The sequence below is a fragment of the Leiobunum rupestre genome, chromosome 3, assembly GCF_980474605.1.
Source record: "Leiobunum rupestre chromosome 3, qqLeiRupe1.1.hap1, whole genome shotgun sequence".
Classification (NCBI taxonomy): domain Eukaryota; kingdom Metazoa; phylum Arthropoda; class Arachnida; order Opiliones; family Sclerosomatidae; genus Leiobunum; species Leiobunum rupestre.
In genome coordinates, this window is record NC_143386.1 from 77463797 (window position 1) to 77535885 (window position 72089).

At 35.6% G+C, this 72089-nt stretch overlaps 1 non-coding gene and 2 pseudogenes across 1 annotated transcript; all 3 read left to right on the forward strand.

Annotated features, from left to right (window-relative positions):
* The first annotated feature begins 15590 nt into the window (after positions 1-15590).
* LOC149954631 (small subunit ribosomal RNA) lies at positions 15591-16805 on the forward strand (annotated as a pseudogene).
* A 693-nt stretch (positions 16806-17498) lies between these two features.
* On the forward strand, positions 17499-17652 carry LOC149954632 (5.8S ribosomal RNA). Its single transcript, XR_016480155.1, has one exon. It is a non-coding gene; the product is annotated as a 5.8S ribosomal RNA (ribosomal RNA).
* A 346-nt stretch (positions 17653-17998) lies between these two features.
* LOC149954633 (large subunit ribosomal RNA) lies at positions 17999-19853 on the forward strand (annotated as a pseudogene).
* Positions 19854-72089: the final 52236 nt, after the last annotated feature.

A 72089-nucleotide genomic window follows, 5' to 3' on the forward strand; every position in this document is an offset into this window, starting at 1 on the left:
TTCAGGATATCTTAAGCAAATTCATTTTTATTCTGCCAATTAAAAATAAAACCTCGAGCGAGATTGTGAAGGCTTTTAGAGAGATTTTCAAAAAACGGGTACCCCTTAATTTATGTACCGACGCAGGGCCAGAATTTCGAAACGCCCCATTTCGCGCTCTCTTAAAGCGTTATAACATCCACCATTACCTCACATACTCTGAGAAAAAGGCTTCTATGGTTGAGAGACTCGTTCGCACGGTAAAATCTAAATTTTTTAAAATAATTACCAAGACCGGCGATTTACAGTATCTTAATAAACTACCATTAATTGCAAAATCTTATAACGCTCGAAAACATTCAACAACGGGAATCGCCCCTTAAGATGTCAATAAAAACAATGAATCGGCAATTTGGGAAAAAAAACTATGGCAACCTTAGTATGATTGGGAAGTCAAGTTTAAAAATTGGGGATAAAATTCGATTAGCCGTTGCAAAAGCAACATTTGATAAAGCATACAGAGGAACGTTTACAGCCGAAATATTTGAAATTCATAGAGTAATTACGAGAGATCCCTGTATGTATATTGTGAAAGATTTGACCGGCAATATAATTAAAGGGGCGTTTTACGCTCAAGAATTAGTTAAAATTCAAGTGTAGAGCGCTAAAGTCTTTATTCAACATTTTGTTAACCATGGGTTAAGTACACATTCTCCTGGGTCTCGCGATTGTAATATTTGGTGTTAGTGCAACAATAGTAACATCCGCGATGAAATTTAAAAAAATAAGTCCCGAATACAGCCTAGGTATTGGAGTTTGTGACAAAGCATACGATCTAGGAAGAGACACGTACCTCGTAAAATGTAACGAGACTTTCGACGTGCGACATTTCAAAAAAGAAGAAGGGAGTTTGAAGCCATCTATCAGGGGAATCAACTTAACAAAAGATCAATATGAGAAATAATGCATTTTGACAGTGACGTGAAAGATGAACACTAATCAAATCCAATCTATACTTAAGTGTGACCCCCGCTCGAGAGATAAATTTATCGGAGTGTTTCCCGCTAACACATTACCCAAACCTCCAATTAAAAAAAATCATATTGTTTCGTAATCAACACCGATCCTGATACGCTTCCAGGCTCTCATTGGACGGATATTTACAAATCGGGCAACACTCTGGACTTTTTGATCTCTAGGAAGATCGCATCGTGACTATGGATTTTTGCTAGAGCGATATAGCAAGCGTATTCAATTCAATTCTCATAAATTTCAATCAAATAAAAGCTAAAACTGCGGACCTCATGTAATTTATTTTCTAACCTCGAGATGTATGGGGATTTCTTACAGTAAAATAATTAACGAATTGTATAATTTCGATTTAAAAAGAAATGATAGTTTAGCGTTGTTGAATATATGTATTCATTTGATGAAAGAGTGGAAACGAAATAAATCGATTTGTTTAAAATAATAAAAATGTTTATTTATTTTACACATAATTATTTTTACACATTTTTATTATTCTTGCCAACGAGAAGGAGGCCGGGTCTGTCTTTTAGGCCTGGGAGATTTTTTAGGGGATGGTAATTTTAATTTTTTTGCGGCAATATTGGAACGCCACCAACAGCACCCTCCTCCAAAGATAGCTCTCGATCCCAATCATCTTCCTTGCTTAATTGACTTCCAATATCGGTATTTTCTAAGTATTCTTCAAATATTTCATTTTCTCGATTTAATCGTTTATGCATTCTATCATCAGTAATTGTCTTTTGTTGCTTAACAATCGGCGTAGATGCTTTCCTTTTCCAAGATTCTACAGTCTTTAAAAAACTCGGGAATTTCCTAGTTTGTTCGTTTTCTCTCTCGCTGAGATAGTCTTTTATTTTGCGTGTCATAGTATTTAAACGCAGCGTCGCCAGCGTTAACTCCCTCGGGCGTTTTGAAGGGTAAATAAATTTGCGAGGTGAACGGGGAATTTAATGGAGCAACAGGTCCAGGTGTTTGAAGGTTTGTAATTTCAACTTTAGGTACCGGTATCGCTTTTCTCATTTCCCGGGCCTCGCTCAGTATTTTTAGAAATTCTCGTAATTTAGAGCGGCTGTTTAAATTAGAAGTTAATATATTTTGCAGCTCATTATCTAATAAGTTATAATATGTTTCCTGGGGAGAAACAAGCTGTTTATTTTCTTGAGATATTTGTCCGACACTCGATGCGGGAACTAAAATCATTTTCTTCATTTTATCTTTTATTGAATAAATTGACAATTAAAGGAACAATAGATCCTAATAAAGCCGGTATCAAGAATCCCGTACCTTTCTGAATTATTAGAGCACGCTTCTTTTTTTGCGAAATTTTCGGACTGGCTAAAAACCGTATTGCTTTTTTATATTTAGGAAGTTGTTTTTTTGGCTTTAGATAATATAATTCCACCCCCTTTCAAGTTTTTGCAAACGGTCTGTAAGGCTTTTAATTGCGTTGGAGAACTGTTAGCTAATAAATTTTTACGTATCCCTCCTTTAGATTTATACAATAAATTTAAATATGGATAGTGTGTTTTAAACCTGTCAGAGGGATTTGCAATAGGAGTCGTTTTTTTACGTACTGTCTTTTTTGGTGCCATTTTCTTTAATGAACTTGATAATAATATAGTAAATTATTTATTATTGGAAAAAACTACCATTTGTGGTCCGTTTTGATTAAATGTGTACGATCTTAATCGTAAGCTATCTGGAGTGGTGACAGATGTGTCTATAAATAGGGAATTATAAGGTTCTCTAGTAGCCATATCGTAGGCCATTTTAATTATTTTTGTATTATTTGGAGATATTTGATTGGCCAGATATTGGATTTGACTTAGATCTCGAGGAGATTTAAACAGATTTAGATATGACATATTATGAGAGATTAAACGAGATTGTTTGCCTCGGGGAAATAGGGTTTGTGAGATTAATACGACTGAAATTTTAGAATGATGACTGCCTACGGTAACCAATTTAGCAATTTGATCATTTTTGTAAAGTTCTTCTGCTAAGTCGTCAATAATAAGTAAAGAATTTCTATTTGATTCCCAGAACTCGCTGTCCATTGGAGGAAGTCCTTGAATAAACTCTATATCGGTTAAAAACTGAGATAAAGCATGGTAACCTGATTGCCAAAACGAATAACAATAAATAATTTTAATAGGAGGTTTATTGATTAATTCATTCCTCCATCTAATTAGTGAGTTCGTCCATGATGATTTGCCCGACATAGTAGGCCCTGACACCATCATTCGAAATGATGAAAGAAATTTTATATAAGTCATTACTGTTTAAACAAAGACAACATACTACGTATTTTGTTAGTACATTGACTGTTTTATAGAATATATGTAAAAATAAACAAACACATTTTAAATTTAAAAAAATATTTTATTAAAAATATGTTTCTTATCAAAACCATTCCTTCACCAGTTTTATAAACTTCATAATAATATACAAAAATAACATTTTTGAATAAAAAATAAATCATAATATCTCCTTCACCAAAAAAAATTATTAATTCCCGTTTTTTAGTAAAAATTCAAATCTTAGGTTATTTAAAAATAAAGTATTTACTCGATTTCGGAAGAGATTTCATTTACGATAATTATGTGGTTAAATGAAACCTGTTTTGCTGGTTTTTTTACATGGTTTTTAGATTTATAATTAAAAGATGACAATTTTATTTTACAATTCAACATCTTCACATTCTAAATAGCCGTAGGGGACACTAGAAATATTATCTTTTAGAACACGTTTACAAAAAGTTTTTTTGAAAGTTTTACTTAAGTTGCCAACACGTAAAAGCATTTTGTACTTATCTTTTATTACGTTAAAGGGAATTTTCACCTTAAACTCGGTATTTGGCACAAAAATCATTTGTTTGAAGGCGTCGAAATGTATGATGTCTGAATTTTCCCTGGTAAGAGTTATCCCTTTAAGTTTTATAATTGTCTGATTATTTTCAAGTTTAAAACTGTAGCTTTTTGGTCCAGTTGATACGAATTTTGTGATATATGTATTCGGAGTCTCGCACGTAAGTTCACCTAAATTACCACCGAGGGGGGGTAGCCACTCGTTTGGTTGATGTGTAAATTTTACTCCATCCGTGTCATAATAAATTACACGCTTTCCCAACTTATTAATTAACTTATGCAGATGAATACGCCCGTAACTGGTGACAAACGAAGCAACAATAACATTACCTTTTGAAAATGTTGGGGCTAGCTCACTTTTTTTTATAGCTTACCATGGCAACATCGTTGTTGATTAAATGAAAGTCTGTTAATTTATTCGATGTGTCTGCTATAATCTCGGTTAATTGGGAGTAGCGATGGATAATTTTAGTTGGTGATTTATCCATTCTTAACGCCATTCTGCCATATAACGAATTTTGCGCCAATTTCGCGGAAGTTCTTAAGGATGGGTTATCAACAATTTCCTCAGGCTCTAACCTTACTCCATCAGCTTCGTATATCGCGTCTAAATACTCTTTTTGCTCTTGATATGTTTTAATATTGGGTGGAAATCCTGAATTTTTAACTTTTGCTCTAAAAAATGTCAATATATGGTTTGAAAAAATTTGTTGTAATGTTGTAATGGTAAACTTCGAAAATTTCTAACAGTTTGTAGTTACACTCTTTTATTGAGTAGTAGATTTCCACCGAAGGTAAAACTACCGTTATAGCTCGTTCGTCAATACTGTGGGTACATTTTTCATCATTATTTATTACACAACTTCCGCATAAAGGATAATAAAGTTTTTTATTAAATCGGTAGGGAAGAACGGGTAAGTAGAGGTCTCTGGGGGGGAGGATTCGACAACTAATTATTCCAAAATAGACGTCTGGTGCATAATCAAAGTTGTGTGTGATAACCTTATCATTTTTACAACCGTATTCCATTTTTTGTAAGCAATACGCATACAGACTACAAAAATCAAAATATCGGATTTGTTCTCCAATTAAGGGTTCTACTTCATGGTACAGCTTAATTGTTTCTACACGCCCTCCAACTAAAGAATCTCTAGGGTTAATTTTAGGAATAATTTTAAAAAATGCTTTCGCCTCGACATTTTTTCTCAACAATTCTAAATTTCACATTCAAAAATTTGAATATATGTGTGGTTTGGTAAATTTTGTTCAATAAATTCTTTTCGATCTAATTCTCTTTCTCTAATTTCTTTGAATGTTTTTCCGACAATTGAATTAAAGCTCGAGCCAGAAAAATGTTTTGGACAACCGTGCCAGAAATCACACATTACATCAATTACTATGGGTGGATTTTCACAGTAGCCATCTACGAAATACGGACCTACAGACTGTTCCCCAGCCGCGGATCTGACCGTTTGCAAAATTAAATTATTTTCCTTCTCATACCAAGATAAATATTTTAAGGCAATCTCGCTTTGATTCTGTCTACTTGCCAAACCGATAGCCGGTATAGTACATAGTGTATATGGTTCTAAAAATTTGTCGATAAATACATTATTAAGTGCCCCGGAAAGAGAAATACCCCCATAATTACTGATATCAATTTCAATTAGTTCTTTATATAAGATGCGAAATTTCTACATAGCTAAGCGTAATAAATTACAATCTAAAAGACAATACGCTCTGGATTCTGATTTAATACAATAGACCGGTTCGAGCTGTTTGTGTGAATACCAATTTTTAAATTCTCGTTATTCCAATTCTTTCATTTTATTAGGCTCAAAATATTTTTCATCCGGAATTGGTCCTGAATAGTTCAAAGTGTCTTTCGTCCAAAAATATAGGGAAAATATCCTTTAGATTGAGGCAAAGAAAACATTTTAGGAAAATGTCTTAGTGGAGCACTAACATAGTTCAAAGAATCTACAAAACGAATGTCTAACCCTTTAATATAAATAGTAAGTATTTTGGCTCCATCGTAATTAACCTCGGGAATGACATGATTAATTAATTTAGAAATAATAAACATTCCGTCGAAAGATCTTAGATTATGGGCCATTACGATGAGGTTGGTAAATTTCGGCCTAATAGTTTTTCTTTTTCGCTCTCCACCCGTAAGTAAAATAGTTTCATGTTGAAACAAAAAATTGAGAAAGTTATTTACACAATATTGTCCTTCAAAAACCGTGGTTTCCACAGGCTGATTTAAAATTTCACTTTGGGCCACAAATAATATGGGTTTATGCATATTATTCTCAATTATAGTTTCAATATCGAAATATACATAGGATCGTGGTTTTTTTTAAATGTCGACTGTTTAACATAATGCTGGTTTGGAGGATGTTCTGTTTCACATTTGTGAGTTTTTGAAGTTTCAAATTGAACACAGCATTTTACACATCTGTGGAAAAGCTTGCAAGTTTCATTTTTCAGGTGAAAACTATAACATTCACCTTGTTTTAAATATCTATTACAAAGTTTACAACGAATTAAAGGAATTTGTAAAATTTCGTGAAAATCTCGACCTAAACACCTTTTACATTTAATATTTCTAGTGTCAAAGCAGTGGTGTTTGTTCCTACGGGCGGTGGAATAAAAAAATTTTTCACAGTCTAAGCACGAAGCTACCCCACCCCAAATGGAATGTAGATTTTTAGCTAAATGAACGTGCGTGCCAATTTTTACAAGTAGAATTTTGTGTTCGGCAGGGGGAAAACCCTTGAAATAAATTTGAAAATTTTCCGTGGCGTTAAATATTATTATCTGATACTTTGGGGCTAAATATGATTGAAATTTAGCTATATCACCAATTTCTACAGCTCCTTGTGCAATTCCTACATCATCATGTAATTTCTTAGCGGTTTTAGTTTGTAATTTACTACGAAAGAATGTTAAGGCTCTATATTCTTTAAGAACATTTGTTAATGGAAGTTTTTTTGTACTCTGCAATTTCACAGAGTTTTATTCCGACTGTAAGGGCTCTCGCCACGCACAAATTGTCTACGTTGTTGATATAGTAAAAGTTGGCTTTAGATTTCAAGAAAGCATCAAGATCGATAATATCTCTGTTTTTTAGAGCTAAAATTTTTTCCCCATTTTCTGTGGGGATTTCAAAAGAATTATACTAAATTTAATTTCTCCATCTAGTAAGAAATTTTTTTTTGATTGAGCAACGCGTGATATATGGTTAAATATTCGAGAAACAGTTAACTGATCAATTTTAAGAAATTTAATGTTAATTGGATGTTCTAAATTTTCCGATTGAATTGCAAATCTGAGGAAATCGAAACCTGGTGCCTTATGTCTTACGTATTTGATAATTTTGGACAGAATCTTTTCAAATACTGTAAAAAATAAATGTGTGGGGATTTCGTTTAAATCTATTATTTCTAGATCAATATCCAATTGTTTACATTTCCACTTTTTTGAATTTCTAGGGCTTAATTTTTTAATTTTATAAACCTTTTTATAATTAAAACTGTTTAAAGATGAAAAGTCTAATTCACTGTCCGAACCGTAATCACTGAAGTCATCCATATTCTAATTTCGTTTCCAGGTCTAAAATATTATTCTAATTACTATTACGAATAATTAATTAATGAGTTTAACTTGCCTTCGTGGGTGGGCAAACAATTTTTCCTTCCGTCTGGTCAATTATCTTTTTCAGCCTGTTTGTTGAGTTTATGATTCGAATAACGTCCATGGATAGGGTGTTAGCTAAGAATTTCACCCTTTTATAATCACCCTTCCAGAGTTCATCTTGGGGAAGATGTTTGATGTTTTTATATGAATATATCTGAATATCTAGATATATTCCCTTGTCGCTCGCTTTTTTTCTCGGAGTTTTAGTTTCGTAAGACACTCCACCTTTTTTAACTTTCACTGATTGTTCGATTCCAACTTCTTCGATGTTTGACATCCTACGGACCTCTTGAATATAGTCCCCATCCGATTCGTCCGACTCTAATAACATCTCCTCTTCAGGCCTATCAAAAACTGAAACTGCTTGACTCGCGGAGCTTTGACTATTGCTTGTGGAAGCCATTTTAGCCTGTTATGTTTTTATAGTAAAATTTTGCCCTTTTATACCAAAAAAGTATTTATTTTTTTTCATTAATTTTTTTCAAAAATATAAAACCTTGAATATTAAAGTGATTAATACTACAAGGATAGAACCTAGTTAAATGGTATTTAAAATTGTTTGTGAATGTCAATTTAAATATAGACATGTATAAAAATATAAAATTATTAATTATTTTTTTGAAGGACTTTATATTTAATTTCGTGACAAAAAAGACAACGCCCTAAGAGTTTTAATATTTTTGCTTTAAAAATCGATTAAAGATGTAAGAATTTTGTTTATTACAGGGTTAGATGATTTAAAATTCTATGGGAAGAAATATATTTCTGCGAGGTATAAAATTTAAACGAAGGGATAAAATTATATTTCTGCAGGGTGTATTTGATAAAAAATTGTCTTTTGACTTGATTTTAAAACAGGTTAAAATCAGGATGTAAAAATTAAATATTCTGAAATTTTTCTTATAAAAAGAGTGTTTTTCAACGTATTCCTTTTATAAACCATGGGCTCTCGCGAAGTTTTGACTGTTTCTGGTAAGATTTCTCATCCTCTCGCTATTAACCCTTTTTAACTTAAATATCTGCATTACGCAAAGTTAGGAATTGTAATCTTTTTAAAATTAACGATATTTCAATTAGACTTGAAAATTACTGTATGAAAACAGTCTTTCTTGAGTGTCAAGCCTTAGTAGAACCTTTTAAAAAAATCATTTTTGCTTGCCCCTTTATAAAAAAATCTTTCAAATTATCGCCAGCTGTTTTCGCTTCGGTTTTTTCTAGAAGAATCAATAACAATTCTTGTCTATTTGACGTTCATTCTATTAATTTTGTCTGTCCCCACGAGGGTTTTGAGTTTGACGGCTTACTGTTCCACACTCAATACACTCTTGAAGGTTGGTTTTCTTACGAAATTTTACGTTTAATTGGAAAACATATGCGCCTATATCAAAATTTAAATAAGATCCCATAGTTTCATCAACACAAAAATCGTAGGAGCCTTCAACGTGACCTTTTGTTACTGTTTCAATTGCAACAAGTTTCCTTTTTTGAAAAAAACAATTAACTTTATCTACCAACTTTCATCTAACAAGATATACTATCCGTTTAGAATTAGGCATGATCGTTCTATTTTTTATTAATGATTTGGATCGACAAGAAGTTAAAATAGTTACAACTTTAGAGTAAGGAATACTAATTTTAAAAAAATAATTACAATAATTAAGATAAATATTTTTATTTAGTTGCAAATTATCTCGACCAATTCAAAATTTAAACGATCGTCGGCAACTTTTCCAACTACGACTCAAGGTATTTACAATATTTTTTTATTTATTTAAAAAAATTAAATTTATTTTTTTTAAATAGGACTCAAATCTTATAAAATTCTAATATTCTACTATTTTATTTAAAGACTTTATTTGTGTTTTTTTTATTTTAATTGTTTTTATTTGGTGAAAGAATAATTTTGAAATGTTTTATATTTTTTATTTAAATTGTTTTTATTTTAAAAGGTTTAAGTGTGTTTTAAATATGTTTTCTAAAATAACAACCTTTATTAATTTAATTCAGGCGGTGGAGGTTCTTTTTAATACTTCATAATCTACTTTTTCTTTTTTAACTAGCTTTATTAATTTAATGTTGGGATTGGTGTAAAGTTCTTTTTTCTCTATATTAAAAATCCTTTGTTTTCATCTTTTTTATCCAATGCATTTTCAAGAAATTTTATTATTCTTATCTTTTTGTTAGGTATCAAATTTTTTTGTTAAATTAATTGGTTGATATAAAGATCTTTTTTTGTTTTTATTAGTATTAGTTTTTTATATTTATTATTATTATTATTATTATTATTATAATGATTATTTAAAAAATTTCTTGAAAATTTATTGTTAAAACTGATGTAAACGAAGTTCATCTGGGATACAATCTATCGCCTATATCAAACAACCCATTGTTTATTTATTATTCTTTTTGTTATTTTCATATCTTTGATATACTTTTTCTATACTAATATCGGTTAAACTTTAATGTTTTATGTTTTTTTTGGTAATTGATAATTATATTAACTGAAATTGTATAAGTACATTTTGTACTAGGTTGTTTTTAAAAATTGAATATAATTGTTTTTATTAATTTATAAAAACTTGTTTAAGAAGGATAGTTAATTTTATTTGTATTACAAAACTAATAATTATTCCCAAAGGCAATATTTTTAAATTTTAATATATAGCTCGGGCTTAAACTATAAAATCTCAATGTAAAGGATTTTACCAGGAGAAATCTAGAATCAAGATGTCTAGTGAATTACATCTAAAACCTGTACTCTCAAATTATATCTAAAGCCTGTACTTTCTTTGCCGCGATCTTTAAAATTTCTCTCTCTTCGAGTAGTAAAATGTATAATCTTTTGTCAAATTTCGTGGTGGAATCACAAGAATTTAAAAAAGGTTGAGTCTGAACTTCATGTGTTAGATCAAATTCAACATGTTGGCACTGTACATCATACCGTTCGATCTGTTTTAATTAATTCAGACATTCTCGAACTATATACTTCCGAAGCGATTAAGATCAAAACCAGTGTTTTTATTCGTGCGATGGTAGAGCAACAAAAAGAATTCTTGTGGTAAATATTTTTTAGATATATTCATTTTTAATAGATTAATTTATTTATATTTATAAATTCAAGCCCGAATTTCCAACCCGACATGTCGTTTTGTACCGAAGAGGAAAAATACCTTCTACGAATTGATGTAATTATAATTATTTTTAATTATACACTTAAAATATTTTTAACATTGTGTTTTTTATATTTTTCAGCCTTCAAATTATTTATATATCCTTCTTTAATTCTTTATTATTTAGTTTTATTTGTAGTGTTTCATATGTTGTTAAGTGTTTAAAAAATATATTGTTTGAAATATTATAGTTATTAAATATTATAATAACTAATTGTGTTTTTGATTACTTAAACTATCATTGTTTTTAAAATAATAAAATATTTGCGAAAAAATGAAAACTTATTTATATTAGTTTAATTATTTAAAGTATTTTGGGTGGGGCCAAAACCGCCAAGGATATAAAACGAAGGTCGCGAATTCGTTTCCCCATCTCGCAAATAACTAATTAGCATTTTAAATGTCGAAAAAACGAAAAAACGAAAAAAGTGACACCAAAAGTAACGGAAGCCCGAGCGTAAAAGATGTCTTCTGAATAGCGACCGCCATGCAATAATTGGTGAAGAATTTCACTATAAATTGCACTGGACTGCTCACATATAGGGCAGTCTGATTGTTTATTAGTTTTACTGATATCGGCAGATTTCCGAGGATAGCCAGAGTTCCTACACAGTACTGATGAGCCCCAAAAGGGCGAAACCGGTCTACTGTTGGAATCTCTGGCTGAAATTTTGACTTTTGATATAACTATCTTAACGTTGGATTTCAACGGAAGCCCGAGCGTAAAAGATGTCTGCTGAATAGCGACCGCCATGCAATAATTGGTGAAGAATTTCACTATAAATTGCACTGTACTGCTCACATATAGGGCACTCTGATTGTTTATTATCAAAAGTAAATAATTTGACGTAATCGGGGGGGTCACATATTACTGCCCGTATCTCCGTCCGACCTTGTCCGATCGTGTCCCAACTTGTTGGGGTGATAGACCGAGGCTTAGGGTTGGTAGACAGTGCTCGAGCGTTGAGGTCAAAGATCATCTTCAAGGTGAAATTTGAGACAAAAATATGTTTTTCGATTTTTCCAAGGACAAAAATTTTGTTTTTGGAAAATATTTTGGGGGTGTTTTGGGTGGGTTATGGCGGCCATCTTGGCGGCCATCTTGGATTTACATGTTAAGTTTTAGTCCTTCTCTACTCTCCGGAAGTCAGCCATCGTTAGGGTTGGGATCCATTTTCAACTGGCGCCGGATTCCGAGCGTCGGTCACCAAACCCAACATGCCAGGTTCGCTAATCAAAGATTCAGTTGTTGCTAACACCTCCCCGACCAGGCAAGCGTCACACGGCTCATGAACCCTGGACAGAGCATCTGCCACTACATTCAGTTTACCCGGTCTATACTTAACAGACATATCCAACTCCTGTAAAAAAAGTGCCCACCGTGCCAGACGACCCTGTGGATTTTTAAGATTCAACAGCCACTGGAGTGACGAATGATCAGTAATCACCTCGAAACGGGACCCTTCCAGAAAATGACGAAATTGTTTTACAGCCCAAACCATGGCGAGACATTCTTTCTCCGTAGTGGAATAATTACGCTCAGCCGCTTGCAATATGCGGCTTATATGGCCAATAGGGACCTCTAAGCCTACTGTAACTGTAACAATGATGCACCTAACCCCACCTCTGATGCGTCGGTCACCAAAATAAAAGGACAGTTATCTCTAGTGGTGGCCAATGGAAGAGCGTTTAACATAGCCGATTTTAGATCATCATAAGCCTTATCATGTTGTGCAGACCATTCCCACTTCCTACTCTTTTTCTTAAGATCATACAACGGGCTCGCAATGAATGCATACTGCTCAATAAAGCGCTGATGCCAACCCGCAGAACCCAAGAATCTTTCTAACTGCTTGACGTTCCTGGACTTTGGATAGCTTCGCACGCCCTGCAATTTACCTGGATCAATACGCACTCCGTCTTTGTCAATAAAATGACCCAAGACTTTGGCCTCCGACTGGGCAAATACACACTTCTCTAAACGCAAAGTTAACCCAGCGTCAAGAAGGCATTGTAACACGTATTCTAAAGCGACAAAGTGTTCTTCCCATGTCGCATGACCCAAAATAATGTCGTCAAAATACAATACCACACCATACCGGCGCCTATCCTTCAGCACCTTTTGCATCATCCTATTAAAGGTTGACCCACTATTAATATGACCGAAAGGCATCCTTAAAAATTCAAAGTTACCAGCATGTGTGGTGAAACCGGTTTTTTCGATACTGTCAGGATGCATGGCCACCTGCCAATATCCCGACCTAAGATCTAAATGCGACACAAAACGCGGCTGGTCTAAAACATCTATCAGCTCATCTATTCGCGCCACCGGGTAAGGATCCTTAACAGTTACGCTGTTGGACTTCCGAAAATCGACGCATAACCTGGTGGACACGTCAACTGGTTTCTGACCTACACACTCATACGGAGCATCTTTCTTGGGGACGACCACCACCGGGGACATCCAGGGGCTGTGCGAATGCCTAATAACATTATGGGCTAACATCTCCTCTAAATGCTTTTCAATTAACACCTGTTTCTGTCTTGACACCCTATAGGGTCTTTGCGCAATGGGAGAGGATGATAACGTACATCTTTGGGGCAAATACCTCAGGAAATTTACTCAATAAGCCACATAACGCCACTCCCATCTCGGCCGGGACATTAGTTCTTCCCATTACCCGATCAATAGATGTCTTAAATTCTTCAGACACTTCCTCAACATCCTCATCCGATAAGAAAAAGAAACTGATAGGTCTAGATTTACCCAACGACACAGTGCCTCTCTCATAATCGAGCTTACCATGATGCAAAACTAGGAAATCTCTACCCAGAACAGCGTCGAGGGGAAGATCCGCCATTAGAAGAAACGTATGAGTAATAGACTTATTCTTCATATAAATTGTTACTTTCTGTTCATCCAAAATGGGCGACTGCTGGCCATTAGCCAACATAACCATGTCACACACGTCACGCGGCGACCAATCAGGAAACAACAGAGACCATACGGCCTCAGAAAGAAAAGAGAAATCAGCGCCAGTATCAACTAGACATTCGACATTAACTTTGTTTGGTAAAAAGGCATTAATTCTCGCCATGCGCTGGGGAAAACTATAAATAGCGTTAATCGCACTAACCGCTGTCGGAGACAAGCCACCATCGCCTGTCCCCGACCCTACAAGTTTTTGGAGCCTGAGGGCTAATAACTTCCTTAGGTCTGGTTTCATTATGATCACTACCAAACGATCTCGGCACCCTCGGCTTTCGACACTCATTTGCCATGTGACCATCTTCCCCACAGTTAAAACAACGGATTTGGTAACCGCGACCCACACTGGGTCTCTGGGGCTGATAACCAACCTGACCACGGTCATTATATACCTTTTGATCTTGAGGAACCGGGGAGGGAATGGGCTTATTATTACTCAAAATATGGGAATCAACTTCTCTTTTCCGTGCTAGAATACGCTTAGCAATTGGTATCTCACGCTCTAAATCATGTACCGACTGACAGACACTGAGGTTCAAACAAGAGGCTAGTTCAGCACTAAGCCCATCGTAAACGCGGTCCAATAAATCTAATGAATTCCAAGGGGTGGTCAATTGATTGTTTAGGGCTAACATCTGGGCAACATAACTTTCGGGATCCTCATCCGGCTGCTGCCGTCGTTGAGCTAATCGCCTTTTTAACTCCCTTTCAAACTCCCGAGAGAAATATTTTTCCAAGAACAACGCGTGAAATCTATCATAACAAGTAAATCTAGATTCATTGTTATTGAACCATAACTCCGCCTGCTCAGTAAGGGTCAAAGGAATTGACTTAATGAGTAGCTCATCCATGGTGAGGTCATATGACCGAGTCAAACGCTTTAGACGTTGTAAGTGCAACTTAGGGTCGTCATCAGCCTTCCCTGAAAACCAAAAATTGAGCACAGGCGGACGCTTATTAGGCCTACGGCCGGCTACCATCTCGGTCAATAGCTCTACGACCTTCCCCATATCACCACCCTCTGACACACTTTGCTCCCCTTCCTGACTCATTTCACTGTCTGATATTCCACACAATTTATAAAAGGCAGTATTAAATTTGCTAATTCTCAAATCGGTAGAATCGACTGAAGAAACGTCAATTGCGTCAGTCCGAACCAAAACAATGCCAACAGGCTTATTTTCCATAAATTGATAGAAAAAAGTAAATAATTTAGTATAAAAAATCAATCCCAACACAACTAAAAGAACAATATTAAATAAAATAGATCAAAAATAACTGCAACGCAATTTCGGAAAAATACCAACTCAACTAAACCTATCGTAAAATTAAAACATAAAGATCATTGGGCGAACACAACCAACCCTAAAACAGCAAGAAAGGGGGCTTCACCGCTAAACTACCAAGGCCGCAAAAACAATATGGCGACTGACCAATAAAGAGGCAAAAACTACCGCACAACGGCGAAAAACGCATAAATATGAACGAAAATTAACAAACATGAGGTCCACCAGACTGCATATCACACAATAATTATAATAAAATAACCGTTTACCGTTGCCACCAATTATGTAGCCACTCTACTCTCGAGGGTTGGTAACGTGCCTGCGGAGGCCTAAGAGCGAGCTACACAATGAATTACTGTTCCCAAACAACACATAGGCTTAAGGGTTAAAATATGAAATAACACAATACTTGAGGTAGCACAAAGGTGCCATTCCGGTCAGCTAGTGAGGATGTAGCCATTGAACGCTTCGTACACTTCTGCCACTACCGAGTGATGCAAAACCAATAATGCGACTAACCCCGCTCGGGCAAAGTGCGCCTGTTAATAATACCGTTGGGCAGTGCTGCCAAAACACTCCGGGCGTCGATTAGGGCCGGAAACGGCTACAGTAGTTGAATCTCAGTTACAGACGGGCGGTCCGCTTCGGCGGCTACTGCCTGGCCTGAACATCCTGGCGGTTTTCCTTCGGTGCTCTTGATTGAGTGTCGTCGGTGCCCGCCACGTTTACTTTGAAAAAATTGGAGTGCTCAAAGCAGGCGTCCCGCATGAATAATGGTGCATGGAATAATGAAAGAGGACTTCGAGTTCTATTGTGTTGGTTTTCGGAACACGAGGTAATGATTAAAAGGGACAGACGGGGGCATTCGTATTGCGACGCTAGAAGTAAAATTCTTGGAGCGTCGCAAGACGAACTACAGCAAAAGCATTTGCCAAGAATGTTTTCATTAATCAAGAACGAAAGTTAGAGGTTCAAAGGCGATCAGATACCGCCCTAGTTCTTACCATAAACGATGCCAACCAGCTATCCGCCTGAGTTACTCAATTGACTCGGCGGGCAGCTTCCGGGAAACCAAAGTTTGTGGGTTCCGAGGGAAGTATGGTTGCAAAGCTGAAACTTAAAGGAATTGACGGAAGGGCACCACCAGGAGTGGAGCCTGCGGCTTCATTTGACTCAACACGGGAAAACTTACCCGGCCCGGACACCGAAAGGATTGACAGATTAAGAGCTCTTTCTTGATTCGTAGGGTGGTGGTGCATGGCCGTTCTTAGTTGGTGGAGCGATTTGTCTGGTTAATTCCGATATTTAACGAGACTCTAACCTACTAAATAGGCGACCGATCGCTTGTGTCGGTCTTCCTTCTTAGAGGGACAAGCGGCGTTTAGCCGCACGAGACAGAGCAATAACAGGTCTGTGATGCCCTTAGATGTCCGGGGCCACACGCGCGCTACACTGAAGGAATCAACGTGTATCTACCCCTGTCCGGCAGGACTGGGTAATCAGATGAACCTCCTTCGTGATAGGGATAGGCGCTTGTAATTGTCCCCCTTGAACGAGGAATTCTCAGTAAGCGCGAGTCATTAGCTCGTGTTGATTCCGTCCCTGCCCTTGGTACACACCGCCCGTCGCTACTACCGATTGAATGATTTAGTGAGGTCTTCGGACTGGTGCTCGGAGCGGCTTTCGGGTCACACCGCCGTACTGGAAAGATGACCAAACTTGATCATTTAGAGGAAGTTAAAGTCGTTACAAGGTTTCCGTAGGTGAACCTGCGAAAGGATCATTATCGATACTGCGGTTATATAACGTTAACCGGAGCCGAAAAAGTTTTTCTCGATTAGGCTAAAAAAACGTTTCACCTCGAAAAATTGTAGGTTTCGTAGGGGTTTTCGCGGAGGCGGGTGCTATGTAAAAAGTAGTACCCGTTGGCTTCGGAACTACCAGAGAGTTAGTACACGAGTCACCGATTGTAGTGCGTTGAAGAACGATGCCGAGAAAGGACGGGCGCGTTGCAGTTGGAAGCTGAGCCGATTGAGCCTGTACCGACTAACGCCCGCGTCGAAGGAGCTTCGAGTTTCGCCGAAAGCACGCGATTGTGACTAGGGTTCCTCTTGTTCCTACGACGGTTCGATCTCAATTTCGTTTTTCTTATCTTTCTCCGAGTGAGAGAACGAGAGCGCCGTGGTCGTTTGCGCGATTCTTTCAAAATGATCGACCCGTGCAATTCGGTAACGACTTTCTTAAAATCTCTAAAATAAAAAAATCTCCTCGAACGTCGCAGTGCGCTTCGTTCGTGGAGTGGGAACTCGTCGTGTCAGTACGCCGGAAGGCTCGGGCCACGATTTATGGCGTCGTGGCAGCTCGATGGGTTCCTTTTATCCGTATAACTTCCGCCAAAGAGCGTCCGTCGTTTCGCGACGACGGCGTTCGCCTTTTTTTCTTCTATATTACAAGGGTTCTTATAATGCAAAAATTATATACGACTAAGCGGTGGATCACTCGGTTCGTGGGTCGATGAAGAACGCAGCCAGCTGCGAGACTTGGTGTGAATTGCAGCACACATTGAGCACTTATCTTTTGAACGCACATAGCAACCTCGGGTATTTCCCGAAGTTTCGCGTGTGTGAGGGTCGGATTACCACTGCACCGTTTTTTTCCTTCGGGGAAAATTCGGGCTTCGGTGATCGTTTCCTCGGCTTCCGAGGATCGATTTAAAGAGCGCTAGAGGCGACCAACCTTTCCTTACGGGGAAATTGGCACGCCGTACTCACCTCTTCCTTCTGGGAAGCCTGGAACGCGAGTTTCTCGCGTTTCGAGGTGGCCCGGGCCATCCAAACAGAATTCTATTCCAGTACGGGTGGTCGGAAGAGTTAAATATTTTTTTAAAAAAACGAAAAGGTTACGCCGAAATAGCGCGAGAATTCCGAAAGATTTATTTTTTAATCGAATAGGAAGTCTCCGTCGATTCCAACCGTTTGTCGACCTCAGATCAGACGAGATAACCCGCTGAAATTAAACATATAAATAAGGGCAGGAAAAGAAATCAACTGAGATTCCCTTAGTAGCAGCGAGCGAACAGGGAGCAGCCCAGCACCCAAGCGCCCGTCCCAAAGGGGCGGGAGTGAAATTTTGTGTTTAGGAATAGCGCGACCGAAGGTTGACCTAAGTGCAAGTCCCCCTGACTGGGGCTCTCGCCCATAGAGGGTGCAAGGCCCATAGTCGCTTGGTGTCTCCGGCTGATGCAAAATTCCTTGAAGTCAGGTTACTTGAGAATGTAGCCCTAAGTGGGTGGTAAACTCCATCTTAGGCTAAATACGACCACGAAACCGATAGCGAACAAGTACCGTGAGGGAAAATTGAAAAGAACTTTGAAGAGAGAGTTCAAGAGTGCGTGAAACCGTTTAGAGGTAAACGGGTGGGCCCTCGAAGGTGATCGTCGGAGAAATTCAGTCGGACGTGACCGTAAGTGTCGCGCGTTTTAAATGGTGCGGACTTCGGTCGGCCGGGCGTGCGATGGCTGCGGACCGTTTGGCGCATTTCCTTCCGTTCAAACTACTCTGCGACCGGTCTTGTCACTGAAAGATCACCGGAAGGTGGCCGGCGGTGCGCTCTTTCGGGAGTGTGCGGCCGGTGTTTTAGCCGGCTCGTTTCACGAGTGAGCGATAGCCAGACCAGGGACGATTCTAGCCCTGTGCGGGCTACACCGAGCACTATCACTTTTAATGGGAGCGATGCGACGGGACAGGTGTTGTCGCTTGGTCGGCCGTTTCACCTTTGTGTGAGCGGCTGCCGGCGATCTCCGCTGGTATTCGTCCGCACTCACCGTTGCTCAGGTAGTCAGCAGCGAGTAGGTCGGTAAACCACCCGACCCGTCTTGAAACACGGACCAAGGAGTCTAACATGTGAAAATGGATGGCGCTTGAGCGTCGACCCCATACCCGGCCGCAGCTGTAGAAACACTTGTATTTTAAACAGTTGTGAGTAGGAGGGGCACCGAGGCGCGCGTCGATGGTGCCGGGCGTAAGCCCGCCTGAAGCCGCCTCTGGCGCAGATCTTGGTGGTAGTAGCAAATACTCAAGTGAGCACCTTGAGGACTGAGGTGGAGAAGGGTTCCATGTGAAGAGCAGTTGAACATGGGTCAGTCGGTCCTAAGGGATAGGAGAAATCCGTTCAGAGGCGAGACCTCTCAATCCAAGTCTAGCTGGTGACCGAAAAGGAATCGGGTTAATATTCCCTAATCCGGACACGGAGATTGTCCCCTTCGGGGGTACACTGCGGTTACGCAAACGAGCTCGGAGACGTCGATGGGATACCCGGGAAGGGTTGTCTTTTCTTTGTAAGGATTCGACTCCCTGGAATCGGCTCGCCCGGAGATAGGGATTGTGTTTCCGTAAAGCTCCGCGTCTCGTGCGGAGTCCGGTGCACTCTCATCGGCCCTTGAAAATCCGAGTAAGAAGAAGTGACTTTCGTGCCGGACCGTACCCATATCCGCAGCAAGTCTCCAGGGTGAACAGCCTCTAGTTGATAGAAAAATGTAGGTAAGAGAAGTTGGCAAAAACCGATCCGTAACTTCGGGACAAGGATTGGCTCTGAGGGCTGGGCCAGTCCGGCTGAGGTCCGAGCGGGTCTGGCACTGCACCGGGACTGGGCGAGACTGGCCGACAACGGTTCGGTTGAGCTCGGACCAGCGTCGGGGCCTTCCCGTGGAATGTTTCAGCTGTGCGGCGTGCTAGATCTCGTATCTGGTTTTGAAGATTAACGTTAATAAATGTCACTCCTTAGTTTTCCGCAAATTTACATACACCGGTAAAATAGTAGTTCATATGCTTCATGTATTTTAGCTAAATGGCAAGTTCATGAAGCCCATCACGGTCAATATTATTTTCAAGTACCTTGGAGTTTGTTATGGGCACGACGGTAAACGATGTTCTCAATTGGCCGAGCTGGAAGACCTTTTGAACAAACTTCATCGGTCCAAATTGTTTCCGAACCAAAAGCTGATATTGCTCAAGATGTTTCTTATTCCGAGGTTCGTGCATTCTTTGTCATTATCTAATATTAGTAAAGCCATTCATAGGAGATTCGATTTAAAGGTTAGGGCTGTAATTAAAAGATTTGCCGTCTACCACATTACACTCCTGACGCTTTTTTTTATACGCCCTCCGGGGACGGCGGTTTAGGTTTACCAAGTTTCGCCATTAATATACCCATAACCATATTTAATCGAACTCGCGCTATAGCGGACAATCCATCCCCTATTATTCGCTTATTAGCTAAAAGTGCTTTCGTGGAACTGCACACGTCTAGAGTTCAAAAGCTAATTCCCGATGTGAATGTAAACATAGCTAAGGTAATAAACGGGTTTTAAATGCAATATAACGATATTTTTAATTTTCATCTTCAAACGCACATATGCGTTTCATTTAATTTTAAATTAATTAATGAAAAATTTTCACAGCATTTTAGAAACTTAACTACATGGATCTTAACTTATACCTCTTTAATCACGTTTTATTTGATGACATAATTTGTGAAATTTGATCTGGTTTTTCCTTAATGACAAAACGAAATTATAAATTTTAAAGATAGTGTCATGGCGCACGGCTTGATTAGAGGGAGTCTTATTGAAATGGGCTACGCGTACACGTTAATGGTTATTTAAAACATAAAGTGTAATGGCGCACGGCGAGATTAGAGGGAGTCTTATTGATATGGGCTACGCTTACACGTTAATGGTTATTTAAAAGAAAAAGTGTCATGGCGCTGGCTAGATTAGAGGGAGTCTTATTAAAATTGGCTATGCGTACACGTTAATGGTTATTAAAAGATTATGTGTCATGGCGAACTGCTTGATTAGAGGGAGTCTTATTGAAATGGGCTACGCGTACACGTTATTGTTTATTAAAAGATAAAGTGTCATGGCGCACGCCTTGATTAGAGGGAGTCTTATTGAAATGGGCTACGCGTACACGTAAATGGTTATTTAAAAGATAAAGTGTCATGGCGCACGGCTATATTAGAGAGAGTCTTATTAAAATCGGCTATGCGCACTCGTTAATGGTTATTAAAAGATAAAGTGTCATGGCACACGGCTTGATTAGAGGAAGTCTTATTGAAATGGGCTACGCGTACACGTTAATGTTTATTAAAAGATAAAGTGTCATGGCGAACTGCTTGATTAGAGGGAGTCGTATTAAAATAGGCTACGCGTACACGTTAATGGTTATTTAAAAGATAAAGTGTCATGGCGCACGGCTTGATTAGAGGGAGTCTTATTAAAATGGGAGCCTTGGGTATTAGCCTAGCTGATTATTATTATTATAATTATTATTATTACTGAAACATTTGATGTATCCAATGTCAAATCATGTCTAGATGCAATAAGACGCAGCCAGACTGATTATAATCATGTTTGTACTAAATTAGACCTCTTCTGTAATAATAAGTCATTGTTTAAAAACGCTCTTAAAAACACTTCTGACCAGTTCGGTATAACAAATAAGAATTGCGAAATTACATAATTTAATGAAACGTTATTCAATACAAGTCTCTTTTGTTTATTTTTTTGTGCAATGTCTTAAAATTTTCATATTTTAAACGAATTTAATATGTTTTATGTCAAAACGAAGCTGGAAAAGTCGACAATTTCTTTTATTAATATAAACCTTTAATGTAATGTAATGTAATATGACCACCCTGTATATATCTGAAAAGTGTTTTTGTAAACATGTTTATATGCAGGTAATGAACTCGAATTGAATTGAATTGAATTGAATTATTATTATTAATTACTTTCCTTTCAAAATTAATAATACTTACTAATTTAAATAATTAAACTAATGATTTTAATATTATCTACTTCTGGTCATACTTATTTATAGTTTTTCAAAGGGTGTTTTTAACTATAGTTTTGAGTATAAGAAAAGGGCTGGTTTTTTCCATTCTTAGGTTCCTAAAATCGGGACCTCTGAAGCTTCTGAAGAAGCGTCTCTCAGTCCAATATCCGGCCATGATTTTTAGCAGAGATTACCGGAAATCGCACGTAAAAACCCCTGAAAGGGAAGATTTGAGTAAGAACACCTGTTGGCTTTTCCAAAAAAAGCCCCTCTTTATCTCGAATCTTCCATCTTTTACGGTCAATATCCGGTAACTAGATAAATAGCCGCCGAAAAATTATCTCGAGTCATTAGTTGGCTTGCCTCTGATATTTTAACGGCGCTCCTTGGATATTTGTGATTTTAATGGGTTATTTAGTTAGATTTTTTAGTGTTTATTTTTTCTTGGGATTAATAAGGTTTTAATTGGGTTCATTTAGCATTTTTGAAGTATTATATTTTTGGGATTATTGATTTTTAAATTGGGTTTATTTAGCATTTTTTAATATTATTTGTTTTTGGGATTATTGAGGTATTAGGGTTTTTGGTTTAAATAAACTTAACTCTTAAATTAAGTAACTTTAGTGTTAGTTGAGTTGGGAAAAGATTTTTTTATATTATCTTCGCTCATAAAAACAACATTCCTGTGGGGATGGTCGGCGAATCAGAGCGTCAAAACGTAAGTTCACTATTTTTTTTTAATTATTTATAAATTCCCTATGTTATTTAAAATTATTTAAAATTTAAATATGCATTTCAAATACCTAATAGATAGAACCCTAACAAAATATTATTTCCCATGTTAATTTCCATAGAGAAATAAAGCTTTAGTTTTAAAAATATTTCAAATTTAAATCGAGGTATTTGTTCAATTAACTTCTGGTTACCAAAATTTCTGGTTTATTATAATAATTATTTGTTTTTCGAAATATAAATAAGGAATACGAGCAAATATGCATGATTTTAATCTAGGTATTTTTTTAATTTACTTCTGTTTACACACATTTCTGATTTAATATAATTATAATTGGGTTGGGAAATATAAATACGGAATGAGAGCTTATTTGCATGATTTTAATCTCGGTACTTATTTAGTTTTCTTCTGGTTACACATTTCTGTTTTATTATAATTGTAATTTGTTTTGCGCCGTATAAATAATGAATACGAGCTAATTTGGATGAGTTTTATTTAGTTATTTATTTTATTTACTTCTGGTCACACACATTTCTAGTGTTTTATTCAATTAAACCCTGTTTATTATTTAATTTAGATTCTTACTTTATATTTATCTTGCTATGCGCTAGAGGGAGCTATGAAATTAAATAAAAGAACAAGTGTATCCCACGTTATAAATGGGAACATGTTTCTAGCGTTTAAGGGTTAGGGAGAGTAAGGAAAATGGTGTAACAATAATTATCTACAATTTTTATAACCTTTTGATTTTTATAAGTATAAATTGTTTATTTCCAATTTTCCAAGCACCTAAAGAATCCTTTAGTTGTATCCATTTTAATAAATTTCTTATTAAGATTAACATTTATACGGTACTACTCTTATTTTCTTAATTTTAGCTATTTTGGCCTTTCTCAAACATGTTGGTGTAATCGTGAAAGGCATGAAGACCACAAATTATCAACCTAAAGGAATAACCTATATTGATGAACCTTGCGTTATTGAACAGGCTAACCAAATTGAAAAAAAAACAAATGCACCTGGCACCGTTGAACAGACAGAAGAAATTTTTAATGAGCCGTGTACCGTTCAACAAGCTAATGAATTAGAGGAGGAATTTTTGCGCAGTAGGCAAAAAAGGAGGCGGATTATTTTAATAACCATAGTTCACATTTTAATATCCTCCAAGACTTTATTCCTCGCCATAATATATTTTCTTTATTCATAATTTTATTTATTGTTGATTCATTAGATAGTTCCGAGGACGAAATGAGCACTCCTCCAACCGATATTATACATCCACGAGTAATTGAGTCCGATCTCGGAGAGATCGCAGCACCAACCACCGAGGTGCCTGAAGAGATCGCCGCACCAGATCCTGAGGTTGCCGAATCTGATGGTTATGAGCCAGCACAAATTGGTGACTCTAGTAGATGGCGTTGGTCTAAAGGACCCCGTGCAGAAATGCAAAGGAGGGGTCTTTATGATTCAATTTACGATGAGCAGCCTCTTCTTAAAGCTTTCAACGAGTATATGGAGCATGTGGAAGGAAACATTAGTCAGAGCAAGTCTTTTTTCATAAATATAAAGAAACATATGGTTGGTTTAATTTAAGAAAAAGTTTCTTATATGTTATATTTTGTTTATTCACAGATGCTCGAAAAATTCACATTCGACATATAGCTAAATTACTGAAATTTTTAGCGGTCAAGCAAAACAATCCGTATAAGTGCGAGGCAGAGCTAATAAAAAACAAAGATATGATTAGTCAGTATTTCATAGAAATCAAGGACTGCAATGTACGTTGAATATTTCATCTGCAGATATCTTTAAAGTTTTAGACACGCTTCCTGATGTTTCTCAGGGTACATACCAACATTGCACACACGGTAATATATTTAAATCTTAGGAAAAAGCATTAATCGAAGTTTAATAATAAAAACGTCTTTCAGACGCAGCTTTTCACAAATATGTAAAGCATTTGGAGGATAATTATGTCAAAGCGTGGACCCTCGGAAATTCACGGGGAATAACGAGGCACACCTCACAAAAACAATTTGATATTGCAGTTATTAATGAAATTCCCTCAATAATTTACACCCCGGAGTTTTTCGCGCATCCCGAAATAATGAGCTGAATAAAAGAGGCACTAAAAATGTGTGAAGAAGACTTAAATGTGGAAGCGTTCTGCTCGTTGAGAAGGTATGTTGGGCATGTCTTCACAAATTTCGTAGTTCATCAAATTTAGAATAATTTATTTTTCTTAGGAAACATATTTAAGTTTAATATTCTTGATCTATTCTTTAATATTATTTTAATTTAACAATTGGCTTTTTAGATTTATCATCGCATATTCAGCGTTAGTCAATGGGTAAAGATCCTGAATTCCCCAAAATTTTACTCTTAACGAGTATGAGTAAGGATCCTGGGGCAGTGACGAAAAAGATGTTCGGCACTTCATTGTCAATAATAAAGACCACAAAACGTTTACCACAACAAATGGCAAATTCGCCATTGATGCAGAAATGAAAGCAATTTTTGATGAGTAAGGAATGAATAAAAAATGAACTTTAAATTTCAATATTTATTAATATTTTAGGTATTACGCTATTCGGAAAAGGATACCAAATAGCGAAAAGAGCGAAAGGTTTTTTGTAACGAAAGAAGGCAATTCAATTAAAAACGCGGACCGGTAGGAAATAATTTTAGCTTAGAATAATAGTTATTGTGATAAATAGTGGCCAATTTATATCCTAGGCTTCAAGAAAGCCTTAAGCTTCCAAGGGTGAGTGCCAAAACGTGTAGAAAGGCCATCCAAAGTCCCATGATAAACAAGGCGCAAGAGCAACAAAATCTTGTCAGTGGATTAGTTGCCCACTCAAATGCTACAGCCAATCGCCACTATCGGCACCACATTGTGGAAAAAGTGGCAGAGCAGGTTTCCGTGTTGCGGGATCTTCGAAAAGGTATTAAATAAATATAATAACTATATTAAACCCAGGAGGCAAAGCTAATTGAATTAATATTTTTCGCTGTATTTACAGGACATTCATAAAGTAGTACTTCGGTTAAAGACCGACAAAAGAGCCGTTCCAAAACGGTTTTTTTCCCAGGTGCAACCAGACGCAAAAAAGCAAAGGTAGAAAAGACGGCGGAAATTGAGAGAAAAGCCACTTTCTTGCAATGGCTGATAAATATGGTGGCCATGGACGGCTTACCATTTTCCGTTGTGGACGGAAAAGGTTTTAAGATGGCATTTGCGTATGCCAATGCAGATTTGACCGTTCCTTCCAGAAGGACATTAGTGAGAGGTTTGGAATCCACGGTAAAAAATACCCTGCTGCCAAAATGAAAGTAAGTTTGGATCATATTTAAATTAATGGTACGCTAACGAACAGTTAATAAACTTTGCTTAGTAGCTTAAAACCTAAGGAAGTGCACCTCACTTTGAACCTTTGGAGTAGTCGGATGCGCCAAGCGGACATGGGAGTCCTAATCCAATTTATTGACGCATCCTGGGCTCTCAAAAACCTACTCCTGGCATTTGTGCATTTCCCCGTATTGTGTTTGTCAATTGGCAAGAATAGACATTTATAGTTTATTAAATAATTCTATTTATTTATCCTGACATATTCACAGTTGCTTATTCAGTTCTCACTTAGAACTCCTGCCCTCTAGATAGCCCTCATCTTATAGCGCCATCTAGTAATATAAATCTATACAATATTACTGTCTCTTTAAAATTTTTGGTTTATGCTTAAACAAGATAGTTAAATAATACAAATCTTAAATTTAACGGAATCTTGTTGGCTTCTGTATCTTGCGTGTTGGTCGTTGTGGACATTTCTCAGTTGGAGTCGGAACAATCGGAATCTGTTGAGATGATCTAATGCTTGCTTCCGGAGTTGGATTGATTCTTGGAGTCGACTGAATGAGTCCTTGCGGTAAGAAATTTAAGCGCTGTTGAATAGTTCCGCACGTCTGGTTTCGTGGTCTCGATCCTGTCATTGGATGATTTTGCCAAGTCAGTCTCTGGTTTTGTTGTATTGATCCAGTCCTTGAATGTGTAGTGGATATGTTCCGCGGAATGGCTGTTGGTACGGTTTTGAGCGGAGTCATTAGTGGCGGAACAACAGGAACTGTTGATCTAATTGTTTGTGGTATCCAATTAAAAACCTTATTATTGTCATCTTCATTTCTTTCCTCTCTACTATCAAACTGAGGAGTTTGAGGTATGTTCGTGCCATCAGCATTAGGAATGATTGGTACATGTACAGGTTGGAGTCGCAAACGTAACTGATTTTGATGTCGTCGGGCAATGCCAAAAACCGTTTCAACTTCATACATCATTTTTCCTAGATGTTTCTTAATACGGCCAGTTCGCCATTTAGATCCTCGTCCATAATTCTTGACATAAACTAAGTCTTGTAAGGCAAATTTAGGTTTCTTTAGATCGGAAGTGGGTAATTGGTTATCAGAAAATGGTTTGCTTGAATTTATTTTCTGATTCACTTCATTTGTGGATCTCAAAGTAGGATGACAGAGATCAATTCTTGTTATTATATTTCTCCCGAACATCAACTCTGCTGGAGATTTCCCGGAGTTTAAAGGTGTGCGGCGATAACTCATTAATATGCGAGCTAGTCGCGTTTCCAAACTTCCTGATGGAAACTGTTCCAATCCAGCATTTAATATTTCAATTTCATCTGTAATTCCTCCAGAAATCTTCTTTAATTTGTTCTTGATTGTACGTACTGATCTCTCAGCTTGTCCATTGGACTGTGGATGGTATGGAGGAGTTGTCACGTGATTTATTCCATTAGATTTTACAAAGTTCTGGAATTCTTGGCTAGTGAAACTAGTTCCATTATCTGTCACTAAAGTGAGAATGATACCAAAACGTGCAATATGGTTGCGTAAACAGTTCGTAACAGCGTCGGTTGAAGTCGAGCGCGTTACATCCACTTCTATCCACTTGCTGTAAGAATCAACAACAATCAATAAATATCGCCCCTCAATTGGCCCAGCAAAATCCGCGTGGACTCTTTGCCATGGTTGTTTACTTGCTGGCCATGCGTGAAAAACTGTGGGGGGAATCGGGGAATGTTCTTGACAAATAACACATCTTTTTACAAAATCTTCAATGTCGTGATCAATTCCACGCCACCATAAACGAGAACGAGCCAAAGATTTCATTTTCACGATACCCTGGTGGGTCTCATGGAGTTCGTTCAAAATCTGTGGTTGACATGATTGTGGAATTACGATGCGATTTCCCAAAAACAACACGTTGTTAAAGTTTGAAAGTTCATTTTGTCTTTTTCGATAAACTTCCAGATCGCCTTGTAGTGTAGTTGTAGGCCAGCCTTGTCTCATATGCTGCAGTACTTGGTTCAAAACAGGATCCAATGTGGTTAAGGTGTCCAATTTCTGACTGGTGATAGGAGTCTCATCAATGCTCTTCAGCAACAATACATATTCGGCTGGTACCGGAGTTTTTGTGGCTGTGTGAGGTAATGGTAATCTACTTAAGGCATCAGCGTTCTGGTTTAATGAACCCTTTTTGAATTTTATATCATATTGAAAAGCAGACAACACTAGTGCCCATCTCTGTATTCGTGCCGCAGCCATTGGAGGTACTGGTTTATGGGGTGCTAATAGTGAAACTAATGGTTTATGGTCAGTCATTAGGGTGAATTTTTTTCCATAAAGATAGTCTTTAAATTTTGTTACTGCAAAAATTATTGCAAGCGCTTCTCTTTCCAATTGGGAATAATTTTTTTCAGCAGCGGTCAAACTACGGGACGCAAAAGCTATTGGACGTTCGTCTTTGTCACCATTTGAATCTGCAACCATATGAGATATGACGGCTCCTAATCCATACGGAGAAGCATCACAAGAAAGAAAAACTTCTTTATCAATGTCATAATGCACAAGCATTTTTGAGTTTTTCATGGATGTCTTTGCTTGTAGAAAAGCTTTTTTTTCTTTTTCTCCCCATACCCATGGTGTATCCTTGTGTAAGAGCTTGTGAAGAGGTGCTAGAGTCGATGAATGGTTTGGTAAAAATCGTCCGTAGTAATTGATCATTCCCAAAAAGGAGCGTAAAGTCTCAATGTTTTCTGGTGCTGGTGCTTGCATAATCTCTTCCATTTTTGAATTCAACGGGTGAAGTCCTTCAGCATCTAAACGGTGTCCCAGAAATTCGATTTCTTTCACGAAAAAATGACATTTCTCTCTTCTTAACTTCAAATTATTTTTTCCTATAATTGACAAGAATTCTTCAATTTGCTGGTAGTGGTCCTCTTCAGTTGGAGCAGCAAATAAAATATCATCTTGGAAAGGCGATGTTTTTTCCATCTCTTGCAAAACCATTTCCATATGGCGTTGAAAAATCGCGGAAGCTGATGATATGCCAAAGGGTAAGCGTTTATATTGATAAAGCCCCTTTGATGTATTTATTGTAGTCAATTCTCGGGATTCGTTGTCCAGTGGAATTTGATTATACGCATCGCGTAAATCAATTTTGGTGAAATATTTGCAATTTGCGAATTTCGAAAAAATATCCTGGGCTCTGGGCAGTGGAAAAACTTCAGTGTTGAGATTAGGATTTGTCGTAGACTTGTAATCTCCACAAATTCGTAACGATCCATTCGGTTTTACTACTGTTACAATAGGCGAAGCGTACTTGGAAAAGGGAACTCTTTCGATGATGTCGTCTTTTTCTAGTCGTTCTAACTCAGCTTCAACCTTCTCAGTCATGGAGTATGGTACTGTTCTTGCCTTACAGTATTTTGGAATTGCGTCAGATTTTACATATAAATGCGCTTCCACACCCTTCAATTTCCCTAGACCCGGACTAAAAACTTTCTCATGGTCTTTAAGAATTTGATCTAATTTGGAATCAATTTGATCAAGATTATTAACTTGGACTTCATTTATTGACGGTAAAATCTGCAGACTCGAATATAACCACTTTCTACCACAGAGGTTTGGACCTTCATCTTTAACAAGTAGGATTGGCAATTTAGCTTCCCTTGCATTGTATTGAACTTTAACATTCGTGCTACCAATAACGTTTACGGTATTGCCAGTGTAGGAGCGTAAAGTCTTGGTGAAATTCGTGATAATTCCCTTATTAGGAATTTTGTGAAATTCATCTATGTTTATCATAGTATGCCCTGATCCAGTATCAACTTCAAATTTAACTCTTTTTCCATTGACGTAGCATGTGATGATATCGGGTGGTGGAGTCGGAGTATCCAATTCTTCCATTACATCTCTTATAGTGCAGACAGGAAAATCATATTCTTTGGAATTGGATTTATCGTCATTTTTTATGTGGTGTGCACGACTCTGAGGTCTTTGCTGTGAGACCGCATTCATTTTTAGTTTGTATGGAACATTTGATTGACATGCTTTGGCAATATGTCCGATCTTCTCACATTTGAAACACTTTTCATTTAAAAAGAAACATTCGTTGCTTTTATGATTCTTGGCAGTGCAACGGTTACATTGATTAGGGTTAGGGACATATTTTGCAGTCGACTGTTGCTGTGGAATTTTTGGTTTTTTATCTGGATTTCTCTTTGGATTATTATCTTTGCTCCTCTGTTTGTTAGATATGTAGTGTGCATTAGAAGCGGAGTCTTGTTCTCCATTCGTTGTCTTCATTTGATGTGAATTCTTAGTTGCTGTTTCCATAGCTTGTACAATCTTAATCGCATCAGCCAAAGTAAGAGTATCATCTTCCGCAAGTAATCGTTTCTGCATTTGGACATCATTTATGCCACAGACCAACCTATCTCTTATCATTTCATCAAGATTCACACCAAAAACGCAATGTTCTGATAATTTCCTGAGTTCAGAAATGTGTACTGCAATCGTTTCTCCAGTCTTTCGATTTCGGTTGTTGAATTGCAATCTTTCTACAATCTTTGATGGTTTGGGATTGAAGTGATTATTCAATGTAGTTACCAATTCGTCGTAAGTCTTATCAGATACTTTGTCCGGCCTGACAAGATTTCTCAATAAAGAATATGTTGTAGATTCCAGCACAGTCTGTAATACGGCTCTTTTCTTGTCCCCGTCTATGATGTCATTAACTGTAAAGTAAGCGTCTATTCTTTCTGAGTATTGTGACCAAGCTTCAATTCGGCTATCAAACATTTCCAATCTTCCAAAAACAGCATTCTGTATAATTGGTGCTGGTGGATTCATTCTTTATAAATGGTTTCTTTTACTAGAACGTGTTGAATCTTCGTAGATTCAAATTGTCTTTTTCTTTTTTTTTTTTTTTTTTTAGCGGTCTTGGGAAAGGCGGCAAAACGTGTCGCCTTTGTTTGATGAAAATAGGTGTACCATGCGGTTCTTAAGCCTTAGTCTGTATCGTGCCTTATGCTTGTGGATTCTTTTACTGTTTTCCATTTGCCGTTTCTCTTCTTTTTTGTAAATGAAAAAGTACCTCATCCGTCGCCATTTATTGTGTTTGTCAATTGGCAAGAATAGACATTTATAGTTTATTAAATAATTCTATTTATTTATCCTGACATATTCACAGTTGCTTATTCAGTTCTCACTTAGAACTCCTGCCCTCTAGATAGCCCTCATCTTATAGCGCCAACTAGTAATATAAATCTATACAATACCCCGGGAGCCATACCGCGGAAAACATCAAGAAGAAGATTCTTGACATCCTAGATCAGTTCGGACTTGATCCCTCCTTGGTGAGTTAATGTTTTATTATGTATTTTATTTTGATTAATTAGGTGTTTAATTATACTTAATTGTTTTTTAGGTTTCGTGCGTATGTGCCGATAATGCCCAAAACATAACAAAGGCAATAAATTGACCGACGTTGTCAATGGGGAATGGAAGGTTAGTGGAATTGTGAAAACAGGGCCCCCAGAGGTCCTATAATTCCTATAAAATCCTATATTTTCAAAAATGTCCTATAACATCCTATATTTTTAGCAAAATCCCCAAAAAGTCCTATAAAATCCTATAATTTTGATATTTTGTCAATTTCAAATCCAGCCACTCAGTTAAATTGCTCGATTTAGCTATAGGATAAATTCCTATACCAAGTCATTCTAGTCTATACTATTGTTATTGTTAACATGGTTAGCTACTAGTAAATTTTTGTGATAAAATGGTTGTATAGTTTCAATTTTTTAAGTGAAAATCAAAGACTTATTTCTCTAAATATAGATTTTGTTTTTAAATGCATTAAGTTAGTTAAATAAATAGCATATAGAGTCCTATAAAATCCTATAATTTTGTAAAAGTATTCCTATAAAGTCCTATATTTTTAGAAAAATAATCCTATTTTTCCTATAAAAAAATTGAAGATTTGAGGGGGGGGCTGTGAAAAAGGCGCCATTTGAGGTTCAAAAAATGGTGAGCATTGAAAGTAGCGACGACGATAGCGACTGCCAACCCGCGGACGCTACAAGCTACACTCCTATTTTAAATGATGGTGGGATTTTCTTAATTTATTAAAAATTTTGCTAATTGTCTCTTTGTTAAATATTTTACTGAGAGCTATTCACAGTGACCTCATCACGGTACAAAAGCACCAGTGGCGTAGACAAGGGGGGGTTTCCGTGTCCAACCCCCCCCCCTTGTTCCTACCTTTGACTGTTCTAAATTGTTCTCAACCCCCCTCTTAACATTCACATACTTAGACCCCACTGCGCCACTTAAAAGTACCTCCTAGTAAACTGCTCCTAAAGTCTGCGAGAGACACGAAAACTAGCGGACCGCAAATGGCGCCGAAGCCCGCTATAGTCCAGTGGCGTAGCTAGAAATTCGTCAAGGGGGGTCGATAAGGGGGGTGGAAATTTAGTACAGTCCGAAAGGTAGGCCCAAAGGGGGGGAGTCCGGATCCGGAACCCCCCCTTGTCTACTCCAGTGATAGTCTCTCTTCTGATTAAGCTCTCAATAAACATTTGCATGCCAAGAATAAGAAGTGTCATACTTATGTAAATATTGTAAACTTATTACGTTCCCTTTTAGGCTGGAGCTCGCTCAACCAAATTTTATATCCAGAAATATATTTGGAGCAGTTGCCCAACACCAAGGAATCGGTGGAAATCGACGATCTTTTCGAAGGAACCTTCGACGATGACGAAATAATGGAGGATATTTTAGACTCTTCCATCTTGGATTAGGAAACGATGTTTACCACATTCCCTTCAATTGGTGGTTAACAAGTCGATTAAGCACTGCGACGTAGTTCAGGAAATGGTCGGTCGCGTTAGCGGTTGGATCGCCTTTTTACATCGCTCATTCGCTCTCCGAAATGGACCGAGTCGTTTAAAGCCCGTTCTCCTGGGTACATGGACGTTAGAAGTATAGGAGGAGTTCGGTGGAACGCTGTATACTTAGCTATGGAGCGTTTGCTCGAGGTAAAATGTTTTAAAATATATTTTTCACTTTGTAAAAACGTTTGTGATAAATATTCCATTGAGAACATTGGAAATAGTTTAGTTGTCCTAGCTAACCGTATTGTTGTTTTATTATTTAGGAGGGGATGTTGAAAGCGTTGCGCGAAACGATATAAGACGCTCGAGAGGCAAAACAGTGTCCAAAGGACATGGAAATCCCATCGTTGGCGCACGCCAAAGCAATGAGGGCTATTTTGCCTCTTTTGAAGCCAATCGAAGTGGCCACGGAGGTTTTTGAGGTCAATGGTCCCACTGCCCATTTTGTCCTTGGGCAGTTGATGACAATTTTTCTGGAAATAAAAGCGGTAGAGGAGCCTTCCCTGGGGGAATTTAAAATGAAGTTACTGACGGAAATGGGTTCTCGTTTCAAATCTGAAATAAGAGACGAGGAATACGTCACCGCCAAATTTTAGATCCATGACAAAAATGCACAGTGTTTCAGGGTATATTCAAATCTCCGTATTTTTTATTAATGTTGAAAACCAAATGTAACTTGCTTATTGGTATACAGAAATTTACTGTTACCCATCCGGGTATTCGACGGACGATATGAACCTGCCCGATTTAGAGCTAGAACCGGTGGATTTCTTCCCGCCAGATATAAAAACTGCCACTGCCACTGTATTGAGATTTTTGAAATGCAATAACCAAGACCAACAGGATGGAAACGGAACTGAAACTAAAAGAAAAAAACCATCGGTACGGTTCCCACTTTGAATGGCTCCAGGCAATCGTCCTGAAAAGCAGGCATGTTCCAAATATGAGAAGGAGCTCTCCTGTTATTTGGAAGAAAAAATATGTGAGCAAGAAGACGTGACCGTGTTAGAGTTCTGGCGACTAAATGAGAAGCGGTTTCCCACCCTGGCGAAATTGGCTCGGCGCGTGCTTTCAATTCCCGCTTCTTCTGCCGATGTCGAAAGAATGTTTTCAATCGCAGGAGCCAAAAATCAAACAGTTTTTTAATAAAATACTTACTCTTATGATATATTATCAGCAATAGTAAAGATTACTATGTTATAATCTTTAACGTTTGTGTAGAACGCATTATGGACTTTATGGTGACCGATTCCAAACTATCGAGTACTGGCGTCGTACAAAAGAAACTACAAACTGGGCTACCAGATATTTTAAAAGGACTTTAGCGCGGCCAACTTAGATCAGCTTTTTCGCAGTAATTGGCTGTGATTGTAGAAATAATTCATCAAATGAAAATAATGGAAATAAAAATTAAGAAAATAATAATATATAAAAATTAAGAACAGATAAAATTAATTAAATAATTAAGTAGTTTTGATTTAACACGTAATTTCATTAATTCACGTTAAATAAACTCGTAAATTTAAATAATAATATTCTTAATAAAATTAATATTTTGTGGTTCATTAATCATTATCAGCTCAAATACAAATACAGATGAAAAAAGTTAAAATTAATTGCTGATAAACCCCCCCCCAGATAGCATTGATGGACGAAACATTTCGGACGAATAGTGGAGATCCATGCGACGGTGATTGGGCTGAATATCGGATGTCGCGAAATTGGTTCTACGAGGACTAAAATGGGACGTCCGTTATTCGTCCCGTAGGACGAATTTTGGACGGGACCAAGCTGGGCTCTATGGACCATGCTGGGACGTCCCAGGGACGATTTGTGTTTGCTGGGCAGATATAAGCAAAAACAAGCATTATGGTTTAAAACCAATATTATTATAGATTTAAGTATATAGAAAAACCAAACAGATTAATGATAATAATACTAATAATAAAACGTAAAGGTCTCTGCACCAGACGAGGCTGTATGATATAGAAAAGATTTGCAAGAATCTCATGAAAGCGGTTTATAGAGAAAAAACCAAAAAACCAAGATCATTTTTATCTACAGGCTGGGATTGAATAGTAGCTCACCATTTTCAATTTTATATGTGTTATTTTTTTTTCTTAAGTGGTGAGCCATTATTCAGATCTTTAAAAAAATTCCAGCGCAGATGACTTTGATGACCTCTTTATAGCTCTTGCAAAGAGTTGTTAATAATAGAAAAAAGGCACCATCTCGAAAGAGGCCATCAAAGTCATTTGCGCTGGAAATTTAAACAGATAATAAGAACCATTAAAATGCCCCTCAACTGCATGAATTAAATTAATAAAGCTAATTATATAAAATCATATTTAAAAAACACTAAAAATAAAAATAAAAAACATTTTAAAACTATTAACTTTCACCAAATAACGAATAAAAAAATAAAACGAAAATAAAGTTTTTAAATAAAAAATGTTCAATCAGTAATTTACAAAGATTAAAAACATAAAATTTGAGTCCTATTTAAAAATAAATAGTTTAGTTTTTTTTAAATTATATATCCTTTCCCATAGAATTTTAAAACCTGCAGAATAATATATCACTTCCCGTAGAATTTTTAAACAACCACACCCTGTAATTAACAAGTTCTTATACCCCGTAATCGATTTTTAAAGCAAAAAATATTAAAAATCTTAGGGCGTTTTCTTTTTTTGTCACGGAAAATATTTAATACAATTATAAAAAGTAATAACATATAAAATCCTTCAAAATCAATTAATATTTTTTTTATATTTTCATACATTTAAACTGACCTTCATTGTCAGTTTTAAATACCATTTACATAGTAATAAATTATAATTAGTCTTTATCCTTGTACTGATAAAGACTTTAATATCCAAGGTTTTTAAACTAAATAAAATGTCACAAAAAAATAAATGAAAAATTAATTGCTTTGCAACGAATTTAAAAGGCCAAACTTTTAGTATTAAAATATAACAGCCTAAAAATCGCATCCACAAGTGATTGTCAAATCTCCGCGAGCCAGGTAGATTCAAGTTTTGATAGACCTGATGCTGAAATGCTTCTTAATTCCGATGATTCTGATATAGAATATATTAAATAAAAAATGCTTTTATCAAAGCAGTTGGAAGGTTGATTTAAGGGGTAGTTGGGATCAATGAAGGCACAGATATTGGAAATGTTTTAGAATTAAAGAGTTATTTTTGGAATTATTTTAAAAAGCAAAATATATTTCTAAAATAATTTCCATAAATTTTTTCTCACCTTTTATATATTTTAAAACCCTTTCCTTAAATTTGAGCCTTGAAACTGTAACAGTAATTTGATAAAATTTTAAATTGTAAAGGAGTACGCGTGTTTAGTTCAGAATTATGTATATTCTAATGGAAATGTTTAAAATGAATTTTAAAATCGGCCGCCATGGATATAAAATAGGGCTGTGGGATAAAAAAATTGAAAGAAAGACAAACTACGAGCTGAATTATGTTGCTTGATAAATTAAACTCTGTTGTTTCGTCTCAATTATTTTAAAATTAAAATTTTATATCGGGCGGGATTGACCCGGGATTACGTTTTTAGTAAATAACTCTGAATTGCGGAGATACCTTCAAGGGAAGTCTCGAAAATTTTATACCACTATGGACAACTCTTCCGAGGAGAGGTATATTTTGGCTGGCCAACTTGTTTTTTATTAGTGTGACTTACTTTGAGGACAAATACCGGGTTTGGAGCCACTGTATCCATTTTTGACGGACAACCAGGAGTGTATTTAACAAACGGCTCGAAGAGTATAGTTGTTTCGACACCTTCTTGGGATTCTCTTACCCGAAAGTAGGTGGAATCATAAACGCTCTAGGGTCGTCAAGCGGCTTAAAAATTTCATTACCCACACACCCAATTGAGCAGTATTCCGACTGCACGTATGATCATTTTTTATCGTCACATCGACCAGGGCACAGTTCAATTGGACTGTGGAACCGTTCAGTCAGAGGTATTTCCAAGAAGAATTGTGTTTAACTGGGAGTTTAACACTAAGTGTACCCCAGGTAATTGCATTCGATGAATGTTAATACCGAAGCGACGAACAACTCGCCATACTACGGGAAAATCAGTCTTACATCAGGACTATGTATGAGGTCTTAGAAAAGCAGTTGCGTACTTTTCACGGAGTTTTCCAGCCATTCGAAAGAAGAGAATAGTCCTGCGTTTTCAGAACTTTACAGTGCATTTCGCCTTTCCAACGACTACTCCGAGCAAGTTGAAAGACAATTTTTAAATAATTTTTGCAGGCATTGTCAATTTAATATTTTTTCTTTAATGCGGCATTGCTTGAATGACGCAAATATTTACAAGTACTGTTGGCCGATGATATGTAATTTGTTTTGATGTCTTATGATAAATTAAAAAAAGTCAGTTTAATTAACATGTTTTATAAGTACAATAACTAATACCATATACGTGTTTTAATTATTTATCTTATATTGAACAAATAGTTGGTTATTTACATTGTCTCGATTGTTTAATAACCACTATGCGAAAAGAATGCTTTTCTCTACGCCCAAGAATATTTTTTGTTTGAATTAGCTTTTCTATGTTCGAACAAACATTTAAACCTAGGACAGTTTTGCATGTCCGAGGCTTTTAGGCAACCAATATCGTTCAAACCTATGACTTCGTGGTGAATGATGTTTTTTAAAATAAAGACCTTTTCGAGACCTTTACAGAATATTCTGTCGTATTTTCGAACAGCCATAGCGACACATTGATTCACCTTGTTGTACGGTGTAAGCCCGGCATTCCATGATATTCCATGCAAATGACGAGCGATCCACCGGTTTTGTTATTTGTTACACTCTGATAGGTCATTTTCTCTGTACGGAAGTAGAAAAGTCCACGACGCGAGTCTAGGACTCTCTTCAACTGACGTAGCCCCGAGCTCTTTCCTTATTTTCGTGGGTCCATCTTCAGTCGCATTCCCATTCAAAAGTTCAAATTCTACCACGATAGATTTTCGATTCCTAGAAAGAGAAAGATATATTTAACATTTTATTTATGGAAACTAGCATACTTACATTTTGTTTCTTCGTTTCTTTCATACGTGAAAAGACAGACGAGGGTATTTATACTTTAAAGATTCTACGTCGATGATAGTGATTAAAAAGTCCGAGCCACTAAATTTCCGATACTAGTGATTAAAAAGTCCGAGCCACTTATCGAGCCAATGTTTTAAAAGCGGCACTTTGATACTACTAAGGATAATTCAATTAGAAGTTAGTTGTTGGTTTTAATAAAAATCCCTCAGCACATGGTTAGTCTTGCTACAGTATTTGTTGCTATTTCTTATACACAACTAGTTGGTATGCTTTTGTTTTTATGGTAATTTTGTTTATCTCGTCGGCTATTCCAGAGAGCACGTTAGATTTAATTTTCGAACCCCAATTATTTTGGTTGCGTTTCCGTTGTTTATTAGTTCCCCCTTAATATATGTAGTTCATCCATTTGTTTATCTTAATGAGTGATGCGCACACTGTCACTGCGATCACCTGCGCGGTATATACCGCCATTAAGTATAAATCCTACTTCGGGCACGAAAATCACCCGCCTCCCACTAATAATTGCGTCAGCGTACCACCGGACGTCTTGACGAACATTCTAGCGCAGTTACAAGCTTTAGCGACGTGACCGTAGCAGTTTCAATCCGCTTTAGCGCAACCCCAAAACGCCGGTTCGGCAGTGCCCGTAGTTCCACCCACCACTCCCACTGTGCCTGCCTCCCGCGTTCACTGTTTCTTCGTTGATGATGATGTCACAATCACAGCTGCCCCACTTATTATTATTATTAACTCGCTTTTATTCTTCCAAATGATTGAACACAATGGAGGACTAGGCTAAGTCGTTAACGACTTTGAAGCCTGAAGATATTAATTGTACATCAGTTTTAACAATAATAGGTTAACAATGTAAATTTAAACCAAAAAAATAGATAACAATAAGTTAGGGAATACAATAATTGGATTAATATGTAGATAAAATATAATTTTTCGCAGTTTTTACCTCTCCGAGGGGACAAAGTCCCCTAGGAGGGGTTATACAACGACCGTGTCTGTCTGTGGGTGGGTCTGTCTGTCTGTCAGGCCTGCGAACGCGTTCGCATTTTCGGTGCAAAGTGTAATCACTGCGTACGCAGTTTCTCAAAGGGTTGGCAAAACCACCGTGTGACGGTGAGCGTTAACGGATGCATTTGCGGTTTGGTTGGTGTTTTTTCGCTCACCGTCGTGACGGTTTGGTGTATTACGTTTTTGTAATGTTTATGCGTAGGTTGTGAATGTTGAATTTGTTGTGTTTGTGTTCTGATGGTTGTGCATGTTGAGTCTGTTGTGTTTATATGGGCGTTTTCTCTCCAACTTCTTCTTAATGACTTTGGGACGGACCGAGTGCTGAGTGTAATGCTACCTCTCAACGTCCAATGGCAGGGTTTCCACCAGTTGTACACGGTATTCGTCTTAGTATCAATTTGCGATCGCATCGGGCGGGATTTGAACCCAAGACCTCCTGATTGACAGGCGGACGTTCTACCACAGAACCACCGACACTTGTTACGCCTTATTGAAAATTAGACCTTCAGCTTTATCGGAAGCGTATTTAATAGAGCACGAAATTTTGGTTTAATTGAAATAGAATTGAAATTGAAATTATTGCATCGAAGAAATTCTAATTTAGCGTTTCTCTATTGATTAAAAGCAAATGTGCCACCCAGGTTTCGAACCCAGACCATTCGGCTTGGCAGTCGAGCGCTCTACCACAGAACCACCGATAGCTGCTTAGATTCACTGAAATTAAGACAGGCATCGTAAGCATAATAGGTAATAAAGTCTTTTTTTATTAATGAATTTATGAAGGCCTAATCTGGTATTTTTTAAAGGTTAAATCTTGTTTTAGCGCAGTCAGCCGAGATTAGAGGGTTAAAGGGTAGACCCTGTGGGTGGTCCACTTTCTTAACGACCTATATATAGTTCTGTTAATTCAAAGGAGATAATTTAACGTTAATTGCTTTAAGAGCTGGCGGTTAGTCAAGTGGCTCTCTGTGCTTTGTTGATGGTAAGGTTTTTGCTTCTTGTAAATACATTTGGTGTGGATATTTGGATATCTACGATTTCTAACGCAGTCAATGATTTCTTGGGTGTGCGAGTCATTATATGATATTGGAAATTGGACGGCATTGGTCTTTTTCATGTGGTTTGTGTCACAACGTCAACAGGAAGTGAACGAGTCGTCCACTACCAGATATCTACGGTATCTTCATCAAGGGCGAGTGTTGAAATAAAATGAGCGTTAAAGATGCGGCAAGTATTTCGTAAGCGAGTAATTCCAAAAAGCCTCTGTAGATATTTCTTTCATTAAAATTTGCTTCGTATTATATTTAACTGATAAACTTGTTCTGTAAAAGGGTTTAATTCAATTGTGCATTGTTATAGTACGTCTAACTTACTGTTGTAACTACTTAACTTATGATATTCTGAATAAATTAAAATTGGTCGTTTCGTCTCAATTATTTTAATTATAATTAAAATTTTATACCGGGCGGGATAGAAATGGGTTAATATTTTTAACAAATAACTCTAAATTGCGGAGATATATCTTTTAGGGTTATCTCGAGAAATTAATACCACTAGGGACAATTCTTCCGAGGAGAGGTATATTTTGGCTTGCCAACTTGTTGTTATTAGGTTTACGTTAACAAAACACTTAATGAACAAAATCACGAACTAAAAACGGTAAGGATTCCGAGTCCCGTAAAATCAGAAATACGTAAATTAATTGATATGGGAATTACAATACCAAATTTTATTCTTAAAACTCTCGAAAAATCGGTGCATAAAACACGAAGCAAAAGTCAATTAAATAACTTTTGTGTCGCTGCGAGTGTCAACTACCCTATGTTTAGAAAACCTATTAACTTGTGGTGAACTAGATAAGCCCTTTTTAGTTCCACATCGAGATATATATATATATATATATATATATATATATATATATATATATATATATATATATATATATATATATATATATATATATATATATATATATATTTTAGTTCCACATCGAGATATATATATATATATATATATATATATATATATATATATATATATATATATATATCGGAGTGGGACTACTGCTATGGATGGATTGTCGTGGAAAAGCAACAACACGGTAGATGCAGCTGCGAAAAATAATTAATATAAATTATTTTGTTGGCAGCGCTGGGACTCGAACCCAGATAGCCGCTGGCCGCGTAATCTCTAATACTGACGAATTTACCAACCGAGCCATGCCGCTTTGTTTAATTTTCACTCTGAACTTCTAGTCGCTTTTAGCGACGCGGGGGGATTTTTCTAGTTAAGTTGTCGCAATTCCGTTCGTTTTTCCGTGTTATTTTACGTATATTTACGGCGTTTTAGGGTCAAGTTAACCTCAAACTTCGCCTCCCCCCGCCCCCAACCCAGTTGAATTTCGCGTGTATATACTTTTTTATTTGTTTTCGTGTATTCTATATATTTATTTTTTATTTAATTTTGTGTTCGTTCTGATTTTGTATTTTCAATTTTTGTGTCCGTCTTATGTGCGTTTTGGTTTAATATGCCTGGGAATTGTGGTGATTCTTTTCACTGATACAACATAGCGGGTATAATTGTGATCCTGAATTGGAATTCTTCTAGGTTTGCGTAAGTATTATGTTTTTCTTCAATCCGTATCCTAAGAATATAACATACTACGAACTTCATTAATTAAGTGCTGTTGATAGCGAGGTTTATATACACCCTAGTAATATTTAATTAATTATTAATAATTAAGGTTAAAAAAGGTTTTCGATACTAGTAGATTTTTAAAGCTTAGATAAATCACTCTTCAAATAAACAAAATGGTTAATTTCAATCCGTAACCTGAGAATATAACATACTACGAACTTCATGAATTAAGTGTTGTTGATAGCGAGGTTTATATACACCCTAGTAATATTTAATTAAATATTAATAATTAATTAAGGTTTAAAAAGGTTTTCGCCACTAGTAAATTTTTAAAGATTAGATAAATCACTCTTCAAATGGAAAGTGATTTGGATTGTCCCTTTTTATTAAACTACGACGACTTTGCTTTTAGGCGGTTAAACCATGGAAGCAAAATAAAGGAGCAGTGGCGGCGATCGGAATATGAGTGTACTGAGTAATAAGTAAGTGTGGCACTTTCTTATCGAAACCATGTATGGTCAGAAGTAATAAGTAAGAGTGGCACTTTCTTATCGAAACCATGTATGGTCAGAAGTAATAAGTAAGTGTGGCACTTTAAAATAGTTTCCTTTAAATGTAGCTGAAAATAAACATCATAAGTTTGTGTTCACCCATTGAATACCGCGGTAGCAGGTGTAAAATTTTCATTTCGCCATTTTTTTAATATAACTAAGTGGTTAAATATCTTTTGGTCCAATAATTGTGGTTCTGGGTTAAAAAAAACCATATATTACAGTATTAAGTTGGATAAATAAAATTTTTCATCTGCTACCATACCCAATGGTCACACAGACTAACAAAGATAATTTTAAAAACATTGAAACTTCCTTCACTGCAATAACTTTATTATATGCAGTTTTATTTTCCAGAATCACAATTATTGAAGAGGGAAAAATATATAACCACCTTAAAATTATCCAACACAGGTATTCAGACTTGGGCAAGGTTGTTTTCAAGTAGTGTTCAATTTTTTTATGAATTTGCCCAAACTACCCAAATGTTTGATATAAATTTCCTAAAATAAACACATTGGAATCCCAGTTTGAGAATTTCTTTAAATCATATTTCCACTAATTTCAATAATTTAAAAGAATTATGTTCGTCGTGTTATGCTTACCTATCTCACCTTTGATACTTTCCGTCTATCTAACGATAGGAAATCACATGGCCTCAACAGCTTTTGTATTGGTTAATTTGGTTTGCCCACTCGAATATCCTGAGGGTGGGCGGTGGCCACTCTTTAACATAGGATGGTAAATTAAATATCAAACGATAGGAAATCACATGGCCTCAACAGCTTTTGTATTGCTTTGCCCACCCACGTATCCAGAGGGTGGCGGGATCCACTCTTTAACTTAGGGTGACCATTTATGTATCAAACGATAAGAAATAACGTAATCTCAACAGCTTTTGTATTAGTTTACCTACCTGTGTCTACTAAGGGTTAAGGGTTTGCCCACTCGAATACACTGATGTGGAACTAATATTACGGCCTGGGCCGTATTGTTTATGTCGTATGTAATTGACTAAGAACGAAAACTATTCAGAGTTGATTTTTCTACCAAATAATTACTGTCAATACGTCACCTGAGCGAGGCCATACAAACAGATGCAACTTACAAACTTTTATATCAAGGTTTTCCAGTTCTCTTAGCAGGTACATCTGACCAAAAAAGGGTTTTCCATCCGTTTTTGATAGCAGTTACTAACGGAGTAACTTCAGAAGACTTGATTAGTCTCCAAAAATCTTAATAGCTGACTGTGGAGATTCAATGATAAACGAACACATAAGGGTTCATTGTTGGGCACACGTTATCAGAAATATAGACAAGTGACTAAAGTGTTATAAAGGAGAGATTAAGCAATTAATTAGGTCAGATATAGTATCTCTACAACTTGCTAAGACCTCAGACGATGTTTCCGCGGCCAAAACGAATTTTCTAAAAAAGTGGGAAGCGGTTTTGGAAGCTCAACCTTTTCTGTATTATTTTAAAACGGAGTATTTATAAATTTACAACGGTTGGCATGAAGGACTTGCTCAAGGTTATCCATCGACGAATAATGGGCTTGAATCTAAAAATAACGTAATTAAAAATGAAAAGACCCTTAGAGAACGTTAATCATTGCCAAAGTTCTTCGAACAAATATTTGATATATTGAAATCCTGGTCCAAACAACGAGACTTCACTCATCCAAATGCAAAGATCTTCGCCCTTGAACCCAATATAGATTTACCCCTAATGACAAAAGCATTTGAATTAACTCAATTTCCACAAGCGTCATCACTGAAATGTAGTAAGGCTAATGAAACTACATCATGCTGGTTAGTTAGCCCTTCTAATATAGTAATAACCCAGTTAAAAGAAGTTGATATTAATGCTTTTCTAAATATGTCGAATAATCAAAGTTATAAAACATTCGATTCGTACAAGAAGCTTATATCGAGATTGTGGTAGGTCACAATTTGTGCTGATATCGAAAGTAGAACTGTTTTGTGGCAACAATCAAGATGTATATGCCCACCGTTCATGTACAAATACATTTGCTACCATATTCTGGGCATAGCTGTAATCCGGAAACTTTTCAAATTACCGCCAGAATCTAAAGATTTACCAATAGGTTCTAAACGAAAACAAGTTAGACCTGCCAAATCTACGAAAGCTTTAATAGTAGACTAAAACATCAATTAATGACATTTAAAATAATCTCATTTACATAAAATTATATACAATTATCGCGAAATATTTAATCGGAAAATTTATTTTTTTATGATGAATAAAGTGATAAATATTCATGGGATGATTTGGTGTTTCTGGGCCCAGCAAATTCATCTTCCCATGTATATCCAAGAAATATCAGGTTAGGATATTTGGATACCCAAACTGTGATCTATAACATATACTGGGGATGCCTAAATGTCAGTTTTTTCATGGCAAGTTGGTTTCGGATTTCGAAAGATATCACCCGGATATGCACACGGTAATCGTTTGTCCTAAGTAGCTCTTTCTGGTGTTATATGGACATCGCATTGTCCATAGTCGCACCTAAACTTTAGCATGGTGTGACCGTTAATCTGTAATTTAACCACATATATTTGAATAATTATATAGAAATTTGGAACTAAATCTTGAGAATTCCTAATAATTTAAAATATAATCCACAATTTATGCTCAGAATAAACTGTCCCTATTTTAATTTGCTTTTCCGATGTTCTATTATAATATACATATTTTAAAGTTTTTTTAATTGACACGAAGATTATTCTATGGTCGAAAGGGAGATATCCGTGATCAAAATAAAAGGGCACAAAGATATACTATGAATTAATTGTAGCCACTATACACAAAAATAGACTTTTTATTCCAAAATTAACCTGAAAAACAATGATGCAATATTAATAATAATAATTCCCGGTGAAGATAAGTAATGCAGAACTTATAGATATCATATTTATCCAAATATATACAATTTGCCTATTTGTGTTGCTGGGATACTCCGTAGAATCACTTTCTGATGTCCATGTAACACCAGGATGCATGCAACTTAGGACCTAACGAATATCGTGTGAATGTCCGTGTGATATCTCTCCTAACAAACTTCCCAGGGATATTCCACTGATTTTAAGATGCGGACATTTGGGCATCCCTAGTACATCTAATAGTTCACAGCTTCGTTTTTTTGGACATCTTAGGGATATCCAAATATCCTAACATGATATTTCTTGAATATCAATGGGACTATCTTGTGTTTGCTGGCAAATGCCAATTTTTGAAGGCCATAGGGACGTAGATGGTTTCGTTACTCATTAAGGTTTATTTAGGTCGATAGTTTTAATGTTTGGGCTTTGCAACGCGCCAACCGCCTTCCAGCTCTTTGTTAACTCCTTGTTTATGGATATGTCCGGAAGCGGCGTTTGCGCTTACCTTGATGACCTTATTATAGCGTCGGCGGATTTTGAAACACATTAAAATGCTGGAGGAAGTGTTTAACAGGTTGGCATTAAAGCGTCAAAAACGTAATTCTGCCAAAAAGAATGCGCTATTTTAGGCCACATTGTAAGTAATTCGGGTATAATGGTAGACCCGGCTGAGATTGAAACAATGAAAACTCTTCCCACCTTTTTTATTGGGTTATTATTTAAAAAAATATTGCATAGTTCTGTTAACACAATGTTTATTACTGTGGGTATTTAGATTGACTTTTTCGTGATTCCTGAGTATTTTAATTAACTTTTTACTTAATTTGGTTATAATTTTATATTTTTCTAAAGCTTATTTTTCTTGTTTGTTCATAATGTGGGGAATTATTAATGTCTACGAATTTAATTTGCATTGATTTTTATCGGCTTCGTTGGGTTCTCGTCATGAAACCACGCAGCTTTTTTTTGCGCTTTCACTTAGAGTTTTGGTTTTCGCTTTTACTTTTACTTTTATTTTCCATATAAATTTGATTGTTAGGGAAATGCAAACTTCAAGGTTTGGTTTCGTGTAATAGGTAATAAAGGGTGTTGTAAACAAATCGAGGTAAATAGCTTAAAAAAAAGTTAACTTAAACAGTATTTAAAAACCCTCCTGCTAGGTTTTGTGCTTGTTGCAGCCTACTTCCAGGGGCCAGTAGGCCACACTTTGAACGATAATGAAAACTAAACAGGCATACTTTTCAAATCACCCCTACAACTCCTTAAAGTTTTGAACATTTGGTAACACCATGTATATGTCTATAAAGTTCTTAATTAAACAAATTAAATAGCTTGTTTTTATTGCTCGTATTCTAGAGATGAGAAATTATGGGAATTGTTGCGAATACAAATTATGGGAAATGGAAGCTGTAACCAATTCTGGAGTTTAGAAAATATGGTTAAAACTATGAAGGATGGAGTGGGGGGAGGAGCCATAATTATGGAATGGGAGGGTAAAACTGAGATTGCGGTATGGAGGACGATATATCAAATTGATTATCTCGTTCTCCATACCTTTATTCCTTTCTCTGTAGTATATATTTTCGGTCCATTGATACAGCGAATTAAATTTGAACGATTCCGTTAAACACATATGCCATCGCCCAAACCAAAGTTAAACTAGCAGGCTGAAAAAATAGAAGATATATTAGAATATCCGGCACACAAAAATACCGATGAGTAAGCCAAATTCCTAGATATTACAGGGTGGTTTATTGCAGAGTTTTCTCTTATTGCGGCTCCCATTAAACAAATGCGTAAGAAATAAATTAAACAGAGCTGGTAATAAAAAGAGGTAAAGCCGTTTGAAAAACTTAAGTCCCTCCTAACGATGTCCGCTTATTTTGTCAGCGCCCTCTAAAAACAGAAAATTTATTATCAATTCGGATCAGAGTCACAACGAAATTTAAGGTAATTTGGTCAAAGAACAGGATTAAATCGCCCTAAATGAACACGAGCTCAATTTACCAATAACGGAAAAAGAATGCCTCGCAATAGTGTACTCTATCACTATTTTCCAACAATTCATAGACGAGACCCATTTCCATGATATTAGCGACCACGCAGCTCTTGCAGCCCTAAGATATCTGTTTTCGATTAATAATAATAATAATTTTAATAATAATAATAATAATCAGCTAAGCTAATACCCAAGGCACCACCCTAGGCCTAAGTCATGGAAGGATAGCGAGATTGGGCCTTTACTCACAAGTCTTGGATTTTGACGTCATCTATAAACCCGATCGGGTAAACAAACTAGCCGACCCACTTTCTCGCATTGGAATCCCCGCTGATCTCGGCAAGACCGTGATTATAGAAGAGATAGTTCATACACCCCTTGGGCCCCACCACGAAAGCTGAACTCAGAGTTTGAACCCGGATGCCCCCTTTTGCACTATCCAAGTAGAGTCTCTACCCCTGGAAGAAAGTAAACATCTTGAGTAGAGGGGAATAGAGAGAAACCCAATTGCACGAAGAAGCATTGCCAGCAATATTCGCTATTCGGGACGATCACTCTCTTTTGATGGAGTCAAATGACCTGCTATATTCAAAACCTACCTTCGAAGGCATGTATCCCGTTAAGTATATCCCCCGACGCTAGAGTTACCGTTTTCGCCACGTATCGTAATCCACGTTTCATAGGCCATGTTGGCAGGGAAAAAATCTAAACAAGAATAAGTTCCCGCTTTTATTGGGAAAACATATACATTGTAAGATATCGAAGAGTACATCAAGACCTGGGTAGTGGACCAAATCTGAGCGCCACAAAAAGCAAGGTTATATCATGTCTACGATAACGCGAGGTTCCTGGGTATTAGGTCCGCTTCTCTCGAGGTAATACTACTCATTTAGTGATGGTGTGCTATTATTCCAAAGCGGTCGAAATAGCAACCGATGTAGCTGTCGCCAATGTTATTGTAGACAATGTGATATGTTGACGGGGAATTAACGTACTAATACTCTCTGATCACGGAACCCCAGTTTAAAGCAGATGTTTTCGCAGAAGTGTTATGATTAACCAAAAGTTTTACTTCCCTGTATTACTCCGCGTCGAATATGTACAAATCTACATGTAACAAACAACTGGTTGAACGCTTATTGGCAATATCCATTGGAAACGAACATATTTTAATACTTAGAAGGAATCATTGAACAGGGTTCACATTATTAAAAAACCGTTTTTCATAAATCTGAGAATTGTACAATTTCTATTCATTCGAGAAATTTAGGAAAACCTGTTTCTATCAATCCCAAATTAGTGAACAGTTGTGTTCAGTGGTGGACGGGTTCTATAATTATTGGTTGCCAGGAGACAAAGGGCACCAGCCCTAACAACTATAACGCTATCATGTTTAAAGGGTCCCGATTCATGAACGATTCATGGGGCCCACTCGCCATCGGGCAAGTTCACTCCATGGCTAGTTCGCTACTGGTTGTGTTAAAAAAGGGAAATTTCTGTGGAGGACGGGTGTTTAATCAGTGTAGTGTAGGTGTAAAATGCGTTTTATGTATGTGTGAGATCAGGGTTAGGAATGTGTTTTTCCACTTGAAGAGTTGGTGTTGGGAGAGTGATCACTCTGTTAAAGAAGTCTTAGCATTTTTAGTTTTTGGCACTTGATATGAAATTGCTGAGAACGTGTTAAATATTCAAATATGGAACCAAATTTGACTTTAATTAATTTTTGTCGTTCGGTTGAATGGAATTGGTCCCTGTCCCGAAATGCTCGTATTTTGACCAGATATCCCAAATGCCATTTTGGTCATTTTTTATAATATTGGCGTGCATTGTTGGATTCAGTGTCATTGTCACGTAGCTACGACCAACGGTTGACGAAATATAGCCTCTGAAAGCTCTCCACTGACTTCGGGTTTTCGTGAATCGCTTAAATAGTGGATATAATACAAACGCTTCTCTTCTACAACGTTCAGACAACTTCGAAAATTTATAAGATTATAGAGGCGCTTCGTGTGATTGGAAATTATATCACCATTTAAAAAATTAATAGCGAAATGAAGTAAATATTTAAATAATTGCAACAACTACAATAAATAAATAATTATTTATTAACTTCGATCAATTATGGTCGTGTTTTGCACATTTTTTTAAATATTCGAATATTGTTAGGTCGAAAATGGGCCTCGCACATGTGTCCAAATTTTTATATTGTCAGAATTCCTACATTCGTTAAACGTTCCTACCAGTTAGACAAACGAACGTGTCAGCGTGGACGCGGTTGAGTTTCTTCAAAATTTAAAAAAATACCCCTTTAGCCGACTTTTATCTCTGGGCTCATCTTAAAGAGTTGTTGCAACACAATTTTGAAATCCGCAACATGGCCGCCCTACGATAACGTAGTATTATTGGTCACTGTGAAGCTATTCGTAACATGACCCAAGTCTTAAAACGGTTTCTGGAATGACTTCCGTGTGTCCCCGGTCATAAAATTGCTCATTTTTTTTAAAAAAAAGGTGGCAAATCATTTGAAGAAAAAACCGAAATTGAATTTTTGTACTTTTTTTTAAACGACGGCTTCACTTAAAAACAACTTGAGGTTAAAACGAATTTTACACGTAACTAACACTTAAGTCATGCACTTTAGTAGTTCTGTATAATAGCAAAAGAAACGATAACAATATGCTTATTATCATAAAGGTTAAAAAAATTACCATGGTTAATATATAATTTAAAAGTAATAAAATTTTCACAACGACGGATACTTCATGGCACTATTTTTATTTAAAAACTACGCAAGCTTTTGGGTCGTAGCCCCTTTTCAAGCGTCTTGTCGATACACCCTTAATTGTATAAATGATTATTATTACATTTTACCGGTTCCATTCCTCTTATCAGTTTTTTAACAGTTTTTTTAAATTTTAATACCCCAATTTTCTATACAAACTCTACCCATATCTAAATTTAATTTACCCTCGTTTTTTATAGCTACAGTTTCTTTGAAATCTCGTTTAAAATATTGTGTCTCTCTAGTTATTATTTATCCGTTATCGAAATCAATATTGTGGCCCTTGGTTTGCCATACATGGTTTGCAATGCCATTATGTTTTATACCTAATTTTATACATTTCATAAAGAAGAACATAAAAAATGTATAAAATTAGGTATAAAACATAATGGCATTGCAAACCATGTATGGCAAACCAAAGGCCACAATATGGATTTCGATAACGGAGAAATAATAACTAGAGAGACAAAATATTTTAAACGAGATTTCAAAAAAACTGTAGCTTTAAAAAACGAGGGTAAATTAAATTAAGATATGGGTAGAGTTTGTATAAAAAATTGGGGGGTATTAAAATTTAAAAAAACTTTAAATCCGAAACTAGGTTTGTTTTATGTTTTTAAAAAAGTGATATACTGATAAGAGGAATGGAACCGGTAAAATGTAATAATAATCATTTATACAATTAATTGTGTATCGACAAGACGCTTGAAAAGGGGCTACGGCCCGAAAGCTTGCGTAGTTTTTAAATAAAAATAGTACCATGAAGTATCCATCGTTGTGAAAATTTTATTACTTTTAAATTTTATATTAACCATGGTAAATTTTTTTAACCTTTATGATTATATTGAGGACAACCGCGACGTGTCCCTGTTTTATAAATTCCAGAAGTGCGGAATTAATTTAGTAAAATCCAGTAACCAGTTGACATTCCTCTATAAGTGTGAAAATCATGACATAGTCCCCAAAACATTCGTAGTGAAACCAAAGTTGTCATCTCAAAAGAATCAAAAATGCTAAAAACGCCTACAGGAACTAATCTTAGAAGAGAGTATAAAAGAGACCAGAAAGCGGAAACAAAATCTGAGCAGTGACTACGAAAAACTTAAAGAAGATCTATATACCTATATTGACTTTCAAACTGCAAATCTACTTATCATGAAGATATAAAGTGAATCTATAAACCTAGATATGCCTTTAAAATATACCTACAAAAATAAATTTAACCACCTAATTAAGGATGCTGTAAAACAAAACACCAATTAATCTGAGGAGATTAATGAAAAATCGGTAGTTAATATATCTAATCGACCATTGTCAAAATACGAGGTAAGTTTGTTAGCAAGAGGTTTAAATTTCGCACCGATACAGATATTGTCGACATATAAGCGGATACAGAGAATCAACTTAGAAAATTTACCGTTACTGATGAAATAAAACAAGACATAAGAAATATAATCAAAATAAATTACAGTAAAATCCCTAGATCAAAAAATTTAACAAAACCTGAAATACACGGAATAAAAAATTTAAAAAAATGACAAAAATATTAAAATCGTAAAAGCAGATAAAGGTGGAAAAATTGTAATTATGAATAGTAGCGAGTATAAAGAGAAAATAGAAAAAATGTTAAAATCTCCAGAGTACGAACAGATCAAAGGTGACCTATCAGATTCAATCGATAGAAAAATTAAAAACGTTGTAAATTTAGCAGTGAAAATGGTGAAATCGAAAATAAAAAAGATTTATGTTCTACAGTGACAGCATAAAAACACCATTTGTATACGGTGTAGTAAAACTACACAAAGAAAATAGACCTTTAAGATCAATCAATAATGTAGCATATGCCACAGCTAAGATGTTAGTTAAGATTATTAAACCTCTAATAGGGAATAATGGCTATACTTTGAAAAATTCTTACGAGTTGGTAACCAATTTAAAATAATGCCAAGTAGATGAAGATATGGATTTGTGTAGTTTAGATGTGGTGAGCTTATATACTAAGGTCCCAGTGGACAACTCGCTAATGTTGTTAAAAAATGAATTGGAATTAGATATATCATTAAAAGGTGGAACAAATCTAAACATTGACACAATATTAAAACTAAGCGAAATATGTTTAAAAAATACATTTTTTTCAATTTCATGGAACGTTTTATAAACAAAAAAAAGACTCGCAATGGGAAATCCCCTCTCAGGATTCATTGCTAATTTATATATGGAAACAATTGAGCTCAAGATTATTAACAACCCAAATATATAAAAAAGAAATTAATCTATGGAAAAGATTTATAGACGATCTACTAATTCTCAAAAACAAAAATCTCAAAATTGAATCATTAACTAACATCTCAAACTCAATAGACGAAAATATACAGTTTACTAATGAAACAGAAATAAATGAAAGTATACCCTTTTTAGGTATAAGAATTAAGAGAGAAAACAAACAATTTAAATTAGCTATATATCAAAAAATACACATGCAGAAAATTATTTAAATTTTAACTCGAATCACCCAAATAAAACAAAACTTGGTATAATTAAAAGCTTAAAACATAAAATAGAAAAAATTTCTGATTCCCCCGAAAATGATAAAAGAATAATTCTAAAACAATTGGAAAAATGTAACTACCCTAGAAGATTAGTAAAAGATATATTCGACGCCCATATAATAAATTACCTTAAACCTAATAGTACTCCCATATAAAAAAGGTATTACAGAAAAAACAAATAGACAATTAAAAAATATAGGCGTTAATTTAATAAGTAAAAAATCAAATACCTTAGCCTCAATGTTGATCAAGAATAAACCAAAAATAGACAAAAATAATGAAACAGGAATTATATATAAATTAACATGCGATTGTAACAAATCATATATAGGGCAAACAAAAAGAAAATTTAGTACTCGTAAAGAAGAACATAAAAAATGTATAAAACTAGGTATAAAACATAATGGCATTGCAAACCATGTATGGCAAACCAAGGGCCAAAATATTGATTTCGATAACGGAGAAATAATAACTAGATACACAATATTTTAAACGAGATTTCAAAGAAACTGTAGCTATAAAAAACGAGGGTAAATTAAATTAAGATAAGAATAGAGTTTGTATAAAAAATTGGGGGGTATTAAAATTTAAAAAAACTGTAAATCCGAAACTAGGGTTGTTTTATGTTTTTAAAAAAGTGATATACTGATAAGAGGAATGGAATCGGTAAAATGTAATAATAATCATTTATACAATTAATTGTGTATCGACAAGACGCTTGAAAAGGGGCTACGGCCCGAAAGCTTGCGTAGTTTTTAAATAAAAATAGTACCATGAAGTATCCGTCGTTGTGAAAATTGTACTATTTTTAAATATGCTTATTAATTAACACTTATCACGACCCTTTAACTTTCGGGAGTGATCATCTTGTTATTTTTTCTACCCTTAGTATAGCCATCTAGGGACCAACTCATAATATGGTTTTTTTTGTTTAATTCCTCTTGCCTATTTTGGCAGCCCCGTAGTTGGTTTTGGTAATTGACAAACCCTGATAAGATAAGGGTCATCTAATTATCTAGTATATACGGCCAAGTCAGCTTTAGGCAGTTATGCAGTTACTCAGTTTTTTTTTCAATAGTTTCTTCCGCTATGGACGGATTGTCGTTAAGTGTTGTATGTTGTATGTTGTTTGGCGTGGAAAAGCGACGACACGGTATATGGAGCTGCGGAAAATAATTTATTAGTATAACTTATATTAATGCCGGCGCCGGGACTCGAACACAGATAGCTGGGGGCCGTGTAATCTCCAAAAACCGACGCCTCTACCAACCTATTCACACCGCTCTGTACAAATTTTACTCGGAACTTCTAATCTTTCTTTGCAACGCGTGGGGATTTGTCAAGTTAAGTTGTCGCAATTCCCGTTCGTTTTTCCGCGTTATTTTACGTATACGGCGTTTAAGAGTCAAGTTAACCTCAAACTTATCCTCCCCTGCCCCAATTTCAACCCCCTTATCGAATCCGTGTATGGTCAGAAGTAATAAATAAGTGTGGAACTTTCTTATTGAAACCGTGTATGGTCAGAAGTAATAAATACGTGTGGCACTTTTTTATCGAAGTCGTTTATATGTGGCACACAATAATTTTATCGCCTTCTTGGCGAACTTGTATAGTTGGTCCAGAGATTTGGTCTCACTAGATAGAACTCTTTGATGCGCACGCAGTGCCGATAATTTCCGCCCCCTCCGAACAACCCCCTTAAAGGGAAAGTTACCGAAAAAACAAGTTGGTCTCATTCGGTAGAGCTCTTTGACGCACACGCAGTGCCGTTAATTTCCGCCCACTCCGACCAACCCCATTAAAGGGAGAGTTATCGAAAAAACAATTTGGTCTCATAGAACAATAAAAGGAAAAGATTGGAATCGTCTACGCTAGCGTCTACTTGAAAGAGTGAGACCAAAAAATACAAAGCAGTCGAACTTAGGGCGTGTTGCAAAAGTCTGCTTTGCTAGAATCAAACATGTTAAATTCAATGGGCTAGCACTTTGGCTAGGGCTTTGGCCACAGGCCCTTAAGCTGAAAAGTATGCGACCATGGGGACAGAATCTCCGTCTTTCCATATTCTTAGTACATAAATACATTCTTGCAATAATATGATTTATGCAGTTGTTAATAATCCATATTAAATATCTGCTCTAAGAAAATACTAATTTAATCACCGAGATAATATAAAATCACATGGCTTGAACAGCTTTTGTATTGGTTTGCCCACCCGGGTATCCTGAGGGTGGGCGGTGGCCACTCTTTAGCTTAGGATGGTAAATTATATATCAAACGCTACACTCTTAAAAAGGTTGGGTAGTTTTCAACCCAAAATGGGTTAAAATTCAGCCCAAACCTGGGTCCGTATTTACCTATCCCAAAATTTGGGTTGCTTAGACTCAACCCATTAAAGGTTAACAATTCAACTTGATTTAGGGTTGAAAACTACCCCGCCTTGGGTTTAAACTATCCCGCCTTGGGTTTAAAACTATCCCGCCTTGGGTTTAAAACTATCCCGCCTCAGTGGCGGCGCCAGGAATTTTCGCGAGGGTAGGCAAACCAAATAAATGGGCCCCCGACCCCTTTTCTCAACGAAATGCTTCAATAAAATAAAGTAGTGATGCACATGACGAACAAAAAAGTTCTAACAACGATAAAACGAGTCCAAATATAACAGAACTGGTTTTATTTACTAGGAGATACCCCGAAAATTTCTAAATACATTATCGACAAGACAATTGTTTCATTGTTATTTATAAATAATTTTATCTCTTGGGACACTTTTGAGACCCTTTCTAGATCAATTTGAGGCCCCTTATAGGGTGATTTTGGGTCCCTAAAAATTTTAAGGTAGGCAATGGCCTACCTGGCCTACCCCCTAGCGCCGCCACTGTCCCGCCTTGGGTTTAAAACTATCCCGCCTTGGGTTGAATTTTAATCGCGTGATTGGCCGTGCAGCTAGGTAGGTAAATTTTAGACCTGCAAAATTTCGTCTGCCTACATAAGACCAAATTAATGTCCCTCTTAGATATGAATTTTTAAAAGGACCCATGGAGAAATTACAGAAATACAATTTAAACGGAGGACACACAGGGATTACTATGTCTCAAGGTAATAACTGTCTTGAGCTTTAGACCCGCAGGTCTTTGTCAAACTAAACTGAAAGGAAACCTATTTTATTATATATATCGTTTCTTAAAAAACCTACAAAGTTATCAATTGTTAAAAATAACAATAATTTTTTTAACGATTGATAACTTTGTAGATTTTTAACGATACGATATATATAAGAAAATTGGTTTCGTTCAAGTTAGTTAGACAAAAAACCCGCGGGTCGAAAACTCACAGTTTTTACCTATATATATAATAGTCCATGTGTGTCCTCCATTTAACTTTTACTCCTACAATTTCTCCATGAAAAAAGCATATCTAAGAGGCACGTTTAATTTTTCGTATAGAGGGTGTCTACATTTGATCGACGCAGGAATTTTTCTCAAAATCTAAACTTTCTAGAAATTTCAAATATTCAGTATGTACGCTCTCGAAGAAGATGGTAATTTTCATAAATATCATGAAATTTTTCACGACTTTAGAAGTGTTAGGTTTTGAACGCTACGTGGTAGTACCAGCGTGATTGTTTTTCACATGGCTTGAACAGCTTTTGTATTTTTTTGCCCACCCGGGTATCCTGAGGGTGGGCGGTGGCCACTCTTTAACATAGGATGGTAAATTATATATCAAACGCTACACTCTTAAAAAGGTTGGGTAGTTTTCAACCCAAAATGGGTTAAAATTCAGCCCAAACCTGGGTCCGTATTTACCTATCCCAAAATTTGGGTTGCTTAGACTCAACCCATTAAAGGTTAACAATTCAACTTGATTTAGGGTTGAAAACTACCCCGCCTTGGGTTTAGACTATCCCGCCTTGGGTTTAAAACTATCCCGCCTTGGGTTTAAAACTATCCCGCCTCAGTGGCGGCGCCAGGAATTTTCGCGAGGGTAGGCAAACCAAATAAATGGGCCCCCGACCCCTTTTCTCAACGAAATGCTTCAATAAAATAAAGTAGTGATGCACATGACGAACAAAAAAGTTCTAACAACGATAAAACGAGTCCAAATATAACAGAACTGGTTTTATTTACTAGGAGATACCCCGAAAATTTCTAAATACATTATCGACAAGACAATTGTTTCATTGTTATTTATAAATAATTTTATCTCTTGGGACACTTTTGAGACCCTTTCTAGATCAATTTGAGGCCCCTTATAGGGTGATTTTGGGTCCCTAAAAATTTTAAGGTAGGCAATGGCCTACCTGGCCTACCCCCTAGCGCCGCCACTGTCCCGCCTTGGGTTTAAAACTATCCCGCCTTGGGTTGAATTTTAATCGCGTGATTGGCCGTGCAGCTAGGTAGGTAAATTTTAGACCTGCAAAATTTCGTCTGCCTACATAAGACCAAATTAATGTCCCTCTTAGATATGAATTTTTAAAAGGACCCATGGAGAAATTACAGAAATACAATTTAAACGGAGGACACACAGGGATTACTATGTCTCAAGGTAATAACTGTCTTAAGCTTTCGACCCGCAGGTCTTTGTCAAACTAAACTGAAAGGAAACCTATTTTATTATATATATCGTTTCTTAAAAAACCTACAAAGTTATCAATTGTTAAAAATAACAATAATTTTTTTAACGATTGATAACTTTGTAGATTTTTAACGATACGATATATATAAGAAAATTGGTTTCGTTCAAGTTAGTTAGACAAAAAACCCGCGGGTCGAAAACTCACAGTTTTTACCTATATATATAATAGTCCATGTGTGTCCTCCATTTAACTTTTACTCCTACAATTTCTCCATGAAAAAAGCATATCTAAGAGGCACGTTTAATTTTTCGTATAGAGGGTGTCTACATTTGATCGACCCAGGAATTTTTCTCAAAATCTAAACTTTCTAGAAATTTCAAATATTCAGTATGTACGCTCTCGGGGGAGATGGTAATTTTTTTTGTAAATTTCATAAATATCATGAAATTTTTCACGACTTTAGAAGTGTTAGGTTTTGAACGCTACGTGGTAGTACCAGCGTGATTGTTTTTCATAACCAATTATTTAAGTGACGAAATGTCCAATTCCCACCAGACCAATTCCATTACGGGTTTTCGAGTATGCTCAACAACTTGCTTATTGAAACTTTTCGTCTACCACGTAGCGTTCAAAAACTAACATTTCTAAAACTGGGAAAAATTTCCCGATTTTTCGGAAATTTACAAATAATAACGATCTCCCCCAAGGGAGTACATACTGAATATTTCTAGGTCCGTTTCGTTGTTTTAATTTTATGCATTTTTTATATTTTCAACACATTTTATTTTTAATTATTATAGTAACAAAATATGTACTTTTCAACCAATATGAGAACCGGTAGGAATAAGCTAACCATTGTTGAAAATTTTGAAACTAAATGAGAGTTGAAAAGTTTCTATATGGATTTCAACACTAATTTTTAACCTTATTTTGGTTAAATAAAGCAACCCATAAAAAATTACCCAATTCATAAAAATTAAATAATGTTGGGTTGTTATTAACCCAAATTTGGGTTGCAGTGAGACAACCCAATTTTTTAACTCCTCATTTTTAAGAGTGTAGGAAATCATATGGCCTCAACAGCTTTTGTATTGGTTTGCTCATCCGGGTATCCTGAGGGTGGGCGGTGGCCACTCTTTAACATAGGATGGTAAATTATATATCAAAAGATACGAAATCACATGGCCTCAACAGTTTTTGTATTAGTTTGCCTACCTGTGTCTACTAAAGGTGTATGGGTTTGCCCACTCGAATACACTGATGTGGAACTAATATTAAGGCCTGGGCCAACTTGTAAATGATCAGGATGTGGTATATAGCATCCGGTGTCGCGGTTTGACGTGAATGTTAATGTGCACGGTATTGTTGCGGGAATTTTGCGTCGGATACGTAGTTGTACGTGATAATTCTTGGTGTAGAGAATAATGTGTGGTTCGTTCCTTGGTTTAAGGACGGTACTTTTAATCTATTGCTTTTTTCATTCTTTTTTTCTAAAGAGTATTGTGTATAAATTTAACTTAATCAGATTCCATAATAGCTTAACCCTTTTCATTTCGTAAACCAGTAATCATAAATTGTAATTGGGCAATGTACACTTTTAATAAGATTCGGCCAACTATAGCCAATCTACTTGATTAATAACCCAACCAAAGTTACCCCTGCTATATTCATTGTACACACCAAAGAGCCCGCCATAGCCTTTAAGTATTAACTATCTTCAGATCATTACCAATGTTTATATAATTATCAAAATTGAAACTGTTGTTACTAAGTCCAATTTTTTGCATAACTTAAATTGATTTCATTTGCCTACACTCTGACAATTATGACTTTAAGGATACCGAACAAATAAATTCGATACATACGGCACGGGGGAAAAATAAGTTTTAAATTTCCCTCGAGTTTAGTGCGTAGGTATGATTTTTCAAGTTACTATTTGAATTTTTTTAATCTTCCTCCTTACCGATCTCCACGACTCCACAAACCGCCTCTGAAAGTTATGGTGCCGCAATACACTGTACATTTACGCGCTTTTCGATGTTCTGAAATCCGACTCTTGACGGCGAATTACTCGTAAACGTTTCAATATAGGACAATTTTTCACGCCTTTAAATTTGTACCAGGCCATTTTAGTAATTTTTTTTAATATTGGCGTTACTCCCCTGAAACTTGCATTGTCGGATTCAGTGTCATTGTCACGTTGCTACGACCAACGGTTGACGAAATATAGCCTCTGAAAGCTCTCCACTGACTTCGGGTTTTCGTGAATCGCTTAAATAGTGGATATAATACAAACGCTTCTCTTCTACAACGTTCAGACAACTTCGAAAATTTATAAGATTATAGAGGCGCTTCGTGTGATTGGAAATTATAACACCATTTAAAAAAATGAATAAAGAAATGAAGTTAATATTTAAACAATAGCAACATATACAATAAATAATTAATTATTTATTAACTTCGAGTTTTGCACAGTTTCTTTTTTTTAAATATACAAATATTGTTTGGTCGAAAATGGGCCTCTTACATTTGTCCAAACTCCTATACATTTTGAAGAAATCTTAATAATTTTTATCTATTTCTATCTTTTGTTAAAATTTTCTAACTGGGCCCATCTTAAAGACTTGTTGCAACACAATATTGAAATCCGCAACATGGTCGCCCTACGATAACGTATTATTATTAGTCACTGTGAAACAATTTGTTACATGACCGAAGTCTTAGAACGGTATCAGGAATGACTTCCGTATGTTCCCAGTCATAAAATTGCTCATTTTTTAAAACACAGAGGCATATCATTTGAAGAAAAAAACCAAAATTCAATTTTTGTACTTTTTTTAATCAACGCAGTCACTAGAACCACCTTGAGGTTAAAACGTATTTTAGCGTAAATAAAACTTCGGTCACACACTTTCGATAGTAGTTTTGTTTAATCGCAAAAGAAACAAAAACAATATGCTTATTAATTAACACTGTACATTTGCGCGCTTTTCGACGTTCTGAAATCCAACTCTTGACGGTTAATTACTCGGAAACGGTTCAATATAGGACACAGTTTCTTGGTCTTTTAAACCCCTTTGTACCCGAAGAACACGCCTTTAAATTTGTGCCAGGCTACTTGAAACACCCTGTATTGAATTCAACTCAACGTGATGTTTTTATTAATAGATTTAATATCAATCGACCAAAAAATGTTACAATATTTAATCAAACAACAAAAAATATTTAAAAAGCTTAAAAGGAAGAAACGTCTCCTATTCGTCTTATGCATTCGCGTAGTCGTTAACAAAATGAGTGTGTTAACACTTTAAGACATTGCGTTGCCACACGATTGAAAGCATCAATGGTCATTTTTCGCAGATCTTCAATGCTTTCCAGAATTCGTTTTTGGATCATAGAGGTGATACGGCCACAGAGATGTTCGATCGGATTAAGGTCGGGCGACAGCGCTGGCCATTCGAGCTTATCGACGCCTTCTTTTAAGTCAAATTAACTTAATTTAACCAACTTAAACATAAAAAATCTGATTCTATAAGCGTTTAAGCAATTAATTTGCGAAATGATGAGTTTTTATTTTTAACGTGTACTTTTATGAAAACGACTGTGATAGACTGCTATGAATCTTTCATTTAGTAAATACTTTGTTAATCGGTTTTTAAAAGGGAATATTTTACATATGAAAATAATTCTCATAATATTTAAACAAACAGTATCAGTATTATATACATCCGAAATTTACATAGATTTTTCCGGGAGGAAATGTTCATAAGAAGTTATCAAAGCAAATTGAGATTATAAATATTTATTTATTTAAAGTTTGAGTTACCTAACCATCATTTGGTTAATGTCTTAACCAATACATATATACGCTCCTCTTGCTACAAGGCGAGACTTCAATCAAAACCGAAAATTTTATTATATCGATATTTATTATATTTTATCATATTTTAAATTAATTTTTGATATTTACACTTTAACTATCCAAGGTTTATTAAAATGTAGAGTTTTAAATGCATTGAATAAATCCTATTTTGCTAAAGAGGACATTTCTTTAATTTTGAATCTTTTTTGTTTCATTGCAACAAGATAATACAATTTCAAAGAGACATGCAAAAGAGGACATGGTAATTCCATAAAACCAAACAATAAATGCGATTTTGAAAGATAAGGTATTAAGCGCTGTAACTTCTTTAATTGGTTTCTTCCAAGTTATGAATTCAATTAATCTGTTTCAAATAACACCATTAACCTAGAATCAAAATAAAGTCATGATTAATATTCTGGATTTTTCGCTATTGAAATTAAAAAATCGCACCAATATCTCAGATCATTTTTAAGACCTTAATTCTAAAATTTTCAATAAAAATTAAAATCAATTCTATTTAAATATTATCACCAAAGGCACAAATTAAGCTTTTGAATTGCATGTAAGTTTTTTAGTAATTTTCGTTATTTTGTTTGTAAAAAAGTTAAAATATTAATGATACTAAAATTGTTAATTACCCAAGTGCTAGGTCATTTATAACCCTGCAGTCTGGAAAGGCCCTCGAGTTTAATGGTATCATTAATATGTCGGATTTCACGGGATATTTTGAGAAGTAAAGACCATTATGCTGTTTAAATATATCCATGCTATTGCCGGATTGTAGAAAGAAAAGGCCCAACAAATGATAGAAAAAGTAATGTCCGATCATCAGGGAATATTTTTCACGAAATATCTTTAAATAGATATCCAGATCCAGAAAATCATACATTTCGAAAAAACTTTCGTCGTTGATTTTTTTAAACCACTCGTCAATCTTTGGATCAGATTTTGCCTGCAAAAAGTTAATAAAATGTTCCTTTATTTATTTTCGTTTTTTAATGACCACGTTCGTAATTGTTTATTATTTTTCAGCAAATATACATGAACACAAACAATTACCAAACCTTGCTATATCAAAAATTAACTGTTGACTTTGTTATAGCCAGAAGAATGATTTTGGAAGAATCCTTAGAATTAAGAATATAATTAAAAAAATTATGACCGATATAATTTTCTTAAGATAAAGCAAAAGTGGTAAGCATTGAAGATTAGTTTTTTTCTGAATGCAATCATAAGGATTAAATTCCATTAAACCTCTAATCGCTTGATTAATAAAATCTGTTTCTTATAAACACTTATTTGATCTATGTAAATGAATGTTTAAAAACCAGTTACTGGCAATATAGGTAGTTTAAGAAAAAAAAAGTACTAGCTAGTCTTGATGAAGAGTTATACGTGCTGTATCGGGTTTAATGGCAATCCAACAATATTATAATTGATTTGAATTTTGTTAGTAAAAATGTATAGTTTTTAAAAAAGGTATATTAATAGAAGATAACATATGTCAATAATATTGTTTCATAAGTTTGTCGCTTTGGGGCATAATTTACTGAGAGCTAGTAACGAAGTGAGGTCATCGCAAGTAGAAAATCTCCCCCTAGCGAGGCGCTGGCAAAGGCTATGTGTCACGCGAGAGCGAGCGGATCCAAATCGGTGACGAAGCCCGTAATGCAGTCTCTATTGTAAATAGCTTGCATGTGAGTAATATGAAGTTACACACTTATGTTATAATATTATACATTTATTGAGATTGAATAGCTCTTTCTATAAAGAGCTCAAAAAAGGTTGGAATCGTGAATCAACAAAGGTATTAACTTTATACTTGTACCTTTCATGTTCACAAGTATAAGCACACTTAATGTATCATGCAATTTATCATGAAATAAAAGAAAAACTTCTTATGAGATTAGTTTAATTGCTCCAAACAATATCATTTAAGACTTACTGATTAAACACCCAAATGGTTCAAACCGCTTCTTCAAGAATTTATTTATACTTGTTAAACGCTTAGCAAAAAAGTCCCTTTCAAATAATACTTTTTCCTTTTTTAATGTTAAATTATATAAATTATACTTCCCAATGAGTGTACAACTTATAATTTAAAATTCAATGAAGCAAAAAGGTTTAAAATATATTTATATTTAAGTAATTACGATGACAAACAAATTTTTTCAATTGATGATTTTTTATTTAAAATAAATCGATCACATTAGATATAAGAGCAAAAACACGAGAACCACCAATGGTCTAGAGAGTGAGGAGTAAACACGCGAACAAGTAAAGAGACCAAGAAGTGGGGGAGAAAACTAAGCTTTAATGGGGGAAAATATGCGGTACTTCGGCCGATAGGCCTACAAGGCGAAAAACTCCATAACGACTGGAGTTTTTCGCCTGAAAGGCCTTTCGGCCGAAGTACCGCATATTTTCCCCATTAAAGCTTAGTTTTCTCCCCCACTTCTTGGTGTTTTTACTCCTCACATTAGATATAACATTTTTGTATGAAGCTAAAACTGCATATATAATCAAGTGCTTTTTATTCATAAATAAAATTGTTAGGATAATATTGAATTTATTTGGAAATGCTTGTTATTGAATATTTTATGCATTTCTATTTAATAACATAAATCTTTAAAGTAGGGCAATTAAAACAAAAGCGATTTCGATAACTGACAGGAATTCAACGGACCAATAAAATTTTATGATTATCTTTATAAAATAGATGGTTATTTACAAATCAATAAGATTACGTTAGCGCTCTTTTAAATGCGACCTGAGTGCAGTTTAAAATAAAATAGTTTTAAAAATCATGACGTACTAGGTTTTGAAAATGCCTATAAACGAAGCCATTTTGGGAGATGAGCGGCTTATTTGTAGATTTGATTAGATCCAATAATTTATCAATTGTGATATATTTTTCATCGACTAACTTGGATTGCAGAAAGCAGTTCATGACGGATACAAGATAGGTGACAGCAATTATCCATGATCCCAGGACGAGACGAAATGGCAAACGTGGTGATGAAAACGGATACGCTTTAGAAAAACGAGATGTTTATAATAATACTCAGATCAGTATACATTCTGATAACGAAGGCAAATCGACATATAGTAGGTGCATGTTGCAGAGGTCTCGATTTTACTAGGTATAAATTCCCGATTTTACTACTGTTAACTAATTCGACCTTTTTGTTCAATAATATTAAGTTAAATTATGTTAAGAGGAAAAAAGCGATAAAAAACATTTATTTATTTATTTATTTATTAAATAAAAGGTAATGGAATCGGTTATACCTTTAGGAGGTTTCGATTTGCGAAATTAATTTTATTTCGGTAGAGTGTTTTAAATTTGAAAAGGTAATTTACGTTCAAAGAATATTAGAGATGTCAGGTCCCAAATGTCAAGGAAAAACTGCTTCAGAAGCTCTCGATGAGATTTTCTTAATCTAACTGATGAGAATAACATGGTCATCGATATTATTAGAATGCTAATACCCAAATACGCAGCAACCTAATGGAAAGTAAAATAGTGTTAAATTGTTCCCGTGATATTGAAAAAATGTTTTCTGATTATATGACATATTAGGCTGTGAGATTTTTACACAAAGGATTCCCCATACCTCTAAGTCCATTTGAAGAAACGACAAACTGACTGAAACATAACGTTCGGGCGATGAGGATGTTATATAGGTTTCGCTGAATGAGTATACTCCTTGAGTGCTCATATTAACTGATTTTTCCATTATGGGCAGCTCACTCGGAACAAATATCATGTGGATTTCCTAATACAAAATAAAAAAAATTAATTGTGTCGAATTTCTTAAAATTGGCAAACAAATGATAAGGGTATGTCTCGATTTTAAGGTAAGAACAGCAACAAAATTAGTTGACGGACAAAGTGGAAAAAAGGAAGGTGAATACAGTAAGTATATGATAGTCACAATTTTGCCGATAGGTATCTATTATTCATTTAATAACTTGATAGGGCAAATTAACCTTAATTTTTTCTACCTTATCCCTTACGTATACAGCTGATGAAATTTCATTTTGATATTCAATCTTATTCTGCAATTGATCGAAAATGTATTTTTGATATAAGTTTAAGTCGTTTCCACGCGTGCTTTCACTTTTATGTTTACATTGGTAGAGTTACGCATTTTTTAAAGAGTCCATTTCCAGCATAATTCAATTAATTTTCAAATATTCTCTTGAATAAACCTTAATGATTATTTCTATTTTCATAATTTCTTTTATAAGTTGCCAAATTTTTAAATGTTTGTTTCAAGATATTTCCGAATTAAATATTTATAAAAATCACTTAATTTAGAGATAAAACTCCGTTATTGAGTGTGTTCATATTATGTTAATTTAATACATCGTTATATTTATACACGATGCTTTCTTCACATTTAAAGACACAAATCGATCTTTAAATAAGACCATTTTCCGATTGGAAATAGTAGGTCCAATATTATTATCGCTTCTAACAGGCAATCATGATTTGGTTTTGGAAGGACCACCTCATAATGACTCGACTTAGAAGACAAAGATTTAAAAATTAGCAAGTGCGTGGTTAAACGTTACGACTTTTCAATTGCTATTGCTATAGTTTAAAGCTCATTAAATAAAAATGATGTTCATTATTGATCCTTGAATTGAATTAAAGTTTCAATTTGTTAACTTTTTATCTATAACGTTATTAGTTTTAGATATTTAAGCCTGTTCAATTTATTAATTTGTTAACTTTATTTAAATATCATATCACAAACTAATATTTCTAGAACGTTTAGAACATTGTCTTTGCGATTAGCTTCTTTCGCCACATGAGAAAACCCGATCAGTTACGACCTCTACATGCAATGAAGAAAAAAGTTGAATTAAATAGCAAACCTCTAGAGTTCTAAATTCTTCGGGCTCGGCTTCGGCGTATTTCTTGAGATAATCGCTGTCCAAATACTTGGTAATAAACCTTAATGATTATTTCTATTTTCATAATTTCTTTTATAAGTTGCCAAATTTTTAAATGTTTGTTTCAAGATATTTCCGAATTAAATATTTATAAAAATCACTTAATTTAGAGATAAAACTCCGTTATTGAGTGTGTTCATATTATGTTAATTTAATACATCGTTATATTTATACACGATGCTTTCTTCACATTTAAAGACACAAATCGATCTTTAAATAAGACCATTTTCCGATTGGAAATAGTAGGTCCAATATTATTATCGCTTCTAACAGGCAATCATGATTTGGTTTTGGAAGGACCACCTCATAATGACTCGACTTAGAAGACAAAGATTTAAAAATTAGCAAGTGCGTGGTTAAACGTTACGACTTTTCAATTGCTATTGCTATAGTTTAAAGCTCATTAAATAAAAATGATGTTCATTATTGATCCTTGAATTGAATTAAAGTTTCAATTTGTTAACTTTTTATCTATAACGTTATTAGTTTTAGATATTTAAGCCTGTTCAATTTATTAATTTGTTAACTTTATTTAAATATCATATCACAAACTAATATTTCTAGAACGTTTAGAACATTGTCTTTGCGATTAGCTTCTTTCGCCACATGAGAAAACCCGATCAGTTACGACCTCTACATGCAATGAAGAAAAAAGTTGAATTAAATAGCAAACCTCTAGAGTTCTAAATTCTTCGGGCTCGGCTTCGGCGTATTTCTTGAGATAATCGCTGTCCAAATACTTGGTAATAAGACTTTAAAAAACATATTTATTAAAATGCGTAAATTTTTATTCAACTGGAATTAAGACACGTCTGCTTCGTATACACTTCTTTTAGGATCTAGAAATTCTGACAAAATTTAAGAAAAAAATTTATATAATGTTTTTAGATCATATATATTTTTGATTTTTTCCGTAGTTCAATTTTTGTTAATATTTTTGAAACGCGATATATTCCACCATTTTCGTATAAGTGAGTGGGACTTCGTTCACTTCATGAGCAATGATTAAAAGAAAGATGCCATTTATTTTCAATAGCCAAGCACAAAAATATAACGCACTGTTCTTATATGAATCCTTATATAAATTGATCTTCAAATAACAGGAAATAAGCGATTCAGCAATTTCCGCTTTCTTAAAGAAGCTCTTTCTTAATGTATCACCTTCTGATCAATCATTTTTAATCGTTTATCAGTTAATGTTAATTAATTTTCTTGGTTTGACTGTCTAGACCAAATGATAGTTCGAAGATTGAAAACGTTACATTGTTCTTCTTGGCTTACGCAAACGTGGAATTTTTAGTTGCGCCCGATCCCAAGGACGCACACAGTTCGATGGATTCACTTTAGATCACAACTATTTGCCACCGAAAACTAAAGCTGCGCCACCTAGTCACACTGCCTAGAACTATATTTGGGTGATACGGGTAATGGTGTTATGCGAAAATGCGCGTTTTATAACATCAATTAAAACATTTTACTAACGATTTTAGCATATTTTTTAAAGCGTAATCGAATGTTTTGTATTAACAAAGGTGTATATACGACATTTATTTATTAATTTTGAACTGTCAATAGGTATTGGACTCGTAAATAAAAGTATAAATATTGAGTTTAATAACACTATGAGTAGGCCTTGGAGAATTCATACACGGGATCAGTTTGAAAGTTATGTAGGAAATTTATTATTATCTTCACATTAGAACAAGCCCAGATTGTTCTAATTTCCTAGACTAGTAGCTTCAGCATTTTGTATAATGTATAATGTATTTTAAATAATTTTATTTGGTATATTAGTGAATCGCTCCATGCTTGAAATTTTTAAGTATATTGGAGAGTAGTCTACTCTTGATCCATAGAATAAGGTGTGCGGATGCGTAAAACAAAAGTTAAAATTTGAAGTTGGTGATGGAAAACACAGCATTGAAAGTGTCCATTGTTCATGCAATAGTGGGTAAATATATTTTTTATTAAAACCCAATTCTTTAATGTAACCTGTTTTACTTATTATTCTAGAAATTCAGGCTTTTGCTGGTCTATTTTATATATAAAGATACTAAGAGCTATCCCAACTTTCTGACTTTAGAAGTGAAGGAAAATAACTAACTGTGCCTTCGGTATTGTACGGTAATAAAATGGTTATAGTTGCGAGGGTTAAATTTGGCTGGCTCAAAAAGGTTTATGTACTCTTATTTGGTCACTTAGTTAGTCTCAAAAATTTATTTCTAGCTTTTAGTCGGGATGAAATATTTGTGGAGAGTCCATTTGTAGCGAAGATAATATCAATTGATAACTTTTTTAGGTACATTGAATCACGATAATGGGTTTCCTTGATTAAATGGTGTTAATAACGTGAAATGTAAGTAAATTCAAACACGAAATTAATATACTTTAAAAAAAACGTGTTGATGTAGTTATATTGTATATTTCTAGAACACGTGTAATATGAAACGGGTTAAACACGCTAATATTTTATGCGTTTTCTAGTTTCATTTTGCACGATTCTCTGTTGGGATCCGTATATACGTGAGCAGAACGTTGAATTTTGATACTTATACACTCGTCGTTAATCGTGTGTTTTGAACGAATTAAAAACGTTCCGAATAGGTTTTAGAAACCACGTGGTTAATTTAGTGTTAATACGCACGCGTGAAAAACGCCTCTTTCTAGTTTTATTTTGCACGATTCGCCGTTGGGATCCGTATATACGTGTGCAGAACGTTTAAATTTGAAACTTATACACTCGGCGTAAATCGTGTGTTTTGAAACGAATTAAAAACGTTCCGAATAGGTTTTGGAGAACACCTGGTTAATTTAGCGTTTCAAAAGCGCCCCTTTCTAGTTTCATTTTGCACGTTGGGATCCGTTAATACGTGTTGAGAATGAAACCCAGCGTAACTTTTCTGTTAAGGAATTATCAAGTTACGTTAAGGTCTACTATACTTTCTCGAGACTAAACAAAATCGGTGAGTTACACCTCCGGTCGTCTATTTGTGCGTTATAGTAAAAAACAATCACTGTTACAAGTAAAGTGGTAGGCATTTAACATTGTGGAATTTAATTAACTGATCTGTAGATGGCGTTAATCGTCTGCCGTGGTTTTAGCAGCGCTTTTTTCAATAACTGCACCCACACAACAAAAGAATAACTGGCTTTTTATGGACTATGCACTGAAGCTCGTACGAAAACAAAAGTTTTCAAAAATCAAAAGTTTTCTGTCCAATTATCTTTAGTCTTTGGTAGCCCATTATTTTCAAACAGGTTTGCCACGTTCATTTTAACGAAAAAGCTGCTACTACGTATGAGGATGGCCGACATAGTGACGTCTTACTTTAATTTTGCAATTTAGGGAAAGGATGATTCCATCGGCTCATTCCGCCAAGTTTCAGTAAAGACAAAGCTGAGGTTCTAATCGGTGGGAATTACGGCATTTCAAAAATCGTACTAGTTACCTTCTGATTTCTATGGTCTATACGCACAATCATGTAAAAATTCTATTTTTCTTAAAGTCGCCAGTTCGCTTCCTTTATTGCGGTATTCTATCTATATTCGCGGCAAAAAACAGTCCGTGGCTGGTAACCCTGAATAGGCTTCTGAATCTGCTCGTCATTAGTCATTTGTCTCTTCAACTAATTTACGAATGTGTAACTTGCTAAAATATCTGCTTTTGATAAATAACCAGCGGTTCACGAAGAACGTTTAATAAAGTTCTTGTTCATCTTTATACCTAATATTAAGTATTTGGGTACGATTTTTATGTTTTTATAAAATGAATTGTAACAGTGAATGTGTTTTCATGGAGCAAAGGCCTAACATAACGTTTAGTAACCCAGCTATGGATTATCTAACTAACCCAGCTGCGATATGAAATTATGTTGAATAAAGTAAATAGTAACTTGCCATAATTAAGCCACGGTCACACGGCTGCCGAAACCGATTCGATAGTACATTTTAAACTAGTTGCTAAAAATTAATGCTAGTTCACCGAAGAGTTCAAACGAGCCTTATATAACAACTAGTTAATTTAATTTAAAAAAACTGTTTTTCCTATAAATTAACGGTTTTTTCTACCTAGTCTCGCTTATTTATTCAGAATTGTTTGAACGTTGGTGGTTTTTAATGTTTTAATTCGTTAGGATAGCCTTGAACAATGTTTGCTACAGCGGGACGTAATATTAAGCATGGACTGTAGTCCAATGGAGTTTTTACCATTGCTGGAGTATCGTTCAATCACTTTTTCTTCTTCGTGTGTCCTGCTTAATCGTAAAAATTTGTAAGCGAGTTCTTTACTCGCCGTAACTAGTCACCGAACCTTCTTCGCGAACCAGCGCGCAGAAATCGGTTTGGAACTGACAACGTAGTAACCTGTTTTGATCTCACGATGACTGAAACCGGTACTTATATAGTTATTTAGTGGGTTTAGGCTCTCGTGTGACCGTGGTTTTAGAGAAGTTAAGCAAAACCCTATAGAAATTGCAACATCAACGTCGAGAATACTTACACGTTCACGAAGAATAATTTTTTAACATCGGTAAAGTTTGCTTTCATTTCGAGGGACATCGAAAAGAGTACGTTTCTGATAGAATTTCAACACATTTTACTAAACCAGAGGACACGACGAAAGAAAAATGTGTTTTGAACGGAACTAAAACTTAGGCGCGAGGGGATAAGAGTAAATGTAGACCGAGTAGCTAACGAAAATTGTGATGCTTTTTTTTAAGTTAATATTACACGATTTATGCACTCTTTTTTTCTCATCTTCGGTATAGTTTTCTCCACCTTTGTGTCTTCTTAGTGTTTTTATATGAAGGGGACGCTGCACAACATTAGGGAACTAGGCAGCCTTTGATATAATACTCCTCACGAGACAGTGTGTCAGAATTTATAGCCCGGTGTACCTAGTAACAGAGACCATACCATTATAGTGCCCCACGCCAGCATCCACCTAGCCCGAACAGATGACAAATACTACTACTGATGGTCGCACCTTTGACGCAAGCCACTCAACCCAGCAGAAGGTGCAGCAATGGGATTAAGAGTGGATGCTGTAGCAACTCCAGCCGACATCCTACCTACGTAGGTAAAAAGTCTAACCCTTTGGAGAGAGCTCCTAAAGGGGAACGACGAGCACACAGCGGCCCAAGTAACCCGGCACAGCTGGCACCGGAGATCCCTGTCTAGCTCCAAAAGGCCGGGAAACAGGACCGCCGTGCCCTCATACGGAGGTCCGCCGCCCCACAGCAGGCTACCCAATCCGCCGAGGCGGCCAGTTTTCACAGACCCTCTCCGTTAGGCTGAGCCCAAGCTCAGTATCCAGCCCAAACCTGACCGAAGTTGGAGCCTCGGAGGTGGAAATAGGACCATTTGATCAGAGCTAACATCTCCCAGTGCGCCACCGCCCTTATGGGTTACAATTACCGGACCCCGACTCCCCGTTAAAGCCACAAGTTATTGAACACTCTAACCCATTTAGGGCCACTCTGCACGAGACAGCTCGCTGTTTTTGTTGTTTGCTCGCACTGTCTTGGGTGGCGTATTAAACCAAGGTGGTCAAGTTCCCTAATTTTGTGCAGTGGCCCCTTATATTTGCAGCGCCCCTTTTTGTCCAAAATATTTCAGGAACCTCCTTGCCTGCCATTTTTGGTATTAAGAACAGCGTTGTCACACAAATAATTGAAGAAATTCTATGAACCTTAAAAATTGTTCGTAAAGCAGAATACACGAATGGTTTTGCACGATATTCTAACAATAACTATACGCAACTCAGTTCGAATTTTTTCTTATTCAATTGGCTGTTATTTAAAAGGAAACATATTATTTCATCGTGTATCCAGTTTTAGCATGGAAAACTAACCCCAGCCACCTGTAAATAAGGCATTGTAAGTCGCTAGCAGAGTTACGCCTGCGGTGTTGCCTAGGGTATTATTTTTCTTATTATTTACTTAAATTATAGTACAGGGACTTCATATGAAAAAGGAAAACCAATTGACAATGGTATCACCTTTAAAATAATAATTAGATATGGTTTTTGATGTTTGTAACTTTGAATAGAAATCATTTCTTGTTTGATTAGGTAGTAAAAATATTAGTGATGGAAAAAAACGAGTGTTATCAACACTATGGAGAGGCAAAATTGATCAAACATATAATTGCGCTGGGCATGGAAAAATGCCATTAAGTATTTTACACATATTTGGGACTTTACGAATAGCTAGGAGCAACAAACACAAGGAGAACGCAACCCGTCAAAAGTCATGCATTTTCTTGTGTAAATTTTACATTGGTTAGACGCTTTAGCGCCTGCTGCCGTCGGATGG